The sequence below is a fragment of the Phalacrocorax carbo genome, chromosome 18, assembly GCF_963921805.1.
Source record: "Phalacrocorax carbo chromosome 18, bPhaCar2.1, whole genome shotgun sequence".
Taxonomy (NCBI): domain Eukaryota; kingdom Metazoa; phylum Chordata; class Aves; order Suliformes; family Phalacrocoracidae; genus Phalacrocorax; species Phalacrocorax carbo.
In genome coordinates this window covers 11793868-11865956 of record NC_087530.1, presented here as the reverse complement: position 1 = coordinate 11865956, position 72089 = coordinate 11793868, and the positions used below count along the sequence as shown (strand labels likewise).

Below are 72089 nucleotides of genomic sequence, written 5' to 3'. Positions count from 1 at the left end.
TTTAACTGTCCTGCTCAAACCCTCCAGGCACTAAGAAAAAGCCCCTTCTGTCCCTCTGAAGCAGAGCCATGAATCCACCCTAGGCACACCAGTAAGGCAGTGGAGAAAGCCTCAAGCTTCCCTGAAATACAAAACCGGTGTGATCACAGCATCTGAAGCAGAGGGATGGCCCTTACCCACGTAGTCTAACAGGGACACCAGTGGGGATTTTTCCAGGGACCCTTTGGCTTAACATTATCACTGTGAGCATTTTTGCTGGTCAAAAACAGCTTCCCCTGCATTTCAGCAGGGCTATGCTGAGTTTGCGTTGTCTGTCATCAGACTGTCATCTTGCAGCTGAGGGTCCTCTGCGAGCTCCTGGTGCATCATGTGTATGGGGTGGAAGAGATCCCACAGTGTGTGACACGACCCACGGCTTTCTAATGCTAATTTTTTCATTAGCAGTGCCAGGAATTACCCTCTGGCTGCTCGTGGTCTGGAGTCACAGTGCTTGACACAGCCCACCCACCCTTTGCTCGTGCTGAAGCCGGGGAGCACCCATAGCATGGGTTATCTGCACTATCACTTTACAAACAAGGTTTGTAGGGTTCTTAAAACCTCTTGTGCTGAGCACCGATTCCTGCCACCTCCCCAGAAGACAACTCTCATTTTGCACTCTGACTTGATGTGCTGCCATCCAAAAAGTGCCTCCTGGGCCGGGGAGCACGAGGGAGCCCGCAGCCACACACAGCCCACATCTGCCTGGGCATCGGCACCTGCCAGGCTGGTATCTGCTCCTCCCCAAACAAAAACATATTTCTGATGATTGTGACTCTGAGATTTTGTGGCCTTCAAGAACTCTCCAACAAATTTGGAGGCATTTGTATCAGACTGAATGAAGACAAAATTTTGGAAGGGGTTAAACTAAATCTTTATCAATAGAAATTAAATGGATAGATTAAATCTTAAGCAACTTGGTTATCTGGTGGGTCTGGTACTCTGTATTCCTTCTTGCTTGCAGTACTGCAAATGAGAACAATTCAGCTTCTTGAATACATGGAAGTACGCCAACAAACGGCATAAGAATATCAGAGTACATTAAAATCAAAATAAGTAAACATCAGAATGAGTTAAAATCCAAGTGAGTTATTGCTAATGGCTTTCAACCTTCAGTTTAGTTTTTCTTTAAAAATAACTATAAATGCAGAAGCTTTACAGGAAACTACGTGAATATGAAATTAATCCCCTGACATTGGCTTCAAATTTCAGCTCTATCAATCTCTTTCCTCTTTTTGTGTGAAATAAAGGAAAAAGAGTTAGAAACAGTGGATATACTCTGTGTGATTTTTTTCCCCATGAACATGAAAATATTAAGAGTAGATGCAACTTGACAGAGTTTTGTTTAATATTAAAGCATCCAATAAAGAGACTGAGTTATTTCAAAATTTGGGAGTTTCCAATTTTTGTTTCATTTTAGCAGTAAAATACTTGGCATTTTAATATGATTTTTCCTTTGAATGGCTCATGACTTGCTATGTAAAATCCTTATGGCCTTATCACCGAGTCTTTCAACCACACTCTGTGATAGCATTTGTTGTCTAACACACTGGTGTGGAGAATAAGTACTCCAGAACAAGAGGAACAGGACTCGCTGAATTTTTGGGGAAGCAGTTGCTGCCATGAGTTTTTGAACCCAAAACAGTACTTGCCAACATAATTGACTGATCTCATGGTTTTTCACAGTTCAAAATAATGATGATTTTGTGATAGCTGGTGGTCCTGATTGCCCTACTGGTCAGAAAAACCAGAAAGTATGGCCGATGAGGTTTTAGACTTTTAGGTAGTAGCTTTTAATAGGTATTTACGAATAACTATCTACAACTTGAATGCATAAGCATCTCTCAATTGCAGGTGCAAAGTACTTTATAAACGTAGGTACTTTTGATATGTTGTTCTTGATACCTGCTAGATATGGAATTATTCAAAGTCATACCATACTGCTGCTACAGAATACATGTTATTTTAGCCATGACAAAATATGGAACTAAACCAGACCAAAAGTAATTAAGAACAAATTGGGCTAAACCATGCCAAGACAGTCACGTTTTGAAAATGACCCTGCTGAGCTAGGCACAGAGCTGATCCTGTCATTCATCCTCCTGGGCACACCCTTAAAATACAGTGGATGTAGGAAAATAAGATGATGCTACTCCTTGTGAAAGAATTAGGGCTTTGCAAATGGCTGACTTTTTATTTCAGTTCCAAGTTAAAGGATTTTATATTTTTATTGCATTCTATCTAAAACTAGCTCTATCGAAAATATTTTCTCTGTGTCCTAAAACAACAAAGTTCTCCAAATGCAAAACTCTCCAAAAAGTTTCACCCAAAGAAGTTGTTCTGTTGATTGATGAGATTTTCTTCCCTTTCGTAAAAATCCCCATACAAGGAAACGTCTGACTGACCCGCATGACAATGAAAAGTCAGAAATGCTCTGATTGTTCCATACATTTTTACATTTTCTTCTTTTGACAGAAATTCACCACTAGCCTGGAGCATCCTGAAACTGGGTATTTGGACTAATAAAATCCAAATACAATTGTCACCCTACATTTCAGGAGGGAGTTTTAGGCCCTAGTTTTCTTTGTGTTCCTCCACTACCTGCTTCATGCAAGGAATTGCCATTTCTGTAGAAACAGTAGCTGAAGTTTATTTTAAAAGTGATTATAGGACACATATCCTCAAAACTGTCTAGAAAAATATGTCTGTTCACAGCCAGTCCAATTTCTCCAAGGGTTTTAGACTTCAGAATAAATTTAAGAATCACCATCAAAAGCAGCTCAGATATTTTTAAGATCTTGGCTTATCAAAACTGCACTTTTCTTTGAATTCTCCAGCTCTAGGTTTATATTTGGCTTGTCATGTTGGGTAACATCAGTTGCAGTAGTTTATAACTGGATGTAACACAATTTGACTGATGCAATGTGATGTGATAGGTCACAGTCTGATGTTTCATCTCAGTTATTAAAAATGGTTTGTAAAGCTGCAGCAAAGGAAAGCCCGGTTTGAAAATGAGGGATGCTTTCTGGAATTAGCCTGTTCTGTTTTTATTTTTAAAACCCATAGCATAATACAGATGCGAGTCAGGTTTTGCCTTGCATTAAACACTGCGAGCCCAGCAGAAGGACACGACATGTTGCGACCCACTCAGTGGCTGAAGACACTAAATCGGGGTAAGAACACGTCCAAAATTCAGACCGTGTCCAGCTCCTTCGGGCACATGGCTGCCTAGTTATGGCTTTTGGTACCAGTAGCGGGCATTTCACAAAATAATCTTCCCCTGCATTATTCTATTCCTCCACATCCCCTTATCGAGGGCCACGGGTGGGAAGCGTGTAGCGCACAGGAGGTCCACAGGCACTTGCCCTCCTCTGGGAAGGGGCCGTTTGCTCCTCAGCCCTGCTTTGGGCAGGGAGGGGTTGGTGAGTGGCCTGGGTGAGTTATTTTCTGCACTCACCTTCCACTCAGAGCAGCGACTCATAACAGCGCTGGGCCCTTCCCCCGGAGGCGTTCTCAGCCCCCAGCTCATCACACACGCACGGAGCCCCTGGCCAGAAGGGTGTCCTTGTGCCACTTGCCGGCAAGGCAAAAGCCACAGAAAAAACGCAGAAAGAGGAAGAGGGCAGTTTTTATTCAAGAAAGTATTCCCTTATTCGACTGCACCTCCCCACTCGTTGTTTTTTGTTTGTTTCCCCCCGCCCCCAAATGTAATTTCCAGCTTTAAGCTCCTGTCTCTGTGGAAGCAGGGATTTACCATAACGTTCAGAAGGCTGTACCTTTTGCACAGGTTTCCTAGGACCAAGTCACAAGGGAACCAGGATCCCTACATAATTAAGAGGAGTGGTGCTTTCCTGCTCAGATAAAGAGACTCCAGGTTTCCTTTCTTATGCAGGTGAAGTTCACTTCTCAGCCCTGCACCTCTGGCTTTGTTTAAACGTATTCCTACTGCAGCACTGTAGGTGTACCCTTGTTTTATTGCTATCTTTTTGAGGGCCTGTGTTGGTTTAATTGGGGATTGGTTACCACTGGTTGGGACACACGGTAAGTCAGGTTCTCCTTGAGCTGGGAAATAAATAAGTAAATGAATATATGTATATATATGTGTATATATATGCGTACTCAGCCAAATCCTGTTCTTGCTGGCACTGTACTACCACTGACATTTAATAGAGTCCAAGTTTTAAAAGTAAGTTAAACTTCTCTTTCTCAGACATATTAAAAGTCAAATCAGATGAGTGGAATAGTCTAAACAAGAAGGGGGAGATTTAGGAGGTGGAAAACTTATTCAAGGAGAACGGGAAATTTCAGGTTGGATAACTGGGTCCATAGGTCGGTGCCAGAATCAGGCGATCAGCAGCAGTGCTCATGATGGCTCACAACAGCAAATGCCTCGTTTGCCTGTTGAGTATCACCTACCACTTTGTGTGAGATTCCTCTGGTTTTGATCAACTTTTCTGATATTTAAGTGAGGGAATATCTCAGAGTATTGTTTGCACACAGTTGTTAGAATGAAGGTACAGATTCACTTTGAGAGCACGTCCAAATGGACTCAACAATTTTCTATAAATGTCTTTTGACAGATTTCTTGGAACAAGTAGAAAAAAAAGTCTAAAGGACATCCTAAAACAGTTCCCCAGATTGTCTGTATGTCACCTCTGCGGCTGCATTCAGTTCTGCTCAGAGCTGGCTTTCAAATGCATCTAATGTAGAAGTACAAGCCCCAGCTTTTCAAAACCATTTAGAAAGCTCATTTCCTTAAATTTCTGTGGAATTTAGATGTTTAAACATCTTTGAGGGTGACTCTTGGGCGTCCCTGAATAGCCGAACTCCATCTCAAAACAAGTATTACAGAAAGAGAAGGGGTCCCCTGTGAAGGCAGACTTCAAATATAGGGAGTACTAAGTTTTGAAGGGGACAAAAAAAAGTGGGGACTAGGTAAGGTAATGGGAAATAATGAATGGTCTAGAGGAAAAAAGTAGTTTTCTGATTCATTATTCTCATATTTGGAACACCAAAGAATATTCTATGAAGTTGAATGACATGAAATTTAAAAATACTGAAAGAAAATGGAATAAATGATCACTCTAAAAGACTCAATGTCACAGTTTAGCCCTGAAGTCAGAATTTTAGCAGTGTATACAGTGCAAGATGTAGAAAAATTTTTTTTTTCTTTTTGTCTTTTTCCCCAAGGAAGAAGAAAAGTTACAAGACATTACCTGAAATGAGGAAGTGGGGAAAAAAAAATTCTTCATTTTACCTGGAAAAAGCCTAAAATTTTCTTTTGTATTGTAGCGCACACTGCCAGCACAGCAGAAACACCGACAAAATGTCCAGATTGCTACTGTCATTTCTAAGTGCAAACTGAGACTTCAGCACAGGAACCCATCCTCCCTCCATCACCCTTGCACACCCCAAAGAGCATGAAGAAAGCCCAGTGAAGCCCTGTGGGACTGACCTGACCTTCCCTTGGGCATTTCCAGCAGCTCTGTGCACATCCTGTGTCCAAAAGCGACTCTGTTCTTGCTGGAATATTCCATGTATCAGCCACACTTGGCAGTTCTGGAACCAAATGCAGTCAGAGAGAAAGAGGGAGTTCTCTGTCAGGATATTCCTAACCCAAGAGACATTCACATATTTGTCACCTGTTTTTTTTAAAAAAAAAAAAAAAAAAAAAGAGCAAAAAAGTCTTTCCTGACTGTGACTATACAGATGCAGTTGCCCCTTCAAGGCAGGGACGTTGGAAGATGATGTACTATTTGGAAAGAAGCAGGAACAAAGACAAAGTTGGCATTCTCAGAAACCTTCCAAAAAGAATTGATTTACCCTGAAATCTGTCTGGCTGCCATTTTAATTTTGCCCTGCCCAGGCACCCAGCTCAACATGCCACGTCACCTGGCCCAGAATTTAATTTCATTTTTCCCCTATGGCCATCCACAGAGCTCAGGGACAGCCCTGCAGACCAGCGTGGCCCCATCTGCTCTTCAGAAGTTCAGGAAGCAGCACCTCGTTTCTCTGCAGCCGTTGTCCTTCAGTGCAAGGGTGATGAGCCCTTGGTTGCACCTCATCTACCCAAAATGCTCAGCTGTGCTACCAGCTTAGGGCTCTTCCAAGAGCTGACCCCAGCCTCCGCATCCCAGCCTAGCCCTGCTTTAATGGTACGTGTACATTTTCTAGCCACACCTGAGCCTCTGCAATGGGTGGACATCCAGGAATTACTCCTGGCCATTGTTACTTGAGCTTCTTTGTCCTGTAACTAGAGCACGTGGCTACAACAGGGTTTTTGTAAAGAGTGAACACTAAAGGCATCCATCAGCTGGTGGAAATATCCCTGCTGATGTTGATAGACTCTAGATTAAGCTCCCCTAACATTAACATCTAAGATCCCCATCTCCAGCTCTAGTCCATAGAGAGATAAATGCTTCCTGGAGAAGGTTCAGCCCCATCTCCAGACAAGGCTTCCCCTTTGAGAGTGCCCAACTCTCTCTGCTGACTGTAGAGGCAACCAGCATTAACTTCTGAAGCCAGAGGGGATGCACCCTATTGTGACATTGCGCATGCCCTGCCAAGGGGTCTTGAGTACTGTGGGCTTTGTATGGTTGAACACATCTCTCTAAGTAACAGCAAAAGAATTAATCCTGTAGCTCAGGTGAGACTCAAGCTCACCAAGCTCCAACAAGGTGCATCCAGCTCCTTTGAGAACCTTGGTGCAGCAAAACGACACAGGTGTTTTCAGAGGCAGTTTCGTGATAGCAGAATGGGGTTTCACACAGCATGTCCCAGTATGCTGGACTTCAGAAATAATTGGCTTTTACATTGCAATCAGGCAATTGTGTCTTTTAGACATATCCTAAAAACGTGTAAAAGAAATGCTAGCGTCCCAAATTCAGCTGCTACAGTCTGTTAGTACGTTTGCTATACAAATTTTTCACAAGTAATAATGAGTGACAAAAATAACTGACCTACTTATAACTCCACAAATACCTGTACCTCTCATTTGGAGGCAGTGAAATCAGCATGGAGACATTTAGAACAAGTCTATTCTTGAATACCCTTTTTTAACTTTCTTTAAATTATTCCAATTTGGACAGTTTTTAATGTATTTTTTCTTTTTTTACACCTTGCAACTCCCTGGGTCTGTTTCTGTAGTTCCAGGCACATCTGTACCCATTACAAAACCCTGGTGATCATTAATATTAAAAGATTTGGGCTCCCACAGTCCATTCTCACCGTCATACCTTGCTTGATGGAGTCTGTGGACCTGTGCCATGCCTCAAACCAAGCCTACCCATTTTGTTAAAGGCAGGTTTTTCCCCCCAGGCTTCTCCCAGTGATGGAAAAGTGGCCTTTGAATCCCTCCAGTGCTGAGCTGCTGCTCCATTTTGAGGACTTTCAGGGTCTGAGTTGTTGCTGGCCTTCTCCATCACATTGGCTTTCACTCTGCAGGTGGGGAGTAGCTGCAAGACCTCCTGGATGAAGCTGAAGATCAGGTAATGTATTTTCACATGGCTACAGCCCCAACAGGTCAGAAACCGCTTCCAGATTGGTCAGTGCAGAATCCATCCAAAAACCAAGCCTCTGGTGCCCACCAAGTTGTGCAATTCACAAAGAACTCCTCATCAGTTGCCCCACCTCCTGTACCCTCCATCAGAGGAGCCTTTTAAACTTCCTCACAAATTCTTCTTGGTCTCATTATTATTTTCCAACAGAAAAGCAAATGTAGATATTTATTGGCTTTTGGTTTGTTTTGTTTAGAACAGCTTTTCCTCCTCCTTGGGTCTTGTGTGGGTACAGTGGCACAGAGCGTCTATTGGTAAAGATTTTTTAGGCCTTTTAACAGAATTATCCCAAGCCTGCAGATTGCTACAGACAGATTATTGTTTTCTCGCACAGACGAGTCCCAGCTCCCACATTAATTATCATTGCCAGGTCCTTCCAGTCTCCTTCCTACTTAAAATTCCTACACAGCTGCAAAGCAACTCTAATAAAATGCATCTGGACAAGTGGTAGATATAAAACTGATCTCCCTCAAAACCCTCCGATGTTTGCTGCTCCCAAACCTTCCTGGGAGCACCAGCCAGTCAGTCTGCCGACCACTGTAGAAATGGTTCCTGCCCGCTCTGAATCGCTGTGGAACGGCAAAAAAATCTCAGTCTTGCATCTCAGTCCACCCCGCATGGCATGATTTTATCCACTTTGAAAAAATTATTTATTCAGGACAGATCTGACCAAAGAAAAGTCCCTGTGGCTGTTTCTACAACCAGTGTGTAGGGACTGGCTTGTTGCACGTCTCCATACCTGTCTCTAGGGATCAGCTCTCCCTGGGGCAGGTTTTGGGGACAAACAACAGAGCCCACCAGACCTGAATACATTAACCAAAACCTTAGTAAGAATGGACAAACCCACTCCTCCAATAGGGTAAAACACTGATACCACTAAAATCATAAATAGGTATATTGGTGCTTCCAATACTGTTCAGGGATTGTTGGAAGAGGAAAAAGTACCACCACTGCTACTACTGAAGGAAAACACTTGAGTGAGGGTGGTCTTTTTCTGTTTGATCAAATTAAACATTGTATGGAAGGGTCATTTGCAGCAATCCAGTTTGGTTCTTCTGAAAAATCAGACAAGATATCCAGCTCTGGCTTCCCATTCTTTGTCTAAAACCTGCTGAAATTTGGGGTTTCATTATTCTGACAAAAGCAAGATTTTCCCCCTTATATATGTTCTTTCCTCAAATTTTTTTTTTTCAAAATCTTCCCTGGCAGTCTCTGTTTGAAACCACAGGACATTGATGCTTGGGCCATAGTCAGGTTTTAAAGGAATATTGAACATGCCTAGCACTGAAGACAGACCCTTCAAAACTCACGTCGTACGCTTCAAAAACTCAAGAGCAAGATTTTTCAATCCAATTGTGGGCAGATCTGCTCTTGAGTCCCTGTTTTCACAAGAGCTCAGCACTTGCAGCTCCAGGTGAAATAAATGCCAGGTCCTGTGTTCAAATGACATTATTGATGTGTGAACTGAATTTAAAATCATTGTTTAAATGCTGAAAGGCAGACATCTTTTTAGATGCTGCATTTTTGAATCATTGCCTGGCAGTTTCCAAATAAAAGTTATAGTGGAGTCTGTGCCATTAGTGTTCCTTCCGATCTCATCTTTGCTTTGGCTTTTGAGTCTGGAAATGTGCTTCTCAGCCATTCTGCCTGGATGCGCTGCCCATCCAGTCAACCTTCTCCAGGAAATACTTCACCCCAGCACCTCTCAGAGGCTCATTTCAGGTGCTGATAGAAATGCACATTCACAAAGAGGTTTTGGGAAACACTAAGGGATGAGTTAGCATGAGCTAACTCACTAAAATAATTTTTTACTAATTATCCATTTTTGTTAACAGATCCTTCAGAAATAGATAAAATAATTTTGCAGAAGTGAGAGGCACCTACTTAGAAACAATTGACAAACGCATTCAGTGCCACAGGACACAGAGCTCTTTTGCATTTTGGGTGAACAAAGCTTGGGTATTTTGCATTGCAGGCCTTTCAGGACAGGTACTTTGCAGACAGTATACAAAAAAATATTCATAATCTAAAGACAAGCTCATTCTTCTTCAGCATCTTTGAGGGAGACCTGGCCTGGGACGGGAAGAAGCCTGGCACAGAGCAGGTTTAGGAGCCCCCTCCAGGACGATGGGAGCCAGGAGCGCCCCTGGCAGCAATGCAGCTCGGTTCACAGACCCCACCTCTCTTTTCCAGGCTCATCAGTTCCACCTTCATACACAAGATTGATAAAGCAAACACCAGCATAAAAAATCCAAGATGTCACCACCATCAAGCATTTCAAGCCCAATGCTCTCTTCACAGCTCAAAGCAGGAAGACTTGCAAACATCTAATACAAGTAGGAAAAATGAATAATATATGAAAGAAAAAGCAAAAACCAGGAAACAGTCAGAAGTCTGAGCCGCTAATTGCCGTACATTCCCCATAACAAAGTGACAGACAAGGAAAGGATGGATGTGGCAGGTGGCACGTGACAGCAGCACCATGTTTCCCTCCCTGCACCTTGCACACGTGGGACGTGCACGGTGACAGTGGCATTGTCCCTTGCTGGAGGGGGTAAAGTACGTGAACAGGTGGATTCACAGGAGTATGAACAGTTTGATAAAGCTGGGGGCCGGATGCAATTGCCCAAATAATTTTCTTGCACATGCTGCTGGGTGAGGTTCCCCCTCCGTCCCAAACTGAGAATAAACCAGAGCTGGGCCAACAGCCCCTTTGCTCCCATAAGCTGACACAGCCCCAAAGCCATCTGGTGGCTCCCCTGCCACCCCATGAGCCCCCCCCCCCCCCACAGCCTTGAGCGACAGTTTTGCTGTGATGTCTTGGGGGATGCCAGTAGGAAAAAGCCTGGTGTTTGGAGGACCCTCGATGCTCAAGAGCAGGCACCTCACAGAGAGTGGAATTTGCAGACCAATTTCTGTGGATTTGGCACCATTTCTTCTTAAAATCCACCTCCCCTCCTGTCCGCTTCTGTGGCATGCTCACCCCCAGCTCCTTCCCCACCGTCACCCAGCAGCAGAGCTGCGCCCACAGCCTTCCCCTCCTGTGCGATTCCTTCGATAGCTCTCCACATCCTCAGCAGCATATTTGTTATTTGACAGCTTTTATTTTATATTTCATTTGCCATTTGTCAGCCCGGTAACATGGATTCAAGTTCCTTTTTGATGTTTTCATGTTATCTACGAACGCTTTAGAGTCGCAGCACTTGCTGGGCTCCGGAGCCCACGTCAGCACAGGCGCCTCCCTCTAGTGGTCCAAAGGCAATCAGAGTTTTTCAAAAAGTGAAGCATTTTCCAGGTGCTGCAGGTCTGTCTGGCTTCCACAGGCACCGGTGTGCAGGGATGATGGGTGGGCAGCGTCTCCTGTGAAAATGCCCACAACTCCATTCATTGGGTAAACCCTAACCCATTCAGCTGCTGAGCCCTTTGTGGGGAGGCTGTCACACTGTCTGCCTCAAATATTGTTTCTTTCCTTGGAAAATATGGAAATAGGTAGATGATGTCCCATGACAAATCTGGATTTGGTCCCTGTTTTGTGGCTCTGAGACCACAAGGCTCAGTAAACGTGGAATAATAATCTAGTTCTGTTTTGTACTCTGTGGTTGTAGAAATCATTAGGCTGTAAAGTGAGAGTGTGATTTAAAACGCTGTTAAGCTGGGAAAATTGAAATTAAGAGTCTATTAAAATTACATAGTCATGGTCACTGTACCTGAACTTTGACTTCCCCTGGTATTGCCGCTAACAAATGTCATATTTAGAAGCACAACACCAGCAGAAGCCAGTGGCTAATTCCCCCCCAGCTGTGTGCGCTGCCCTTCCCATACTAACATGCTGTGTATCCTCCTGGAGACTGTGTCCAACACAAGGCAACATGAGCAAGAGATTTAAGCACAGGCATGTTTGGTTTAAGCACTGTACTGGAAAAGCACTGCACATTTCAGAGTCTAAAGTTATGATTTATAGTTTTTCAAAGCTATTGATGAAAGAATTTTCTTCACAGATAAGCTCATCTGTAACCATCTATCTCATTGCAAAGCTACAATTGGGAGACAGGTTATTTGAGTGAATTTGAACACGATTTTTAGCAGTTTTCTAGTATAAACATTGGATAGTATTGTAGATCTTCTTGTAGACCTCCTTAAACCTGTCTTCCTACATAGGTAGAGTCAACATAAAATCCATTCGAGAGTCTCTGTAAAGAGAATTATGGAGCTCAGTCTGAGAGCTGAAAAGTCTGGTAGCAAGAGCATAGCAGTAAACGTCACCTTATAGGATACAGGTTGGAGGATAAATGGTCCCACTGGTAGGAGCCGGTGTCCCTGGATGGAACAGTGACCCCTTTCTTCAGCAGTTAGTCATGGTAACAGTAAGAGGTGGATGATATATTAGACGTGGTTTTGGCAAGGGATGAAGACTCCGTAGAAGAACCGGTTATAGAAAATAACGTTGGATTGCATGATCAGGAGTTGGTTTAGTTTGGATTAAAGGGAAGGAAAAAGCCCAAGCAACTAAGCCTGTAAGTGGGGTTTTGGTTTTAAAAAGGACAAATTAGGAAAAACTGAGAAAAGTATTTAGGGAAGTCAGCTGGACACAGAGGCTCAGGGAGTTAAATGTGGAGGAGGTGTGGGATGTAAGTCAAAGGTCCAAAAACATGGAATTTGCAACTCAGTGGCACAGGGAGGAAACAGTAGGGAAGACTCCCAGGTGACTCCGCAAATAACAACTTCAGAGCTCAAGACAGACTAACCCGGTACCCTTCTTCAATCTTCAATTACATACCAGATACTCTAGGCAAACAAAATGCAGATCTCATCTGCATGGACTTCAGTAAAGTACTTGATACAATGCCTCCTGGGAAATTATTGTTTAAGCTGGAAAAGATGAGGATTAGTGCAAGAATTGTAAGGAGCTAAAGACTTAGCTAGAAAAAACACACGCATTGTGCTGAAAGGGGAACTGTCGGGCCTGCGGAGGGAGCAGTGAGGATTCAGGACTCAACCTTGGACAAGATCATTCTGATCTTCTACTCGGTGACCTTGGCAGAGGAAGCAGGAGTGAGGTCAAGAAATTACTGCTGACACAGAACTGGAAGGCGAGGGTGGTTCAGTGGAGGATCCAAAGAATTTGGTGACTTTGAGGACCAGAGCAATAGAAATGTAATGAAACTCCCAAGTAAGGCTTTAGGTCATGCATTTGTGGGCTCAGTACCAGAACTTTGTTATGTTATAGGGCTTCCAGCTGGAAGCGAAAGAGGTAGAGAAATACCCAAATACAGTCATTGCTGCTATCATGATATAACTGAAAACTCTGAAAGCTATGAGGCAATAACAGGCAAAGTGCTTCCATGGGAGGTTTTGCATGTTAATGGTGCTGCACAAGCTGTTGATCAAACCTCATCTGAAACACCTTGTACAGCTGTGGTTCAAAAAGGTGAGTAGAAATTGGAGCAAGTGCGACAAAGGGGCACGATGAGTCTCTTCTCCAGGAGGAGATTAAAAGCTTGGCTTGTGAAAGCGAGGCTGGAAGAGAAGTGATTGATCTTTATAAATTAAAAAGCAGAGTAAACTTTGGGGAAGGAAGGGATGTCTAAAGAGCACTGACAGCGCAAGAACAGAGCTGTATAGCCAACTGTGAGCAGATTTGGCTAGGAGTTAGAAGAATGTCCTGAACAACAGAAGTCAAGTCATGTAAGTCTGTCAACAGGAACCATGGTGTTAGGACACACCATCGTTTTCAAACACATCTGTTAAAAGGATAAAGGTGACAGCTAGAGACAGTGCAGGTGGGACAAAGTGAGCTGTACCTTCTTATTCTAAAAAGCCGTGTGAAAAGTATACGCAGGTATCCCAAAAAAGCGAATCAAAGCTTTGCTGTAACCCAAACATCTGACTTTTGCATAAGAGATAACCAATTCTAAATAGATGGTTTTTGATGAATACCAATAAGTATTTTTTTCATCTCCTTGAGGAGGCCAAAATCCAAATGGTCTCTATACGTTGGGACTTAGAGAACAGCTGTAGCTGACCCCAAATGAAAGATTGTTTTATTGGCTCTTGCAGGATTTCATCTGATCTTCTGCTTCAATTCTTACATTAACATTATTACCACATCACAAAAGATGCAAAATGGCCTGTACAGGCATGGCCCCATGGGTGCAGCGTGGTGCCTGGCCCCTAAGGCCCAGCAACTTGCCTGGGGTCTACTGGGCTTTAGGGGCCAGGCACAGCCTGCCACACTGGCCCTCTGTGCCTGTCCCATGTCCGCTTGACCCAGCATCACCTGCCATTTTCGGCCCAGGTCTGGGAGTCACCAGAATACCCAAAATAACTGTCTGGAACAGATTTTCTCTTGTGCCATTGCTGAGGGCTGAGCAGGAATGAGTCTGACCTCAAACTTTGCTGCTCTTGAAGGATTCAACCCACGGCAATCCCTTGCTGTGCAGCAAGTCACCACACAGACCAGGGCCAGCCCCCAGCCCCAGCACGGGGACCCTTGCCCCAGTTCAAGATGACGACACAGAAGTACAAGTGCTTAGTGGCAGCTTCTCTAAAGGACATCTTTATCAAAAAGGGAGGTTTCTCCATCCTCCGCAGGGATGTGTGTTCAGTGCCAGCACCAGACCTTCTCCTGCAGGTCACCTCCTTTTCCCCTTAATTTCTCAAAAATATTCACTGGGATTGGTGTTGGCACCGGGATGTTCATCACTTCTCTTTGTTTCCCAAGAAAATCAGCTGCCCTTTGTGTAAGGAACTTGCTATTTCTGTACCCAAATCCGTGTCTCTCAGGAGAATCAGCCATTAACAGCCATCACATATCCTGCAAATGCTCCTTGTTCTAATTAAGCAATAATTAATGGCTCCAAAGTACTAGGTAGATTCCCAAGTTCTCTGCACTATACAGTAAGTGTCAAGTCTGTTTTTGGCTTTTTTATTTCCATTTAAAAACTGAATATTTCCTTTTAGTGTCCTTGTGTCTACAGTCGTAATACTCATCAGACATTACTATTACGCCAGTGTCTTACTTGTTCCATCCATGAAATAATACTTAAAATGAAAATCTTCCCTTCATTTATTTTCTTGGCTTTTTCCCCTGTTATGAGCTCCATGCCTAGACTTGCTAAGAAAACTGTTTTCGGAGGTATTGCAGCCACGGGTGACATCCCCATCTGAAGCCCACTCAAACACCTTGCTCCATTATTCTCCTTGCTCAATCTACTGAATCCTCTGCTCAGTTCTTGCAGCAAGGTCAGAATTTAGATGGTTTCTCTGTTGCATGAAAAGTGTTATTTTCAATCTAGATTTTGTGTTTTCTTAATGATTCCTAAAAATACAAGGCTTCCTTCTGAGGGAACTTAGCTCATTATTTCTGGGTGCCTGTAGTGTATGGGCTGTTGCGATACTAATGCTTTGGTTTTGGCAAGGACAATGTTTGAAGCCTTTAAATAGACATTCTTTCCTTGGCTGATTTTTTTACATCTATTTTGGACAAGGCAGGAGGAAGGGGAAGTCCAACCACCTGACAACACCTTTAACGCTGCCCTGACGTCTTCCACAGGAGTGAAAAACCAAGATGTTGTCCTGTCTTGGGGCATGTGAAACACTTCTGTTGGTCTCCCTGCCCCTCTTCCCCACCCAGCCCAGGACCTCCAGTGCTGTAAACACTGATGGAGCAACACTTGCTGTCAGTAGTAAAGAGTATTCCCAGCAGCAAGCAAGGCTTTATGACTGAGGTTCTCCAGGTCGCTCCTGCAGAGCTTAGGGCAGCCCTGGGTCTGCTGAGAGAAACACCATCGGGACTATCCCAGAGGCACCAGCTATGGCTCAGCCAGACACCCCTGGGCAGAAACAAGAGTGCCCTGGAGAGATGCAGGCTCCAGGGTGGATTTTGGTGGCCCTCCAAATGGACATTGCAAGCCACAGATCACCAAGGGACAATGCGCTGCATGCGGCTCCCTTCCCTGGAGAGCAGGGTCTGACGCTGTTATTGCCTCACGCTTTGCAGGACTTCGCATGGATATTTCCAACGGGTAACTCGTCTCCTGGGGTTGCCAGAGCACTTGGGTTTCACTGTAGCCCCATTATTCCTTGTGTCGCAAGTGCGCCTACCTCTCGGCAATCCAAGGCAGGTCTATTTCTGGAGACTTTTGTCCAAGGGGATTGGAAAAAAATCTCCATTCATGTGGGTTGGTGGGGACCCTGCAATGGTTGATACAGTCCATATGTTTCTGCTGAGCTGGTAAGCACTAATATCTATTTTATAAAACAGTAGTTATTAGCTTTTACCATGGAAAACTTGCATTTGTGGGACTCTATTTTTACCGCTTCATGTTACCACTATTTCTGCCGCTAATTTATTGACTAGGCTAGGAAAAATGTTGTTCCTTAAATTGTAACTGTTATGTTGCCAACACTGAGTTCATCGTGGCTCCGGCATTCTCTTGATAGGGAGTTACTGCGTCCCATTTTAACTGGATATTGTCTATAAAACAGCACAGGCGGCTGAGCTGAGTAAACAGTGAAGGTGACTGGCTGGTCAACGGTTTTCAACAAAAACAAAAGGGCTCAGTTTGCTTGTGGTTTTCATCTGGGAAATTGTGAGAGTTCACCATATTTGCTAAAAACATCCCAGCAATGGCTGAGGCTTTCATGGAAATGATGGTGAATCCCAAAAGTTCCCCAAAATCTTGGCTCAAAAGATTATTCTGACTTAAAAGTTCTTTATTTACTAGCTTCTACTCTGTCATTTGAAAACATTTCAGTCACTGATGTCAGGAAGCAGCTGGTCTCCCACCCTTTCCAGCTCAGTCACTGCTCGCAGGCACTCCCCAGATTGGAAGATCTCCAAGAAAATGGTAACTGCTAACAGATATCAGGCAGAGTGAGGGTCTTTTTGAAAAGTACACAACAGAAAACTGGAAAGAAATCTTTACTGAAGCTAAAAACCTGCTTTTTCGCAAAGAAGACAGCAATGCTATTTGTGATGAGGTAGGGTTTTGGTCACCTGCATTCTGCCTTCTCAGAGTTTGGTCTCTGGTTGTCTGCATAGGGTTCTTCTGTAGGAGACACCTGCAGAGAGCTGTTAGTCCATCCTAACATAGAGTCAACTGGTCCAAATGACCAGCAGAAGGACCTGCTCTCTTATGGCTGCTTGTAAGTGTCTCTAGACAGTCTGTCAGGCAGCCAAATCCAGCCGGTGCTAATCCTGCCCTTATCATCATCCCTACCTAGTGCTTGCACTTTCTGCTTTCTGCGGGAAAGGACTTGGGTACAATGTGGACACAGCCCATGCTCGCTGGACCCAAGTCTGCACATGCGGACTCAGACACTCTGAGCTGACCCTGCCCACCTCTGTTACCCTCCGTGGGTTGCGGTGGCTCGGGCTGTGTGTGCCTGTGCTATAAGAGAACCCAAGCTGCAGGTTCCAGCAGCTCCACCATTGCAGGACTGCGTTGCTGATGCCAGGGGACAGATGGAGATGGTTGGGCTGGGCACAGCATGTTCAACCCACATGCACTGCAAGGGGGGAACTCCAGCATGCTCAAAGGCCCATGTGGGAGCTCAGTGATATCAGGTGAGTTTGGACTCCTGCATCGGCTGGGGGCTGGAGTTAATGTGCAAAGTGCGTCCCCATGGAAGCCTGGCGAGCCAACCTGCCTCCTCTTCCCGAGGTTTCCAGTGGAAATCGGCACAGACCTGATGCACAGGCTGGGAAAGAAGTTGTCTCTGTCTCATTTTGATGTCCCCCCCCCCCAGGGGCTGTGAGCTTTTTGCACAGGGTCAGAGAGGATGATGTTGGGAGAAGGGACTCGTGCACGTCGCCGCTTTCCTACTCTGCTGTTCTCAAGGCTTTGTACTACATTCCCAAACAGAGTGATGCCAGGTATGGCCTGTTGCCTCCCTATGCTGGCTTCACGGCACACACTTGGTGCATTGAGAGCCTAAACGGGGAGCAACCACCAACAGCCGTGCTCAGCACAGTGCAGTGTTGGGCCTTTTGTCTTCAGGTTGCTCTTCTGTAGAGCATTAGATCAAATTCTCATGGACAATTAGAACTGGGAGAATACTAACAAAGGAGAAAATTATGCATTGAACATTTTGCTTGCAAAATTCACTGAATAAATTATTCAGATTTAATGTGGAAGAATAATGGAGGAAATAATTGAATAATGAAATATCATAAAATTAATGGACTATTCTATTAATAATTTTACATCTTGGTCTAATACAATAGAATGGGGAACAAAAAAAAAGAAAAAATAATTTGGCCATGTTTTGATGAAAACAGAACAATGAGTCTGTTTATGAAACTGCATGCAGCATTGACAGCACTCATGAATTTGTCATGACTCCTGTGATGCACAGTGCCTGCACCGAGAGTCCACATGCAAATCTCAAACCTCCACCTCTATCTTGATGCAAAAAAAAAATCGAAATGATCACCTGGATTTGGCCTGAACGCCTTCCCAACCCTATGTATTACCCATACAAATACCAAAACCCAAATACTGGGCATATTATGCTCAGTGATTTTTAGGGCAACCTTGTGACCTTTCAAAGTCAACTTGCCATGAGGTTTGGGATCACACTGGTAAACAGCTGAGGACCATGTGTGAAACTGCCAGAGCAGCTGCTGCCTGCCCTCGGGTGGCAGGGGTACAGATAATGCACCCAGGGTTTGCTGGGTGCTGGTGAAGCCAACGGGCAATTTGGATTACTTCCAAAGATCTAAAGTTAGGTCAGATAAACCCCACGTCAGGAAGACTCAATGGTTTAGCAAGACCCTTCAGGGTAGCTGCAGCAAATCAAGGGTGGGACTTGCAGGTTATCATTGATCTGCTCATCCCTTCAATGGGTCCTGGGCATGCACATCCTCTTATTTTGCCCAAAAAGGCAGTGCAGATGCTTTATTTCACTTCAATTACCCCACAAGCACAGGGCCGAGGTGGACCTGTCTCTGCAAGCAGCGGGAGGGCAGTCTTGCTGCAGACCCGCGTAGCAAGGCTTACGTTTCTTTTCATTAGTTACCATAACTGATGAACCCGCAGAGGGTCAGTATGTTCTTTAGCAATTAAATGAGCTCCAGAGACTGTAATTTGTCTTGTTCATGTTACAGCACCAAATGAATTTTGCTGTGTTTAATAATCATTCTAAAAGCAGATCACAGAGCCGGGAGGGAGGGAGAGATTGTATCAATCATTTGTTTTCTAACTCTTTCAAGGAATTTCCTACTGTGTTTAATTTCTTGCTGGTGAGTTCTACATGAGCCAAGGGAAGGCGGGCACTGCTATTATTATTCATTTCTTAATCATCAGAGGAAACTATTTAGCTGCTCTAGAAAATTAACATGCTCCCAAATTCAGGAGGAGCCAACAATTGGGAAAATGCAATTTTCACGGACACTGTCATATTGGTCTAAATGGTATAATTTAGGGCAGCTTCATTTAGGGATTTTTGAAGGAAATTTAGCTAAAGCCCTTGGATTCCTGCTGCAGAGGATCGCTTTTGGGCTATGGGACTGGGCCATTATCCCAATTTGCAAATGAGGCAGAGAGAGAGACTTTGGCTTGCCCAGACTACCCGAGGGATACTCCAGCCTCCCTAATCCCAGGCTGGGACCCAAGGCAACTGCTTCCAGGGTGAGAACACAGCCTTTGCTGGTACAGTACTGCATCTCTGCCCTGTCTCAGCTGGATAAGGAGGGGTATTAGAAATAGCCGCAGAGAAACAGCTCACAAAATGGAAAGCAGACTAGAATTTGCTCTGATTAAAGAGCAAAAAAAAATTAGCATTTGCCTTGAAAATCAATTCAGCTTGAAGGAATTGTCAAAAATCAGTGTAGACAAATCATCCATATTCTGTGGGAAAAGGCTGCTTTTACTTCATTCTACCTGAACTCATCTGCTGGCACTGCTCCAAGGTCAGCCCCCTGGGCTCAGAGGAAAAATAGCTTCAGACAGGTCCTCTGGAGGAAAAGCACCTCCTTTCAGCCTGCCTGCCTTGGCCATGTTTTTTAAAGCCTTCCCTTCCCCATAACCAGGCAATGCCCACTTGCAGCACTACACTTTTTGCAATTAGCATGACAAAGAAAGAAAACCAAACCCCTTGATGATGCCCATTGGTACTTGCCCTCCAAACATCCTGGAGGACACTGCCCTGTTTGATGTTAACAGCCTATATGGAGAGTTTATACCATTCCGCAAGCATCAGTAGCAGTAGAAAATAAAAAGGGTCATGAATGACTCAGATCATTGCTCCTAAGGACTTCTACCCGGAGCCAGGTGGCTTCAGGGCTGGCAATGTGCCCATCTCAATAAAACTCTGACCTGCTCCTGGTGCCATGTGCTCTGGTTGGGTTCCCCGCTCGCAGCCACGCACTCCCCTGTGCCTGAATGCTTTATCTGAGAGTATGTCCCAGGATCTCAGCCCTGTGCACGGAGGTGCTGTCACTGCAGCACGATGCTGCAGATACGTGCACTTGCAGGGAAGGCGGTGGGATGGAGGTGGCCTGGCACCCAGCTCTGCTCTGCAGCGATTGCCGCGGGTGCACAAGCCATCCTTTTCCATTAGAGAAGCTTCCCCGTATGAGCTGGGATCTTCTTGGTGGGAGTTTTTCTTTCAGGAGGTGAGCCAGGTTTCTGCTGTGACATGATTTAATATTACATAACTATTCAGTGCCACCCAACGGGAGATATTTCTCACCTGGATTTCTTCCCAGACATCAAGTGCAAAATCTGAAACAAATAATCAGAAAGGAGGTTCCCATAACAATGCTGATATCTCAGACCTATTTGAAAAGTATTAAAATAACCTGATTTTTTTTTTTAAAGCGTTGGACCACTTTTAAAACAACTATTCCTCGTCTCTCTCTTCCTTCTTGCCATTCTCATGGCAAAGGCATCACCAGCTCGGTCACTGCAGCTGGTCCATGGGGGTGCAGTTTCTTTCAGGCCTGGGGGTCGGGTTTGGGGTCCCTTTTTCAGAGGTGCACCAAGGTTGGGGTGAAGGAGAGCGAGCTCTGGGTCTGCACTAGAGGGCACTCTTGCCATGCAAAAGTTGTGCTGATGCTTTCCAGAAAAATGCAGGCTATTTCCAAGGCTGCAGTTTGACCAGAGCACACAGGGGAGATACACGGCCTGCTCTGTGAGGAAGGAGAGGGGCTGCAATGGCGAACCCCCATACAGCTTCCTTCCTTCCCCTCTAAAACTCTCCTTCTGGAGTCTGCAGGGAGATGTATGAAGTGCAGGTCTCATCGTCCTTGAAGGGACAGCTCTGTCTTCAGGAGGGGAGTTTGCTAGTTCTTGGGCTGTTTCAAGCTCCCAGATCCATTAGAGGAGCGTGGAGGAGCCAGGCAAGGGGGGTCAAACTGCCACGTTAGGCCTGTTCAGATAGAAATGAGTGGGCACCTAGGTAAACATGATCTGCTTGAGAAGAGTTAACGTGGCTGCCCTAAGTGGAATTGCTGTTTCATCAGCCTTCTGGAGGCCTTGGAAAGGGCCAGCAAGCATATGGACTGAGGGTAATCCAGTTGATAAAGTCTACTTGGATTTCTAAAGGCTTTTTACAAAATCCTTATCAAACATTTTAAGGAAATGGAGAGAACAGAGGACAAAAGAAGGTCCTGGCATGGACTGGTAGTTGACAGCAGGTGGAGGAGAGAAGGCAGAGGTGGATGGTCAGCTCTCACGGTGGGGTCTCCAGTGTGTTCCACGCTGGGACCTGCACTGCTCAACAGATTCATGGCCTGGAGAAGGCAGTGAGCAGCAAAGCGCCAGCATTTGCTGGTGATAAAGTTACTCAAAGTAGTAAGGAGAAAAGCAAACTGCGACTTGCTTTAGAAGGACATTACCAGACTCTGTGAGCAGGCAGTAAAGTGGGAGAGGAAATCTGGTGTAGATAAGTGAAAAGCGGTACAACTGGTGACAAACCCAGGTTCCAGGCTCACCACCACCACCTGGGAAAACAGTAATTTCATGAAAGTCTCTCTTCCACTGAAGCAGAAGTTCTCCCACCATCTCCAGCAGCAGCTGGCACCACAACAACCCTGTGGCAGGAACCACCCTGTTGCCCCCTCAACTTGCAGTTCTTGCTACACGTGTGGTGCCTGGTATTGCGCTCGCTGCCAAAATCCAGTCCCACAGGGGTCACATTCCTCGGTGTTATTTTTACTTGCTGCCAGGGTTTAGTTCAGATGATGTGGGATACGTATGGCAAATACACTCCTCGCGTCACATCTACGGTACAGGACTGCTGAGCATTAGACAACAACTTTTCTGTCTGCAGCCAGTTTATTTACTGAGGCGGCTGATCTGTCTGGGCTGCTGCTTGGAGTCTGGTGCTGCTGCCTGAAAATTCTGCTTTAATCACCTCTGCCCTGCCCTTTCTCTAGAGATAGAATAATAAATCCTTGTATTGACTTCATAAAGAAGAAAAAAGGATCACATTTTAGTTTCCCAAGAAGCTAGAAACTAGGTTGACTGAATGGCTTCACTGTTAACGCTTCTTGCATTAACTGAGAAAACTTGAGCTTCCCCAACTGGGCTGTGCTTGCACTGGGGATAGGGGCAGGATTTGGCTCCTGCTTGAACAAGCAACAGGGGCTTGTGTGTACAGCAGGCAGAGAGGCCATTTTGGTAGACGGATACATGCAAATTTCTATACCTAAAGTCAAAACAGGCCCTGGCTGATGTGTGAAGTCATAGGTAAATGCTGAGTTCATAGGCTTCATAGGCCCAAGTGTTTCTCAGTGCAGGGATTTTTAGGGATGTGCTTGGGCCATTATTCCCCCACCAGTAAGCCTGAGTCTGACAGAGTCCAGGCATCAGCAACCGCTGATAGGGCTGCAAACCTGCTTTCTGGGCTTCTGCAAAAGCTCCTTTCATTAAACCTACCTACAGACCTCATTTCCCTTGGCTAATTTCCACTCTGGCTGTTTGGAAACACTTGTCTCCCAAGGAGCTCTGCCCGCTCAGGCTGCGCAGGCAGGCATTGTGCTGTGCTGGCACAAACTGATTGATAAGAGATTTAATATGAAAGTCTGCACAGAGAGGAGAGAAATAAGATTGTTTTAGCCGATAGTCCCAAGAACAGGAGCCCATAGCTGTGCACAGGCACTGTTTCTCTCTGACATGTCAGTTCTAATAATTATTTTTCTTTGCTGAAATCTTAGGCTCCTTACTCAGAGGTCAGTATCTTCTGCCCATCCTCCAAGTCCTGTACCCTACTTGCTAGTAGCTGCTCTCACAAACTAGTGTTTTCTGGGCTTTTTTTGTCCTTTCAGGACATTGGAGAAGAGCTCCAAGGACCCTCCTCCAGCAGCTAGATGCCTGGTTCTGGTCTTTCTATGATGGGATGCATATGCATGGACTGGAGTTCAATACTTAGAGCACAAGCCAGCCTCCTGTGCAAACCACCGGCCATTTCCTGGGACATTTTGGAGTCTGTTTAAGGAGGTAGAGGTTGGAATGGGAAAGACTGGAGATGAGGTGGAGATCAGAGACACAGACACAACACTACCACCACCATCAGAACTTCTTTTCCTCTTCAGCCATCTCTCAGACGGCTCACCTATGTTGGCCTCAGCCTGTGCTTGTGAACTCTACATTTCCCACCATGTACAAAGGGAGATGTGTGGAAGAGAGGGATTAGTACCATCATGCCCAAAAGGATGCAGGCAGCTTTCAGCAGACTGATGGTACAACACAGCCAACCTGACATTTAGTCCCACAGCTTCCATGTTAAGAAGTGCCAGGGGACAGTGTGGCTGCCACCCAGCCTTGCCTGCCACCACCAGAGCCGTGGGCACCTTTGAACTGAGGGAAAGGGAGAAATATTCAGGATTTTAACACTTTATCAGAGTAGCCAGGAGTTGGTCCAGCTCCATCAAGCCAGTTCTCAGGCCAGGAGCAATGTACGGAGATGAAGGCCTGGTCATTACAGAGGACATGTGAGACAATCCCAAGTGAAGAAGCAGGGCCTCTCAGCTCAGATGATGCCTGGCGAGTCAGGACATGACCTAGGAATCCAGGTTCCGTTAGTCTGGCCAACCCTTCACTGGTCATAGCTGGGTGCCTCTGACCTTTGCAGCCAGGGCTTCTTTCACAAGGAACAGCAAGACATAGCTCCTTCACAAGAAGGACCCATTTTCCATTTAGTCACCTGGGTAGGAAGAAAGCAGTCCTTGGAGACAAGAAAGGCAAGGAGTTTGGTATTAACACTCCTCCTCCCAGATTCTACAGTTATGCTACTGCTTTTCCTTAGTCACGCCATGATAGCATGCTGCAGAAGGAAGCATATGTGTTCCAAAATACAGCTAAGATATAGAGTCACCTTAGCAAGCAACCGAACAGAAAAGCATCTCTGAGGAAGCTGATATACCTGCTGATATGTTCCCTAAAGCTCCATAACTTGCCAGCTACACAGCTAAGCGCGCCCTACCAGCCTCTCCAAAGCATGAGAAGCAAAATGAACAGTCTGACATGCCAAGTCCATGTGCTCACCATAAGGCTTGTGATATTCTCTCCACTCTCCGCTGTCCCTGCAGAGAGGCCTTTATCTCATCCAGTCATTTGGGAGACCTTCTGGAAGGGCTCATCCCCACGTGTAGGTCATGGCTAACCTAAGCTGGTCTTGCATAAGTCAACATATTGAATCTCAGCTGTTGGCACGGCCAACATTTCAGAGGTCTGTCTAGAGATACTAAGATCCCTGCAATCCTATCACCTTGCCCTTCAAATGATAGGCAAACACCTCTAAGTACATTGTAATTGATTTAGACACCATCTGTTTCTTTGCTTATGTGGAGAGTTATTGATTTCAGGCTAGTCCCTGGAGTGTTTATTTTGTAGATGGCTTGTTGTGAGCTTGGTCATTCCTTCTAAAATTACCCTGCCTGTTTGCTGATAGCTGCACCCACAAAAAGAGAGAACACGGATCACCAGGCTGTACCTGCTTTAGAGGAAAACTCTTGCTCTTAGCCTATGTTGGATAACCCTACTCAAAACAGGACTGCAAGGGCACATTCCAGATAGCAATGTCTGGTCCTTGCCTTTTCAGATGAAAAGGGCACTGTGTCTTCCGCATAATTTAAGCCTGATGACTTTAAGCAAGACACATTTAATTTGCTGTCATGCTTTGCTCATTAAATCCCCTGAATTACTTTATTTACTAACATACTTCTTCTAAATTACTTTATTACTTAACTAAATTTATTTATTTACAATGGATGGCAGAAGAGAAAGACAGCTGCAGTGGTTTCTTGCTGACAGTCACCCAAACTACAACGTGATAGTGGCAAAGAAAAAGCACTGGGTCTGGGGTGCTGCCAGCCTGTTGCATATGCTCTGGACAAAGCAGCTAATGTGTCTCTCAGAAGGACATTTCCCCAAACTCGGAGGCAGATTTTCAGATTACTTAATTGTCCCCAGATGTTGCTTGTCCAAATGAATGAAAGCCAGACCCCCTCAAGCACAGATTTAATGATGTGAACAGCACAGAGTAGGCTATGCTAAGTCTGGGGTGATTCTTGCAGTATTTTATCTTCTAGTTGACGGGATTAGCAATGGATTCTGTTGGAAACCACTGAACTCTAAGCAACCAGCTAAACAAGTGGAGACAAAACAAATGCTCCTTTAGCTTCTCCATTCCTACCAGTCATTCAGGTGTGCTGAAGTTTTTTGTTTAGGTTTCTTTTTAGGTTCATTAGAATGGCACAAGCCAAGAAGAGAAAACATGCTGGTAGTTCTCTGCAATGCCCTGAAAGATAATGAACAACAGCCTTTCCAAGAGACCCGCAGGGAGTTTTGCTCAGTGTAAGACCAGAAATGAGGCTTGTCTGATGCAAAACAGATTTCAGGGACAGCTTCCTGAGGGCGCCCAAAAGTCAGTCCCCCACCTAACCCTGGTCATTCTGGATGAACAACAGCTTGCCTAATCCTACAGAAGTGCCTGCTGCTGCCTTGAGAGCAGTTAGGAAGGTGGTATCTCCAGCAATTGCAATAAGCCAGAGTGGAAATATTTGCTCAGGAATCAATGATTCTACATCTGCTTGGTGTCCAGTAAGTACCAAACGGTCCATAATGGGCCCAGTGAATTACACCCTCAGCCACAGTGTATGAGTCATGGACCATCTCTTTTCTATTCAGCCCTGGCAGACCTAATATTGAGCCAAGCTCAGCCTGCTCCGCTCATGCATCTTTGCTGCAGATAAGTTGTTTCCTACCCTCCTGATACAGCATCGGCAATGTTCAGGCAGGGATCACCATGTAACAGTGAATGAATCCTCACCAGGGCACAACAAAGAATGATGCTTCATCTGGTGGCCTCATGATGCAGTTTGGGTCAAACAAACTCCTGTTGTCACATCCCACCTATTTTGTCCCTAAAGTATGTGCTCTTGCTGCCCACCATGAGCTAGGTCTGAGTCCTTGCACTCAAGACAATAACACTGGCATTCCAATGAGGTTTTTACAGCACACAGTTTTAAATCTCCTCTTGAAATTGCATTAATTCTGCAAATTTACCATGTGGTACTGTTAACAGCTACAGCAGTTACAATCTGGAGTGAGTGTCCTGGAAATTAAATGGAATGAGAGATCCTTATCGTCAGGCAGCTGGATGTGTACAGCATCACTCCAAACATATCTAGCGTAAATCTCATAGCACGTTACATTACGTAGCTCTGTGTTAGATCGGCTGTGCTGTTTTCATCCTTTACATTGGGTTTTGTAAAGCTGCAATGTGAAGGTCATCAGTGCAAGGGGGAGACTTTGCCGCTTCCTTCAGCTTCACCTCTATGGGTTTTACAGGGGGAGATTTCCAGTCACAGGACGAAGAATTTTTGGCAATACCTAAGGACTGCTGAGCTTTTCATCCCCTCCCTGCTCTCTTTTCTTACTAGCTTATATTTGCAGGAAAGCAGACAGTTTGCCAGATCCAGCCAGAGGAGGTTCTAGCATAAAGCATGGCTTCCTGACGTTTAGTTATTTGCATTTGTTGCATTCCTAGTATTCACATTTTTTTTCTACAGAGCAGCGGTAACTATTTGGACTGTTAGTGATGCTGTGCTTTCCCAAACTTTTCATCTGAGCCTTGGCAAGCTGAGTTTTAAGAGAAGAGTTAAACAAGGAGCAAGCACCAATGCTGCCAGGGACCAGCATGGAGGTTTCACCACACTCTAGTTTGTATGATTTACACTCTTGGGTCTGACTTGTGATCCAGCAAAATAACAGTGGCAGTATTTGTTTATTTGCTCACTGAAATACTGTGTTTTACAGTGCTGAAGCAGTACAAGTTGTACCTCTTCTTCTGCTGAAGTAGTTACTTAGAACAGAAGTGTAAATCCCTATTTTTATGCACTTTATTATATTACCCTAGCAATTACCGCATGAGAACTTGTGATATACTGCATCCCTTATCCCAAGGACGGGAAATTACTCTTACTTCTTCTGTTATGATTAACATGTAAATCAGCATTGAGACTTACTCAATAAACTGAAGTCATTTTTCTTCTGCTGCTAACAAGACTGCTGGAGGTTTTGACACGGCTCAGAAATGGTTAAGCTCCTGTAGCTTAGCAACTCATCTGTAATTAAGGGCATCTGTCTATAAAACATCCTCCCTTATTAGGGCCTGTGGTGCTGACAGGTGCTAATGGCTGCCATTAGCTGTAGCTGAGGTTTTGTTCCCAGACAATGCAGAGCTGTCAGAGGCAGTGACTCTGCCAACCCCTCCTGGGACCAGGGACCACCAGGCCCTTTGAGTGATGGGCACCCGCTCTCCAGAGTCGGGCCCTGGGCTCGTGGCAGGGCTCGGGGTGCCCGTGGCAGAGCAGGCTGGTGGCCTGCACCTACTAAATGCAGACTGCCAGCTGGACCACAAACCCCTGTGCTTCTGGGGGACTGGAAGTGGCCAAAACGATACTGAGAAATAGCAATTTCTTTATGTTTCACAAGTGTTCTTGAAAATTCTTGGAAAGGCAATTTGACTTATGCCTGCAAATCTCCTTAGGCCTGCACAGCACTAGCAGCTGCACTTTGTTCTCTGAACAAGTTGGATTTTGCTCTTTGCTAATCTGAAGGGGGTCAAGGGTAAAATTTCAACCAAATTTATATTCCATGGGGGACTCCAGGAAGAATTACAGCAGCCTAAAGAGGGACAGCTGCATTCCAGAAATAACTCTTGTTCTCTCAGCAGAGGGAACAAAATGGGCACTCTTGGAGCAAGATGTTTATTCCAAAAATCAGACAATTTTTTTTTCCAGAGCTTGAAGCAACTTTTACTGGCTTCCAAGAAAATTTTACAAGGGTACTTTAACGGAAGACAGCAACTTTAAGATAATGGTTGCCGTTGGGCTTCTCACAAGCACCAGCAGGCAAGAAGAGCCTGAGAGAGTAAATCCAAACTTCAAGGTACATCTGAAGGCCAGAAAGAACCCCATGCCATGTCATAGTGTATTAACTTTTTCAGCTTTCACTTATCTAGCTTCATCTTCCCACTGTTAGAATGATTTAAAAAATCTTTCAAGTATGGCTACAAGAGCAACAGCAAAATATATTTTTCCTTCTCAAACATATTGCTGAAATTTGCCAGGTTTCTTATAATTGATAGTATGCAGCTTATTAGTATTTGGTAGAATCGTTACCAGGGCCTGTTCATGTCATTTATGGAGCCCATCACATTGTAAAGCCTTTGTTTGTACGGTGAGGTTGTCTCTCGTCAACAGTATCACACAATTTGAATTGAAAGCTGGGCTCCAGTGGGCCTTTATTGTTGGCTTGCTAGAAATCCAACATGACGTAACCATTTCTTTTGCTGCAGATAAACAGCCCTGTAAATAACGTTACCAAAGCTTGCTGTTGCTTCAGGATGGATGTTTCCAGCTATGGAAAAAAAACCACCTCGGCTTTGGTTTGTTGCTTTATTGCAAGAGATGCTGCCCATTGCTGAGCTTTGGCCTTTACATAGCTGTGGGAGGTCACTGTCCTGTGATTCTCTTTATATGAATTTGTTCAGAAAATATTTTTGACGATTGCTAAGATTATCCATGATTCATGCCAATAAGGTCTAATTTGTCATACACAAACATTTCCACTTTGTAGCAATTTCCCTGATCTCTCCGTAAAAGCAAAACACATAGTGGAAGCTTTTATTTTCCATGAAAAGCAAAAGCATTTTAACTGTCAGGTTTTGCTTTTCATACTCCACATCTCATAGGTAAAACTGGGACAACTCAACAGCATTGTCAAGCAGTCTGGATGAGAAAAAACAGGCATGCAGACAGGAATAATCTGTTAGGAGAAACAATCTAAAAGGTTTTTTTCTGGCGCTTGGAATCTGCAATAAGCATTGGGAATCTATCCTTAGACTCGTATTGCCAAAGCAGTCAGACGATATTTAAATTTGTTGCAGCTAAACACACAAAATTTAACTGACAGCAGCCAATATGGGTAAGCACAATGCATACTGCTCCACAAGCAAATAGCAGCCAGCAGGATGGGACTGACCAGGGCAGAAGTCAGTCATGAGAACTGGAAAAGCCAACTGTATTAGATAAACATCTCAGCAAGACAGACTTACTGGGATAGAGACAGTAAGAAATACACGTTTTATCTCTAAACTGTGCAGTTGTATTAAGTTTCCCTATTCCACCCTGCTGAATTCCTCAACTCTCACAATTGTCACCATCTCCCACCAAATTCTCTTTATCCTAATTTAGTCACTAACAGCTGGACATGGCGGGCTGCTGTCAGAGCCCAGGCAGCCAGCTTCACCAGGACTGCTCCTAGGTGAGTGCCGAATCATGCCTGATAGCAGGGTGACTGCTACATTTTGCCACATGAAGAAGATGAAGAATTTATTCCAGAAGAAAAGTAGAACTATGTCAACAGCCCAGTGAAGATCTGTGATTGCATATAATATATTGGTGTTGGTTTTGAACTGAAGAAGTATCTCACATAGAAATGCTAGGGGAGAGCTGTATATCTTTTTAATAATCAAGCGTTTCTTAGAGTAGAAGCCAAACCATAGCACCTGGCTATAAACACGGCTTAGATCCAGTCAACAGACTGTGAAAAACAAATCAAGAGATGGTTTCTCATTAGCTTAACTCCCACTGAACAAGAAAATTCGGCCCTAAAGCCTTAATTAACCGTTGTTTCATAATGAACCTGGACAAACCTTTCATCAGGACTTGGCCAAGGCACTGCACGGAAGGACTTAAGGGCAAGATGTTTCAGGTCCTTCAGACTCCACCAGCAGAAAGTTCCTTTATTGTCAAGCCCGTTGGTAGCAGAGGCGGCCTGCACTGCATGGACCTAGCAAATAGATTAGCATTTACGTCTCATTTAGCAATTATTATTCCTTCTAGTCTTCCTCACTTTTCACAGCAGCATTCCCTTCAGAGGCCCTCAGAAGTTCCCTCCCAGCACTGCAGGAGACAGTTTTGCTTTGGTTCACATGGTTTTTGTGGCAAGGCAGGTGTTCGTGTGTGCTTTACTACTGATCCTAGCTGCACTGCCGCAATAGAGCTGGCAACCTCTTACCAGCTGGCAGAGGAATCTTGCAGCTTTCCAACATGGAGAAAGGCTGGAATGGACTAACAGCCCTTGTCAAACTGGGCCAGACTCCACTGGATCCATGAAGGAGGCAGGTTTGCCTCTAGGCTGTGGGAAGTAAGCTACCTGCAGGAACGTTAGTGGTAAAAAAGGGAATAAGTGCCAGCCTTGCACCCTCCAGGCACTTCATCTGAGGACGTAGGTAGAGCCCTACTTGGCGCATTGGTCTCAGGGCAAGGTGCAAACTCCCGCCTGGCCTGGCTCAGACCTCAGCAGCCACATGTTACCCATGGGAGCTTCAGTGCAAAGCCGGGACTGTGCCTGGAGAGGCTTCTGGGGTGGGCAGGGATGGTGGCAGAGGCCAAAGAAAAGCTGAAATCAGGAGACAGCACCAGGCTGTGGGGACAGTGCTGTGCTCACTAGTGCCAGAGGCGAAAGCACAGGGGTGGTAGTGGCATTAGCTGACTTGTTAGGACAGTAACAACTCCTTCCCAGGAAATCTCTCAGCATTGCAAGGGTCTACCACTGAGGTGAAAATATCAAAGTATCTAAGGAAACACTGACTTTGAGTTATGCAGTTGCAGCAGAGCTTCACTCAGGAAAGCAATGAGACAGCCTTTCCAGCACCAGAAAGCCTTTTGCATTCACACCACTCCATCACTTTCCATTACCAGAAACATTTATTTCACATCAAAGTGCTTCCTGCATCAGTATAGATTTAAACCATATTATTTTTCAAATCAGGGTCTGAAAACAGCCTGTACAAAATTGTTCCCCTTATTTCCTTCTGCCAGCCAGTGTCTCTCATGGCTCAGCCATGTGTTCCCAGGCTACAAGCTCAGCTGCTCTTGTAAGCCATGCTCCAAGCACATGTTCTTCCATGGGATGTTCATTATTATTTTCAGAATTATTTTGTTGGTCTATGTCCTGACTGTGTGCCCCAAAGGGCTGCTATCAGCAGGATTTGTACAAAGTTGCTTGATTGGCTTCAGGCTTCTTTGTGAGTTTACCCAATGCCAAGCTCAGGCACTGAACCCATGCCAGGTAATTCATCATTTCCCCTTAAATGCTATAGACAGAATCATGCTCTTAGCTTGTCAGATAAAGGCCTGAGAATTGCTTTTCAGCCCACCTAATGAGGGTTTGTGTTTTTCTATGCTTGGGAGGATGGATGGCCTTAATTTCCAATTTTTTTTTTCAGAGAGAGCAATTTTCTTGCACAAAAAGACCAGGAATAATAGATACAATGTGGCTTATTCTGAGTCACCCTTTAACCATTTGTACTGATGTTTTCTCTTTGACTAAGACCCTGAAACTCAGAGTCCTCTTCAGCTGCTGCTGTACATTTTCCTCTGCTGTGAGGCATTTCTGTGCCTAAGGATTTGATGCACGACCAGCATCCTCTCCCAGACTTTCTGCAGGCTGACAGAGCCTCCATAAATATTGCCCTCAAATCTGAGGTACTCCAGGCTGTGCTTTTTTACCCCAGATCTGCAGGACTTGCCTACTTGGTGTGAAGAAACCAAGGCATGGTGGACAAGAGACTTTGCAGGGAAAGAGCTTGCTTTCTCCTGTGCCTGGAAATCATCCAAGTGACAGCCCAGGGCACAACACTAAGGTGGAGGCTCTATATGAGGTCTCCCAGTCAGCCTGGTACTGCTCATATTTACCACTTCTACACAAATATTCATCGGGATGACATGGTATCTCATTGTCCAACGTTTGGTCAAATGCTAAATACGACTTTCTGTTCCATCACCTGGTTCTTGCTCTTTCCACATTCACCCCACATTTGCTGCTGTTTCATCCCCAGCTGGAAACTTAGACTTTGAGGAATGGCCAGTCACACAGACTATCGGATTCCATGTGTTTCCTTGAATTGGCATCCTGAGGGCTTACCAAGGGAGGATCTTTTTGTTGATAAAGGAGCAGGGAAGGAAGAAAACAAAAACTCCATCTGCTGGATGCTCCCCTCCTGCCTCCTCTGCAATGAGAAGGAGAAAGAGCTGAAGTAGCCCTGCCTTGCTCACTGCCAGCGGACAACCTGCCTTGGTTTCCCTCAGCGGAGTAAGACATGACCCCAAAAAGCAACATCATGGTTCTCAATTTAAAGAGCTCCAACAGTAAAGGCAGATGCTGGAGCTACAGCTTACAAATGACTGTACCACATGGCACGATTTCAGTAGTGAAACTGGGAATCCAGCAGTATCTCATTGATGTAAGTGACTGGTAAAATGCTGCCTTACAGTAGGAAAGTTTCCACTTTCCCATGTTTCCTACATGCTGAGGCAGACATGAGCCAGGTTTGGGCATGCATTGTGAGGGCTTGAGCAGCCTCTGCAGCTGCAACAGCTGCTGCATCAGTGGCAAACCAGCAGAAACAAGGAGAACTGGAGGCAAGACTTTAGTCAGGCGCTTATTCAGCCTCATGCTGTGTGGCAGCAGCCATAGGATTGAAAGTTGCCCCAAACTGAGCACCGCTGTGCAGGGGACAACATGTGTCCATCTGCTGGCAGCTCGGCCTCCCTCATAAGGCCACGTACCCTGGCCACACCTGAGCACAAACAGCCACTCTAGAACAGTGCTTCCATCTCCCTGGAAAGCCCTGGTGTACGTGTTATCCCTCTTGATGCCATATGAAGGCAATTTCTTCTGTTATTTCATTGCCTTTGGTTTTAAAGGAGAAAGTAGTCATGCTGCATGGCTGGCTGCAAAGCTGTAACAGGGCACGGAGTGTGGGAAGTGTTGTGATGCTGAGGATGGATGCAGAAGGAGGCAGAAACTGCAGATTATATCCATGAAAATCATGGCACTGAATAACCCCTTCCCCCCCACCAACTGGAAGGGCATGACAGTGCGTGATGTGAACGTGATAAACCACACTGTCATGACCACTGTCTGACAACCCTCAGGGTACTGAAAACTAGCAGCGAGTCCAAAGCAAAGGCAGTATGGACCATGGCCACTGCCACATATGGCAGTATGTCTCAGGTGCGGCCTCACTACTGCTGAATCACCTGATCGCCTGCCTTGACCTACTGGCAATACTTGGCCATCTGTGGCCCATCATACCATTAGACCTCTGGGTGGCAAGGGCACGTTGACAGCTCCCATTCAACGTTGTGTCTACCAGGACCTCCAGGTCCTGTTCTGCAGAGCTGCTTTCCAGATGTTTGGCCCCCAGTATGTCCTGGTCCATGGAGTTGTTCCTTCCCAGGTACAGGACTTTGGAGTTGCTCTTGCTGAACTGTATGAGGTTCCTGTCAGCCCATTTCTCCAGCCTGTCAAGAAGCAGAAGAGAAGGGAAGTAAGAGAAGTAAGAAGGAAGCATGAGATGCTTCCAGTGATGGATACATGATTTGAGGAATCTTCCTGACAGAGATGACACATCCCAAAAAAAATATAATCCAGCCACTTTGTGTAAAGCTGTTGCATTGAGGAATCTTACCGCCTGGTTAATCCTGTCTGACAAAGCCGTTTCAAAAAGTCACACAAAATCCGGGGGTTGGAAACAAGCACAGAGCTATGCCATACAAATATAAAAACAGAAAAACGCGCTCTGTTGACTGTAATAATTAGCCAACGGCATCTGAGGCACTGAGGCTCTTAACATTTCACAGGTATGTTAATGAGGGAGAAATCAGAACAAATGCTGGGAGTGTTCCTTATGACACCCCTTTCTGGCTGCCTTCAGCAAAGAACGAAACTACAGCAAAGATTACCCTGAAAATTCAGACACCAAAGAATACCTTAGGTATGTGACAGCGCACACATAGTGCCCAAAGCACATCATGGACTCCTAAGAAAGAATTGGCATGTTTGAAAAGCCAAGAGGAAAAGAGCAAATACACAGCTGATTTCCAAAGCAAAGAAGTGGGATATAAAGAGTTATTTTTTAGAAGCTTAATTTCCTTCTTTGATAAATTAGTGAAACAACTATGAAGAGGCCAAATATCATTGCTTCTTATTTGTAAACTTCCCAAGCTACTTGGCTGGGAAAAGGGTAGCCACGTATCACTCTTGCTGTCCTTGCAGGAGTGAGCTGAAGAAGAGTAAAATCCAGGTTTGGGTTGTCCTGGTGTGTTGCTAGTTTTGTGACTCTGACATTTTTGTTAGTGCCATTTGGAAAGAGAACAGAAAATCCTTGGAGTGGCACAAAGTAGCAGAGTAGGTTTTATTTCACTCTAGAATTAACAGAGAAAATTATTATATGAAATGTTTGTGAAGGGAAAAGCACACAATGCTCAGAGGCTCCATAGCTCAGGGGTTAGAGCACTGGTCTAGTAAACCAGGGGTCGTGAGTTCAAATCTCACTGGAGCCTATGGCCTCTGTGCCTCCTGTGAAGATCTACAGCCTTACCTTTCTGGTTTTTTCCGAAACGTCACTGGCGTTACTTTTGGAGCATCCACCCCAGCCTAGGTGAAATACAAACACCATATAACACCTATACCAAATAACAGGCAATGAGAAGCAGAGAAAAATAACAATGGTCAGAGTTAAACCCTCAAAAGAACACCTCAAAATATTTCTAAAGTATAGCAATCAGAGATAGGAAATACCTAATAATGGGATTTAAAGCCTTCTGAACCCCACAGACATTGTGAAGCTCATTGATGAATAAATCTGAAATAGCTGCTAGATACTTACAGTCAGATCTGGTTCATCTCTTCATATTTCAGCACGACAATCAAATGATGTCTCCAGAGCTCAGTAATTTCAGAGCTGGCTGAAAAAATTATAAATATGGTCTGTGGAGGAACAGTAACTTTGGTCTTCTTCAGAGTTCTGCTGGGGTGGGCTGGAAAGTTATCATTGTTAAGAAAAAAAAGCTAGAAATTAACCTGTTTTGCACCTTGAGGTCAATGAATTGCAGTCCAGAATTGTGAGATCTCATACTCTGCCTTTGCACATTTCCCATTTTCTTTCTCATTTTCAAGTAGACTTCCTATTTTGTTCCATCAAAAGGATCCAAATCAGTGATGTAAAAGGGTGTTTCTGAATTTGAAAAGAGCTTTTTCCATTTGAGGGAAAGAAGGCTCAAAAGCCTGAAGCATTTTTGTCTTGTGGAGCTGGACACTGGGTGCCAGGACCAGGAGGGACACGGCGCTTTGGTCACCTCTCTTCAGCCTGTTTCCTTACACCTCTGTTTTCCCAAAAGAGCAAGCACATTACAGCTTCGTTCTCCACACGAGAATTGACCTGCAGGAGTTTCCTAGCTTTCCTCTGTATATACCACAGTGAGGCTAAAGAAACAGAAGTCAGCAGGCTTCCTATTAATCTGCAACCTAATAAACTAGCTCAAGTTATTGTTATTGTAACCCAAGATACCGGAAAACGTGCAGATGTATTTTACTAAAAGTGAATTTGTTTCTAGGCTGTTGTGGCTACACATCTATTTACCCTGTCCCTCATTCTGGCTTATCTCTATTTTGTGTTCATATGACACTGCTGAGCAATATCCAAAAAGATCTTTGTGGTTCAAGTTCACGTTTATGATCAGGCTCATGGTTTCAGCTTAGCTGAGCCTGGTAGTGACGGAAATGATCCTTTGAAAAATTAACGTCTTTCATCTCTATGCAGAAATGACAAATGTTCAGGATTTGTTTTCCTGAATTCTTAATCTATGTGGTACTTAATATTAATGTAAAAACTCTTATCCCCAATAACTCTGCTGCAATGCATAACGCCAAACATACTGATGCCATTTGTTAAATGGGGCCTGATGCAAAGATCACTTCCAACAGCGGACCTTGGACCCTGTCCTAGCTAAATCCCTTTGTATCAATCATCCGTCATCTTTTTCTCTGCTGAAAGCAGGGATTTTCAAAGATAGAGCTTGACAGGAGGGGCAAAGAGGGCAAAGTTCTTTATTGCCATATGCTGAAGACCATGTAAATGTGGGAAAGAGGAATGGCACCTCTTCATCTTTGCCGACCTGTGAAATGGAGGTGCTACACCTGCCTTCAGAGATGCAGGAAAGATTGTGTAGCTCTGCCACAAGGACCGTAACAAGGCTGGTCCACTTCTGGGTTTACTGAGGAAGAACTCCTGCCCTTTAAAGTTGTGACTAGTGACCCGTTACTAATCCAGATCTAGACAGTCTTTTATTGCTTTGTTTAGGGAGATTTAAAGGTATCTCCCTGTGTATCCCCGATGATAACTTGTTTTTCATATTTTCCTGAAAACTTCAGAATACCATTTCTATTTTTAAAAAACATCCTAGATGCCGTGCATTTCTCTGGCATGCTTTTCATTCCAGGCTCTCCCTCCAAGGGTTGCACCAAGCTGGGCAGAGAAATCATTTATCCCAATATAAACAACATTGAACTTTGTGGCCCAGCAGCCCGGATCATTGAGGTGCCCATGGTCATTCCCTGAATCCAAGGACCATGTTAGCAGAGCTCCTTTTTTGCCTCTAGTTCAGTTCCAGTGAAGGCCACATATGCCTGAACTAATCAATTTCTTAAGTCATGTGGGAAACAACCAATAAATAATGTGATCCAGGGAGGGAAACTCTGAGCAAAAGCCAGTGAAAATGTTTCCATGTTTAAAGAGTTTTTAGATTTATAAACATGACTTAGGCTAATGTTAAAATCTAACATAAAAAAGGGTCAGATAGCAGCCTTGTAGCCTCAACCCGGAGGAAAAATAGCTAATAAAATCCGTAGCACTGCAGAATTCAGAGTGGGGAAAAATCACCGAAATTTATCTATTCTCCAGTTCTCCCAGAATGAATGCGCTCAACCCCTTATTTCAGAAAAGGATATTGTGTTTTTAATAATAGTGTTTTAAAAACAAACATTAAATGTTTTGCTTGCACTCTAGAAAAAGGATGACCTCAGCTATCAAAGGTTTCTGCTTGGCAGCACCGGTCTACACCACTACCCGAGTGCTGCAGTATCCTCTTGCACCATGTCCCTGGGCTGCCTCCTCCCTCAGCCCCAGCTTTTCCACAGACCCTGAACCACACACCTGTATACAGTCAGATAAATCACACCCTAAAAATCATAAACTGTGCAAAGAGGGCAGCTTGCTCAGCTGGACACAGCTACGCTATGGATGTTTCGGTGGGAGGAAACGCACCGGCTGGCCTCCCAGTCCTTCTGCTGACATCTCTGTGAAAGCCAAACTGGCATTTTGGGGAAAATCAAATGCAAACCCTAGAATAAAATAGTTCGCACCAAATAGCTAGTAAAATGTAAAAAAGAGAGAGAATGAGAAGTGCTCATAGGTTCATCCACACTTTGCAGTGGCCATGGACTGAGGCATCTCTTTCAAATGCAGTAAAGTCAGGTTTCCCTCAAGACAGGAGGACAGAGACCTTCCTCAATAATAGCTGTGTGTAGCTGTCTGCCTGGCGCAAGGAGCTCCACAGTATCCACAGGGAAGGCCATGCACATCCTACGTGTCATCCACCCACATCCAACCACTGAAGATTTCTCCACCACCTTGGTGCAAAATTTTTCCCAGGGAGATTGTCATCTCTTGGAGCCGGTGCAGTCACTACCTGCTTCTCCTGAACTCCAAGTCCTGAAAAGAGCATTACCATAAAATTCAGTAATGCAACAGCTTCAGTGAGACCTTCTGGCTGCCCAGAAAGACGGAATGCAAAGACACCATGCACTAAAACTGATGTGAATGTAGCGTTGGTGCTCCCCAAGTCTGCCTGCTGCCAGCGCCACGTACTTAGATGGCATCCTCCCAGAAGAAGCCTTGAAAATCTTGGTGACCTATCACTGACTGCCATTTCTTTCCAATACATGAGCCTCTTACAAACACAGCAGCCTGGCAGCTGAAAAAGGTCATCTCCATGCTGATGACAGATACAGCAGCTCATAATCAAACACTTCTGCCCAATATCACCATATTGCAAATATCTCTGCATGAATGTGTAGAAAGGATCACACCCTGATTCAGGGAGAAAACCCCAAAAGCAGTCCACGGCCAGGAAACAGCACTGGCAACTTGTCTCAAAGCCATAGGTGGATGGGGCAGGTTTTCAGGACTCTCCCCTAGCATCCAGTGTGAGTTGCACAACACCCGCTTCTGGAAAGGCTGCAGCATCCCAGTCTCTTGCTGACTGTGGTGCTCACCCTTACGATTTCCACATGTATTGAACAGACTAGGACACCTTGTCTTCTGAATGGCAGGTCCCTCAGGTTTTAGTACTGATATTATGGTTCTGCTGGACTCAACCAGCAAGACACCAGTGACCCAATCAGGGCAGTTTGAATATGAGGTTATCTTCCCAGAAAACATGCTCATTCCTCCATGAAAGACCTGGGGGGGGGGGAAGGAAAAAAGATTGCTGTAATTACTGCAAATTTAATCAAACTACAAAAAGCCAGCCATGTCTGCTTTCACCTAGGTACCTTGCCATGCAAATAAGAACTGAAAGGCAGATCCAGGATGGGGGTAGGAGTCTGCTATGAGGATACAGCAGAAGAACGGAAGGGCTGCCTTAGATGAGGAGATGTAAGGAGTTTGTTATGTTTAGTCTTGCATCAGGAAGGCTGAAAGCAGACATAACTAGCTGATATAAATACCACAGCAGTTAACAACTAGAAGAAGAAAGAATTATTTAAACTGAATTATGGCACTAACATGAACATATTAGGCTGGAATTAAAAAAAAAAAATCTCTAAAAATTGGAGGAGTAATTTTTTCAAGCAGCCTAAGCAACAGGAGGAAGAAAGCCCACGAGAGTCAGCTAGTGCAGCTGCAGGGTATGGAGGAGCTGGATAGCACAGCTAGACTCCATGAGCCAAGAGCTCCCACCCTGTACTCTGTTCACTGGTGATATGACCTTGTCCAAGTTCAGCAGTGGCCTCTGTTGTGTGAATACTTGTGTATATCCATGTGTCTTTTTATCAGTCTTTTAAGTAACTTGTTTCTCCAAATGCTTCTTCCATTTCCAGAAACAGGAGGTAATGACTCTAGGCCTGCTTTCTCCTCCACCCCAGAGAGCTTGTGATGTACCTGTTGATTGCCTCACCTCCCGACTGCCTGTTAGGGAAACAGTCCATTCCCTGTTCAGCGAGCCTAGTAATACAGCTCAGTTGCTCTGATAATGGTCATCTATTTATAGCCTTTTATAATTTGTTTCGTGACAAAGAGTTTCTGCAAGATGCTCCTTGATTCTTGCAAGTTTGTAATGATTTTTCCCTTCCGGTTTTATTGAAAGTAGCTTTTGTGCTCAGAAAAATGACTGTAATAAAGGCCATTTCATGTACTCAGAGTAAATGGTAGGGACCTTAATAGGTTTTTGATGAAAGCTTAGCATTTCTCTTTGTTTTCCTTCAATTCTTTTCAATCTTGTGGGTCAGATGAGCCAGGCTTACCCTAAAACTTGTAAGAGCAGAGCAGGGACAGATTAAAATGGTCTCAGTGGTGTACAGCCTTGCCCATTGCTAGCACAGCAGCTCAGTCCTCTGCCCAGAGTCTCTGGTAATGGCACGCTGCAAATAGCTGTCTGGAGACAGCACCGGCTATGCTTAATTTGCTCATTCCGTAACTGTCTCTCACCAGATAGGACGATCTAATTATTTCTGTTAGGCCAGCTATTAACTTTTGTTGGAATTGGTACAACTGGCCTGATGAAATACTCTCCAACCCTTTCCTCCCACAGATCTCTGCACCATCGTAGCTACACCTTCATTTCTATTGCCACTGTGGACTGTAGTGCACAACTGCATCATTTTCACTCCAGAAGAGGACTTCCAGATGTTCTCAATTTTCTACATTATTTTTAATCTGAAGAAGAGTTTTTCTCTCCATGTATGTCCAGGTGAAAATGCCGGTGGCCTGTCCTACCTGCAGTGCTGCTGGGGGAACACCGGCACAGATGGAGAAGTCTTTCTCTTTGCTGTCTGTCAAAGCTCAGACTTACACAGCCTCCACTTTGAGGAAGGAAACAGGACCGGGAGAGTCAAGCCCTAAAGTCACAGCCATACCCTTGCTTTCTGCCAAACCAAATGGGGCCTCATAAGCAGTGGGTTGTGGCATTTTGTTAGTCAAGCTTCAGGTTCACGCTTCTGTGGCTGTCTTCATCTTAGCTGGTCATAGCTGTGTCTGGAGCGTCTTCACAGTTGAAGCTTTTGGCAGTTCTTTGTTGGGCTCCAGCTTTGTCGCTCTTCCACGGTCAGTCCATAGCCCTACACCACCTTCCCTTTCCCCTTTCCTCATTTCCCAGCCTTTGCTTTTTGCCTTCTTGCTTTGACTCCCCCTTTCTGAGCATTCCCAGTTGGTGACCCTTGCATTTCCATGTGCGCCTCTAGGTGCCGGCCAGGACTTCCCCAGGCACCCCAGCAGCCAGACCTCGCTAGCAGTGGGAAGTGCACAGAGCCATTTCTGCGCTGTCCGTGAGATGAGTCTGGGACCACCAGGAGGCATTAGTCCTCCACCCAGGGCAAGCAGGTGGTGGGAAAGCCTTGCACGACTGCACAGCTCCAGAAGTCTTGTCCCCTCTTGGCTGTAGTGCCCAGCAACGCCTTTCAAGGTAACCACAGCTACAGAAGAGATGGAGCATTAGCACCAGTATCAAACCTGGTGTCTCAAAAGTCTAACACAGTTTATCTGCCCTCTCTTGCATTAAGACAGTGTTGGGGCTCTCCCTGTTACCATGAGAGGGCAGCACCTGGGCTTTCTGGAAGAGTTCCTGGGTATTGAGCTTCCAGCAAAGATGCATCAGGCTCCCTGGAAAACTTTCAGCAAACCTACAGAGAATTCTTCTTTTTCTTCAAGTCTAAGACTCAGTTACACAGATGATGTGTCCAAACTAAACCCTTCACACAGCTTCCCTTCGCAGTTGGGTTATTTGCTTCTTTGTATAATCAGTTTTACAAAAGGATCTCAAATTGCCAAGAAATTCTTCTACTTCCGCCCAGGATGGAGGTGAATTGCATTTTGTTTTGTTTTCTCAGCTGTTGTAACCAAAGCGTTCCAAGAATTTGTGGGGACTGGAGAGGGTTTATGAGTGTAAGTCTACAGTCAGGCCTTTGGGTTTCCTATACACCCACGGCTGTAATTCCCCAGCTCGTCACCAGTCACAAACCTGAGCAATGAAGTCAACAGCGTGATTAGGGAGCCTGGTATTTGCTTCCTTTCTCAAGTGAGCCTTATATTTCCTTTCTCAGGAAGGCAGAGCTGCTTGAGGTGTATGTTTGCTTTTATTTTACCTTGTTTCACTCCTTCCCCCTCCGCAGCAGTAGGAGTAGCAGGATCCAACTTGCAGAGAAACAGCACAGTAGTGAATAGCTCAGCATATGCCGTAGTGCAGAGAATGCTTTCATAGAGCTGAACACAAACAAGCTGCTCTCTGTATTTAGGTGTTTCTGGCTGGAAAGCAAAAGAGCAATTTCAGTAGACACTATACATCACATGGATGTCCATCTGAATGCTTCCAGGGTGTGACACATTCACTTTTGAATAAAACCATGTTGTAGGAGTTGCTCTGTTTTTGTTTGTGGAGGTCATTTTCCTGGGAACCATACAAGAACTTCCTGATTCAAATACAATTGGCGGTAACTATGCAGCTGCATCGATGCTGGTGGAAGGCAGCATAATTATATTGCCGTTGATACTCTGCTTGGCGCATCGGCTAAGGATCCATCCCATCTCCTTTTCAAGGCTGACACCAGGAGAAGTTCATCCTATACCAAGAACAAGTGAACATGAAGGGTTGAGAAGTTAAAGGATTAGTTTCAAGGAGTTCATTTTCTGCCATGAAATTCACAGACTGAGCATAAACGAAAGAGGTCAAATATCCCCAAAGAGAACAGAATGAAACTTTTCAGATGGTTTCATTGGCAATGAGCTTTTTTCACAATAACTGGTTGTCTCAGTTGATTTTGGAATGAGCAGTCAGAACTGAAACAAAGCTGTTGGGTTTTTCTGAGTGGGAACTGAAATGTTAGATTCTCTGCTGACTTGTGCTGGCCCCGTAGTCAAATGTGATATTCCCCTGGCATTTCAAAGTGTTAATGAAGTCCAGAGACAACCTCAACTCTTGTTTTATATTTCATGGAACACTAATGGCAAATTCAGCCCCCTGGTCCCAGCCAAGCAGATGGCCAAAATGCAGCCTTGGCTCCATTTCAACCCCTTTTATAGCCTCAGGGCAGAGCCTCAGCTGGCGCACACCATCACAACTTGAGACGCTACAGCCATTCCCCTCAGCTGGAGATCTGCTTTTCTACGTGTAAATACTGTATATGCTGAGCCTTTACCCCAAGGTAAATTTTATTCTCATCACAGCCCTGAGTCCAGTCCTGGGCCTAGTCCAGACCCTGGATGTCGTCCAGAACCTCTTCTGCACTGGAACCCTCCCTGATTCAAGCTACACCGTTTTCCGTGCTGGATACTGCCATGCCCCATAGGTCCGTCTGTGCCATATACCATTAGATTTGATGCTGTTTTGTACCTCTAAGCTTGCAGGTGAGTGGGGAATGTTCCCATGGAACCATTGCCAGTGGGACTTAGGCAGAATTCCTCCTGTCTTGCTGGACACTCTCTACTGCCTTTCCTCAGGCACTGGGACAAGGTCATGCCCTTTCTGCAGGGTGAGAGGAGTAAGCACTGAAATTATATATTCTGATAGCAGCTGATGGTTTATGTCCTTGCATTCTGGCCCCACTAATTTAAGCTACATTCTGTTCTATATCTTCTAATTTTTCCTGTACCATAGCTTTCCTCTGGGGCTTCCAGCCATTTAGTTTCATCAGAGTTTCAGAAGTAGAGAATTAATCAAACACTGAGGTACTGACTCATACTAGAAATTGCCACTTTTACACACTCCCCACCTAGAATACAAACAAGATCTCCTTGGGATCTCACAGGGGACAATGTTGGCGTCAAATGCAAAGATCATGAGCCGTCTACTATATTAAGCTTCAAGCAGAAATAGTAATCTAATTGTCTGGAAATCAAAGTCAGGGACATACTTTTGGGTACACAAGGCAAAGCGGGGGCAAATGGCACTCAGTTGGCATTCACCACTGTTTCCACAGGCTGGAAGTCTAGGTTATCTCTCACCTGGACAGATGCTGGTCACCCCGTATGCAGATGGGCAATTTGGCAGTAGAGCAGCCTGGGACTCGGGGAATGCAAGGCAGTGATGACCCAAGGACAGATATTAGCAGGGTGTGATTTATAAGCAGTCTAGCTGCAGAGGATTGCAGGACAGGAGCATCATGCCCACACTTCTCCTGACCCCTGCAAGCAAGACACTGATAGCTGTGCTTGGAGTGAGAATCGAGGTGACACCAAGATTTGGGTTCACACAAGCATTTAGGAATTGAGGTGCTGATTCAGAGGCTTGTATCAAGTGCCTGAGCATCAGCTTGAGCATCAAATGCCTAAGGGAAAAGATCTGTGAGCAATTCACAGGAAAACAGCTGTCCAGTAACACTACATCACCTGTAGAGTTTTTCCTCTTCATTTTCTTGGTATGTGACTCCTGAGCACAGCGTCCTCACAGAACCAGTTCAGCTGGAAAGGTCTCACATTTCTCTGCAGACCACACAGAGTTCAGGCATTTAGGATTTCATTCAGTCACCTTCAGTTCACCTCTCACACCGTGTTCCCAGCTCACAGGTACTGCTGAGCTCAAAATGTCCAGGGCTTCCAGGGTGGAAGGAGTGGCCCATGCACCTGCTGCTTCCCCACAAGCAGGGAACGTTGGTACGCAAAGAGCATCACAGAGGGAAACCAAATACATCAGGAGTGCGTGTTTTACAACGCAGGATGAGCTGAGCATCACTCAACTGCATGGCGCAAGAAAACCAAAAGTGCTTCACTGAGCAAATCCAAAGTGGTCCTGATTGTGAGCATCTGCATGTGGCAAGAGGTCTGTGGGAGCTGTGGCAGGTATCTGAAGCAGCCACCAAACCACAAAACCTGCAGCACAAATGACCACACTGAGGTCAACACTCAAAGAATTATCAGTTCAGCTTTTCCCAGCCACTGTTCAGAAGAGTATTTAAAGTGCTTAAATCTTGTCTCGGCAGTAAAGGGATGCCCCAAGAAGCTCAGCTTTCTCAGAGAAAGATCCAGCTACCTAATCTGTAGGTGATTATGAGAGAGACACCCATGTGAAAGCCCTGCCCAAGGCTATGCAGGGCACAGTGTGAGCAGAGAAAAGCAGCCCCATATCTTTTCAGAAGAAGCGTGGGCATTGCTGGCCCCTTCCCCTGAGCACCGGGGAATGGAAACAATAAGAAACCCTAAAAGTTTCAGGCCACACATAGCAGATTCCAGGAATATCTGTAAAGAAGCAAGTGGCGAGTGAAGAAGGGCTGCAACGGAGCCAGGAGGGGCAAACAGAAGCCCAGTGTCAGTGGGAGAGCCAGCATGGGCTTTGGGCAATACGGCCGGTGGAAGTCATGAGTCAGGAACCTGGAAGCCCGGTTTCCTGACATTACAGCCTGAAAACCCGCTTGCGGGTGTTTCCTGCTGCTTGGCTATTCAGGTTGATGCAGCCACCTGCAGCCCTTCCCCATATTGTGCTGGGCAGCGGATGGAGGATGTCACTGGCCAATAATTCCTTAGCCGGCAAGAGAAGGCCTTTAGGCTTTCAGTTCTTTTGCCAGCTTCTGTGCAGTTACAAAGGCAGAATAATGGGTGGAAAAGAATTTGCCAGGTGCATCCTGCAGGTCAAGAGATGTGCCAGAGCCAGGTATGGGTGGCAAGACCTGGTCACACAGAGTGCTGAAGCACCTCCGTGGAGGGAGCTCAGCAGGACCAGGACTCAGACGTCAGCAGAGAGGTGGCTGCTCTGGAGGCTTGGCCAGGGGAAGGTCTGTGGGAGGTTGTTGTGTTGTTATCCTTAAAGTTGGACTAGAGCCCACCAGAGGACCTTCCCAACCTTGGTCATTCAGTGGAGCAGATCCACTGCAGCAAGGAGCTGCTCAGTACTGTGTTTGCAAGAGAGGAACTGTGTTGTTGTGACAGTGCACCATCATCCAGGTCTCATGGATTTACTCCAGGATTTCAGTGTATGTTCAAAGAAAACTGAGCTATTTACCAAATCAGTCTACAAACCACTCACACATTCCATTTCATTTTCTCTTTGATTTAGAAACCTGTTCCTAAATACATGTTTCCTCTGACCCAGAGTGATGGGAGTATGAGCAATGTCACTTCTGTAACCCACCTTCCTCTGAACTCAGAAGCCTCCACTTAGCCTCTAGACATGCTCATGGGTTCCTACAGCATCTTCAGCAGCTCCTGCCTACTTTTCTTGGAGTTTGGCTGTAACCACTCCTGTTCCCTCCGCCTCTGCATTTTTGGTCCCTTTTCCTCCCCTCTCCCTCCCTGCAGCAGAGGGAGCAGCTGCTGCAGGAGGCCAGCACCTTTCCATCAGCAGCACACTGACCAACAGGCCCACGGGGCACCCTGCTCCAGTCGCACCAGCAGATCCTTCCTCGCCAGCACTGGCGACAGCATTGGCACAGCAGGTGCTGGGGATGGCCCAAACTGTCCCCGTCGAGGCACAATGAAGTATGCCCAACAGCTGCAGACGGTCAGAGAGAGGATACCTCGAGGCTCTAGGAGATCCCAACTACACATATCAGTGCCAAACAAGATTAGTGTCAGTTGACATTTCAGCTGGCTTTTTGGGTACCCACAAAAGTTGCTTTGTTCCCTGCACTTGGGGCCCAGCCCTTCCCTAACTGTAGTGCTGGGCTCCCTGCCCCATCAATCCCAGCGCATTGAACAGCTTCTGTCCAGGCAGGAGGAAAAATGGAGGCTGGAGATGCTCTCCTTCCCTCCATCCCTTCCCAGGAATGCACCTTCTCTTCCCCAAAATACTGGGATGGGGAGGATGGGGGATGTTGTGCTGTCCCTGGGGAGAAGGAAGGAAGCACTGGGAGGAGGGAGCTGCTCAGGGTGATCTTTCTTCTCTGAAACAAAGTCAGCTAGTAAAAAGGAATAACAGGGAGAGAGACACTGGCCATATGCATGGCTCCTTCTACAAGACTGCAGTAAAGTATCAGATGGGGTTTTGATGCCTCTTCGGATAGCAGCGTCCAGAACGAGCTGAGTGGTTTATCCAGTGCTGCCGCAAGTACAGTTTTGGGAGGGGAATGGCTTTGTCTGAGCAATTCCACAAGAGGAAAGGAGGCACAAAAAGAGCAAATGGAGTTGGACCAGATTTTCCTCTTTAGACTCATTTGTTACAGAAGTATCAGAAATGCTGGAAGCTGGAAAGCTTCAAAAAGTAAAGGCTGTTTCCAAAGCTTACGTGTTGCTGCAATGTTTGAACTTTTGCTCCAGGAGTCATAGAACTACATAAGGTTCCTCATTTTTGCTAAATAAAAATATTTTCATAATGGAGAAAGAACATTTCACAGAAAATATGATGTAAGCAAGAACCTGAAAACACACACTGGAAGGTAAAGAAAAACCTAGGATCTATTCTCCAAAGAGATGACACCATGCTAAAGCCAGATTTGTGATCTGGGGGAATGTGTCATGGTTTTCAATCATGCCATGATTGGCACAGTGGGTACCAGCACCCTGTGCAGCTTCTCTTTACAATGTTGAAGTTCAGTCTTCAGAACAAGAATATTTTTGCTCAGTTTCTTTTATTTTCTCCATAGTACACGTTTTGTATCTTTAAAAAAACCAGTTTCAGGACTGTGTCCCTCCATCATACTCACAGCTGTGCAGGTGTCGGGGGTCTCTATATATGCCGATTCTGCTTCGTCTTGACTTGTAGGGCAGAACTCCCTCATGCCCCCAGGGAGTCAATATCGTCCCTATAAACCTACACATGGAGCAAGAAAAAAGCCTATGCATTGCACCTCTCTATTCCCAGCCCTCCCTCAGGGCTCACTCCAGCTCTTCCGAGCTTTCCTTCAGGCTCGGAAAGCCCCAACTTATAATGACCCCTACTTGGAGATGACCCCAGGGGGGCCATGTTGTGCCAGTCAGGGACCCACTGTCACGAACACGGGGTCTGGCATTTGTAGTTCACCTAGTCCAGCTGGCTCTGCAAGGGAGCTGACACCCCGGCACGTCGCCCATCCTGGCTCTGCAGAGCCCGTGCTGCTCAACTCACAGCCCCGCATCGTAAACTGTTGGACCACATGTTTCCCTTTAGCACTGAGAACCCTTCAAACCCCCACGATGCTGTTACATGACTTCAAAAAAATTCCCTGCAGGCACTTCACAAAAAAAACAGAAAAGCAAACAGAGGGCAGCTGCAGCTGGGACAAGGCGTCCTGTGCTGGAAACAGGAGGCTTAGGAGGAATTGAGGGGATATCAGGAGCGATATCTCACCATCCGAGATTCCTAAACTCAGATGAAGCGAGCAGGGAAATAAGTGAAATTCCACAGCAAGGAGCCACCTTTTCATCCCACTTGTCACATCTGTTTTCTCCTGCATCCAGCGGCCAAGCCTTTCCTCACCTTCAGTGGCGTGCGGCAGTGGTGCCTTCCCAGCTCTGCTCTGCAGAGACCTTCGGGAGAGGCCACGGGGCAGCAGGGCACTGCAGAGTCCGTGCAGAGTGACAGGGAGAGCCCCGTCCCCCCTCGCGCCCTCCCACCCAGGCTGCCACAAACTCCAGCCCTGCTTGAGAGACCTGGCAAACACATGTGCATCTCTGCACAGAAACAGATCGACTTGCTCCCACACCCCAGCACAGAGAAATGAGAGCAAATAGCTGAAGAGCAGGCTTCAGCAAAAGCAGGAAAATGAAGCCAGTCAGTTAATGCACAGAAACCACAATGCATCAGAAATGGTCCCCCACCATGACTGTGAACATCAACATAACTGCATTAAATACAACCCCGTGACATATGTGGGTGGTGCATGCTCCCTTCTTATGAGAAATGAAAGCAAGCCAGATAAATCATACCTGCAGCTACAAAACTATTTTAACTAATTGCAGAATGTAATTTTTTTTTTCCCCTCAAAAAAATCAGGTCACCAGCATAAAACAGTTTCATTTTTTTTCTTTTTGTCATATATTACATCCCACCCTGGTGGAAAGCAAGCGGCTCCTATATGGGTGAAGAGCAGCAGCACCCACAGGCAGCCACTAATCCATCGCAGCCGCTCGGGGCTTCACTGCAAAGAGAAACATACCAAGGCTGTTGGGGGCTGGCAGGAGTGCGTGAAAAGAGATTTATCTTTCAAACCACGGCACAGTGCAAATTAATGCAGTGGAAAAGGCCACGGATAAGACCCCAGTGAGGTGATGAGGCCAGTGATCTCCGTGATATTTGTATCTTGTGGTTAGATTGTAGTTGACTGAAGTGGGAGCCAGGGCTTTGAAGGAGGGTTATAATTTACATCCTAGTAAAACTGACAGAAATTCAATATAAAAAATGGCATTTCACTTCTCAGACATGCTCCTGCCTGCACTGGTACCCCCACTCTGCGGTCCCTGCCTGGGAGCGGGGGGTTCCCAGCCCACTGAGGCCCCCCCTCGACAGCTGGCTGCAGGGGATGAGACCCCTCTTGAGTCAGGGAAGGGGGGAGGTAAGTGTGAGGCACCCTTCCTGACAAAGGCAAAAGTTTTGCAGGTGCATTTGGGCATGTCTCTGTGCAGAGGTTGGCCAGGACCCACCATTAACCATCACGGGCTGTTGTGAGCCCTCAAACAGCCGCAGCTGCAGTAGCTATAAAAAGCCCTGAAAACAGAATAATTTTGTGTACTAAAGATAATTCTGCTTGCAGCTCCAGCACTGGCTTCTGGCTCACATGCCTGTGGGAGGCCTCACCTCCGTGTCCCTTCCCTGGCACAAGACGGATGCAAGGACATCCATTTTAGACCTCAAAGCCAAGCTGAAGCTCACGACGTCTTTCCCTTGTGTGTGTGCAACATCCACCTGGAAAATAAGCTTTCTGCTTTGCTATTTTCCTTTTATATAGTGAATTTATGTTAGGTTAAGGTTATAGTTGACATTATAACTAGAATTGTAGATCAGGCTTAGGGATCACAGTTAGACTTACTCGGGGTTAGGATAAGGGTATGAGTTTAGTACTGAGCTATAATTAGCAATAGGTTACTTTGAAGGTTAAAACATACAATTAGGTTTTTGTTTGTGACTGTAGGTTTAGATAAGTTTTAGGGTTAAATCTATGGTGATTAAACTCAAAGACTTAGATTTTAAGTTTCAAGAGATAATTGCCTTTGGGTTGGAATTAAATTAGAAATCATTTGAAGGATTAGGCTGGTATTAAAGTTAGATATGATTAACCATTGCATTATAGTAGATTACAGTTAAATATAATCTAGGCGTGATTTAGGAGTTCAGTTTGAATCTAATTATAATTAGGACTGTTATTTGGCATAAACACCGTGATTCCTGATCAGGGGAGATATGAGAGTGTGCATAAGTGTCTCATACTCGCATCAGCTATGTTTCCAGCTGATGCCCCTGTTTCAGTGCTTACCATGATGGTGGGAGAGCCCAGGCCCTCCACCAGCTATTGCCGTTCAGCCTGTGGCACAGGATCACCCAAATCCATGTGCTCGTGCAGAGGGATGCTGCTTCCGTACCCCTTTGGCAGCAGTATCCCCAGCTGGAGTGCTCCTTGCCCATCCAACACCAATCCCAATGGTGGGAGACTATCAGATATGAGAAAGACCAGATGATCCCCTTGGTCTCCAGCCCAACTCCCCACCAAGGTACTGCCTCCTGGGAGGAGGCCTCCTCCCCACCCCATCGCTCATAGGCAACACTCCTCAGAAGGTCCTCAACCACATTATATGCTCTGCCACATGCGTGGACCTTCCTACATAAAACAAAAGAGATCCCTGAGCCAAATAAACAACTTTGTGCACACCTAAAATTCATGGCTTAAAACCAGGAGCTGCTGGCTGTGACTGCAGAGGCAGCCTCAGAAATACGAAATCCCTGATACCACCAGGCTAAAAGCAGTCTGGAGTTATGCTAGATGTAAGATTACATACACAGATGCTGTTTTCACTGCAAGCCATATTTTTGTTTTATGAGGCACACGAAGTATAAATGAAGCATGCTTTTGTTTATAACGTGTTGACACTTTCCCAGGTTTCCAGCCACTCAAAGCAAGTCAGGGGAAATATCTGATCATTTAAATCTATTTTCCATTCTATGCCTAAGCCTTTATGAATAAAACCAATGATAGTTATTTAGAAATAACTCTCTTCCATATATAACTGTAACTTTGTGCAAAAACCCCTTTTGAGTTTAGTCAGTGTTATTTTATTCAGTTGCAGTTATACCATGGAAGAGAAGACTCAGTAGGCTGTTTATTACCATGGATGTTATTTTTTGTACTTTACAGGATGCATTTTCTGTCAGAATTTGTAAAATATTAATCAAACAAACAGAAAACAGTACAGAAACTGCATCTTGAAATGAAGGTTATTTCACAGCAACACTAAATCCATAATGGCGCATTCACCATCTTTTTTCTGTCAACTCTGCCACCTAAATGCCTCATTTACAGAAGGTTTGCTTTTGTTTTGGTATTTCTTGACATTTTATTGTCTCGGTTTCATTGAAATGAGAACAAAGGAGAGAAACTCTGTGAATAATAATGTTAAGCTATTATACAGTAGAAATCAAAATACACGATCATGCGATTAAAGTATGTGACAATTCACATGCACAAGAGGGAAGAGCTACACTTCGGCAGACAATATTTAAACCGGTGCATTTCATACAGCAGCCACACTCATTGCACAGACTGCACCTCTTATAGCGTGAGGGAAACATGAGGTGGGGAGTTGCCCGTGTTATGCATCATTGCACCCTCTCCCCATATCTCACCACCCAGACCCACCCCAGGACCATGTCCATCTGTCCAAAGGCAGGCCAGCCACGTTAGATCGGTTTCCACCAGAAATGAGCGCTGAATGAACACACAGTCTGTGTTTTGTGCTTGCCCGTCATCAGACCTACCTGTGCACTTACATTGGATCCACTGGGCAATTTCAACTGGATCTGACAGAAGAAAATTAATTCAGAATTTCTGGGTTTGTTCAATCTTATGAGAATTAGCAACTAATGGAGGAAGCAAATCCAAAATGGTTCCCACTCCGATGGGGTGGCAGAGACGCTTGGCACTGCACAAGTGGTGGAGAGCACATGCCTGGTTCCCACCTCTGGCTCCTGAGGAAGATCACGTAAAGGTAGGCAGGACCCAGGGGAGAAGCTGCCAACACTCTGCTGGGAAAGCAGCGCATGGAGGGACACCTGCGGACACTGCCAAGAGCCCTGGACGCATGCAGAGCCTGGGAGGGCTGCAGTGAGGGTTTTAAGTGGCCGTGGGAAAATAAGGCATTATAAGATGTGCAGAGCATGGCCATTAGGCGAGCTGAATTCCACCCAGCCGAACTCCTGCTTCCACGAAGCACCATACTGAAGTGTAGGGTTTTTGTGGAAAAAAAAATTGTGGAAAAGGAAATTTGAAGTGATTGGTTTTATGATTCATTTGAAAACAAAAATCACAAAATTCTAATGTTTTTTACAGTAATTTGACTGCTCCATGACCAAAAATATGTTTTACTAAGCTCCAAGGCTGAGGAGGGTCCTGCTCAGAATAAACAGTTAGCAAAGATAATCAAGTTGGTTTCCTAACTGTAGCATCTCAAACTCATGTGTCTACAGCATGGTATGTGTCACACCCCCATGGCGGTCAGAGGAGCCCAGTCACACAAAGAGTGTGGTCTGGGGGACTCGCCGCACCCCGGGCTCTCACACCCCACGTGGCAAAGGCCTCCGTCACCTCAGAAGGTGCCTGGGCCTGTGGAGCTGATGGAGGCCTCTGTTTTGCAGACACCTACAGTTAGACAAGTTGAATCCTGCTCTCCTGTACTGGACACAACAGGCACAACGTGCTTCCCATATACACCAGATCCCAGCTCCTCAGCAGGAGAGCTCCTGGTGCATCTCAGGAGATGCAATCTGAGGAGGAGCCTCAGTGATAGAAGGGCTTTGCAACTACTATTCCTGTGACCAAGATTTCAGTGTTTCCTATCAAGCTATTTTTGTCAGTATCTAAATATTACAGACGTATTTATTTTTTCCACATGGATGTGACATTGTCATAGCATATCACGTATAACATTTTATTCTGATTTTTGTTAAAGTTTTTCAAAGCTTTGCTGAGTGCTGAAGGCACCTCTGCCTCCTGGTCTTGCATTATATTGAATGTTGAAGGCATTTGTTGGGTTTCTAGTTCTAAATATATTTCCTATATTTAGCATATAAAGGAACATCTCCTCATTATGGTTTTCAAGATCCTCATGTATTCTTCCTCTGATGTATGCTAAAAGAGTCTCAACGATCACTGCAGCTTACGAATCCATTTTTCAGAAAGAAGCGATTTAGCATTAGCATCACAGACTTTATATTTGGACTGCTTTAAAAGCTGTAGCTGTTCTGAAAACTGCTTTTTATAGATTAAAGATATTTGTGGTCTAAAGATGTATTTATATGGTCTTATCTTCAGGAAATTCTGGTAAATCATTGTACCAAAACAATGGCTACATGTTTCTTTCGAATTCAGAACAATCTTACTCAGCTGGAGCTGCTGTCCTGGATGCTTCTCATTTGTGGGTTTTGATCTTGCACAGAATAATTGCATTTCATTTAGAAACTGCATTTCGTATTTCAGGACCAGTTTTTTACTCCAAAAGCATCCAAGTTTCCCTTAGTTTAGGTGCATGAGTGGAGAGCTTAGGTCCTGATATTGGGATTTTCAGGCGCTTGTGCAAGTGGACGTCCTCAGCCCCAGTCTGAAAAATCCATTAGAAAACCAATTTCTTTCCGGGCCTTGCCCTAACACCTGCCTTGCCATCTCCTAATGGTTCAGTGAAATGGGATAAAGGAGACAGGATGGTGGGGAGACTCTTAGAAATCACCTGAAGTGTTTATTCTTTCTCTTGCTGGATCAGCAGGGCATATCTGAAATCTCTTGTATCAAAGCCTGCTTGAAGCCCTTTTGACACTAGAAAATGTCCAATATAAGGAAAATTCACAAATACCTGCATTTTTCTTTATCCATTTTGACCAGTGGCACTGAGGGGCTGCCTCAAATAGCACATGCACTCTGCTGCAGAGGCAATCAAACACACAGATACGATGCACGACAAAGGCAGCCTTTACAGTTCATCAAGCAATTGCCACTGTCATCACAGTTGCTCTGCTCATTGTTTCATTCTCAGTTCCACTTTTTCCAAGGTGGAACTGTAAAGAAAAATTTAAAAAAAAAAAAAAAAAAGGGGAAAAAAAGGTAAGGCAGTAGCTGAGCAGTGAAATCAGCCCTGCCATGGCATACAACTGCATAAAACAGGCATAAAACCTGAGAGAAAGCAGGGCAGGGCAACGCTGCCTGCAGACATAGCACAGATGCCCAGGGAGGGGGATGGGATGGGGCAGAAGCTCCTGGTAATAAAGGGAATGAAAAGAAGATAAATCCCAGAAACACTGGGAAAAGAAGGAAACAGGTTGGGTAGAAACTAAAGGTGGCTAGACCAGAGCCTGTCCTAAAAGCCTGTGGTGGCTGTAGTTGTGCGCAAGAGGTTCACTCCAGCAGATGATGGCCTGAATGATCTAATGGGTCTTTTCCAGCTGAGCCTCTGAGACTCCGCAAAGCTGTTGGAGCCAGTTTATGTAAGCCGTTGGAACAAGAGTCATTCCAGAAATAGTTTTCCAAAAGAACTGAGTTAGTGCAACTTTTTCTTAAACCAGTAATGAATGCAGGGGGAGAAACTTTCACAGCAGCCCCAGAGGGAGCATGGTTAATATCAGACTGTTTTATTGCCACATGAAGTTTTTTCTGGCTCTATATATAATCTTAACTCAAGGTGGAATCCATTCCTGAGGGGGAAAAGGCAAGAACATGTTTATTTTGTGCAAAAAAAATCTCCTTTTACATCGCAAAAACTGTACACTGAAGCAGGATGGGATCATTTCTCTAACTTTTTCTTGGTAGTCTTTAACATTTGATGCAGTCCCTTCACTGGTAAAAGATGTGCAGGACAGTGTGTCTGAGGGACAGGGAAAGAAAGACAGTGGTGGCTTGTACCCTGTGGTCCCTGCTACCGATATAATTTCCTGCCAGAGAGTTCAGATCCACATTGAAAAGCCATCCTAGTTCTGCCACCATCTCCCCAGGCCCACACTGAGCAATACGGTATCCCCATGACCATTTTCTTTACCCAAGCCCCTCTGCTGTTTGCGAACTTGCTTGCACATCACTAACCAACAGCTCTTTGTGGAGGAAACCTGCTTTTCATACAACCAGTTGAAGATTTTTACATGAGTTTGAGAATTTGTTAAGCATCAGCTCACCACTTGACGCAGTACAGGACATGGAGGGATCTCTAAAATGTCACCAAAGCCCACACAAAGAAGAGTGAGAAAGATGGGGTGTGGTAGGACAGTGTGGGTTGGGAGAACCTTCTACCTTCCAGGACAGCATGTCTAAGAGCCACCTAGACCAGGCCAGCAAGAATCTCTCATTAGCCTGCATGGTCTTTGTGAGCGGTTGAGGATACAAAGTTGTGTGCCGGGGACTCACTCAGGTCTCTTCTCCAGACTCCTCCTGTGGCCCCTTCACACTGCAGCTCCTGTGAAATGTCCCCAGCCAAAAGGCAAGGTGTGGAACCTCCAGCCTGGGGTGTGTGTGGGGCTTGACGGGCTGCTGCGTGAGACCAATGAGTTGGGCCGCGCAGGCCAAGTCACGAGCAGAAAGCCATGTTCTCCTGCCCTTGTCTGGTTGAAGACACCATCCAAAGAGGTTTCTCTTTGGGCTGTTTGCTCCTTTTCTGCCTTAGAGATTGAACAGAAACTGCTTCTTTGCCCTTATGGTCCAAAAAGGATGTGTATAGAGTTAAGTGTAGAAGGAAAATAATAGCCCGGAGGGCTTCTTATCCAAGGAGACGTGTCCCCAGACTCTGTGCTCCCCCACTCAACTCTGCCAGACTTTCTGGTCAGTCAGCCTCAGAGGGCTCCTGGAAATTTTGAGAGGAGACTTTTCCCTAAGCTTCTTTGAAGGGGAAGCAGGCTACTTCTGAAATAATGGTGACATGGGTGAGAAATTAGTGTGGGGCTCCTGGTGTTCCCAGAGTAGAAGACAAGGGCTGGCATTTGCCAGCAAGAAGTCCAGCATTGGTCCCCAAATTGCTCTGCCAGGATCAAAAGTTCACTGGCCAATTGTGAGGCGTCATAGATAAAAAATTGTAAGAGCAGACAAATACAAAGTGACCCTTCCCTGCAATAACCTTGCAGTGGCTCAGAATCAGTGCTGCCTGCCACAGGTCTTGCTGCTCATTTCTCATACGGGCCCTGGCCCAGGAAGGCAAGTGAAAGCAGATAAACCAAGGGTCTCGCCTCCCTAGCACATAGCCAGGGGTAGCTCTGTCCTGAAGACCTGAGCAGCATGGAAATGTTTCCTGTCACTTCTGGAGGACTGATAGAAGCATGGATGCGGGTAGGAAGGTTAGCAAGGCGCGAGAATCCTCGTAATGAAGTTGGAGGAAGGAAGATGGTAACAGTGTGTGGCCCCCAGGGTCAGGACAAGTGAATAAGGTGAAGATTGTTGGTTTCAGTTCCAACTCAGGATGGCCCTAAATTATTTTGGCCAGAAACAGGGTGAACCAGGAAAGAAACACTCTGTTCTTGAAATTTTTCTTTCTCTGTTCCCTAAGCCTGGGCCGTGCGCCGTAATGAGGCAGGGTACTAGCCTGGAAAAGAAACTGGCTGCATTTGCTTTTACTCAAGCCTGTCATGGGATTTTCTGTCATGCAGCAGCTCTGCAAAAGGAGCAGCACTGCTTTGGGAGCAGGGAATAGGAAGGAGCATTGGAAATTATTTGCAGGTGGTACCTGAAAACTCCCTGCTTGTATTATAAAGTCTCAGACCTGAACAAAGTAGCCAGCCCCAGGGTGCTCATCAGTCCCAGGCTTTGCCTTCAATGATGGCCTAGACACAGTGGCTGTTCCCCTCTCTGCTCAGAAAATCATCAGACTGGTAACCTTTGGGACTCCAGTGTCCATCATCCCATCCTGCTTTCCCCCGGACACCAGCCATCAGGGACTGGGTGCAGCTTGCAAGCAGCAGGAGTCATGCTTGCTTTGCCAGGTCCTGCAAAAGCTCTTCCTACAATTAAGTGCTGTTAGCTGTTGACAGGCCAGCTGGAAGGAGTCAATTTTAAATGCTGCTGGAAGATCCCCATAGCCAAGATGCTGAGGTCACTTCCTGATGCTGTGTGCAGCCTTCGGCAGGGCTGGTACGGCAGCTCCTTCTGGGTTGGCTGGCACTCATGTTTCTCTCCTAAGGACTTGCAGGAACCAGACAACAACACACTGACCGTATGAAGAGCCTTGCACCTCTGCTGTGGGCATCTACCAAAAGTCATTAAAAATCTAGAGCTTCACTTTGCTTCTGAGCCCTCAGATGGCAAAAAAATAAAGTTACTAAAGAGGTTGTATTGCTACCTGGAAACTCAGACCTAAGAGTGCAAGTCCTGGGCAGGCTAAAGAGGCTCACTGAAGCAGCAGTGAGCCTGCAGGTGCCTCACGGTTGATGCAGGAGCAGTCACAGCCCTGCTCCCCGGCTCATCTCTACCTCAGTATAAAAGCATGGGTTAAAATGCCCTCTGTGACTCATCCTCAACCACCTCTCATAAACAGGGCTCTGGACCCACCTGAATGGGCCTGGTGCCTGACTCTGATCTCAATGAGGGGTGTAAGGTTTTAGTTTTTTCCTAACAGCTGGATCTAGAGCTCCAAGCACCTTCTTATTCCCTGCCCTAGAAATAGCTAGTAATTAAAGTATCAAGGAGCATAGTATTTTCTCCCACCAGAGCAATATTCTTACCCCAAAATATTTTGCCATATTTTTGCCATTTTAATACTCAAAAAAACTGGGTGAGGGCCCTAGACATGAGCGCTAAACATGAGGGCATATAAGGCCCTTGTCCTGATAATAAATCACTGAACTCAGCGCTGAATAGAATGCCTTGCCTGCATTAAAAACATTTAGTCCTCTGCAAGTTTGGTTTTGCATTTCATGCCTGGATGCAGGAGTGATAATGTGGCTCTATTTCTGTCCCATCAGCACAGCTAGATCCCCATTCCTTTCGACTGTAAATATCCGTTAAAAAGAACATCTGTGACATGGAAATCAAAACATCGTGGCCGTAAATAGCAGCAGGAGGGGAGGCTTCTTAGACTAACATGATTGTGTGGAAAATATTGGGAGCCAAAAAGAAATAAGGAATTTAATGGAAAGGTGAAGGATCAAGAAGGATTAAGGCTGGGCATTTTCAAAGGGTGGAGGTGCCACCTTTAAAAGGGCAGGTAGAATAAGAGCTCTAAAATGCAATAGGATGAGTTCTAATAGGAAACTGGCTGCGATCACAAACCCATCAGTTGTGTCCCAGATGCGGCACTGGGAGGTGGTTCCCCAGCTATCACTGAAATCACGGACACCCCCTTGGGAAACCTCTTCATCTGTGAAAGAAGCTGCTAAATAACAGAGACTTTCAGGCCACAGAGGAGCCCACCAGTGCAGGGCTAACAACACAAAAGGGCCGAACGAATTGCAAACAGTTTAAAATTCTTACCAAGCCTCCTAACAACATCTGTTGGCCACAGATCCTGCTGAGAAGAAGTCGCCCGCTCCTAGAGCACACCAACTGCTTACAGGACAGTTTCTTCAGGAGCTTGGGAATAGCAGCACACCTGATCTACAGCCAGCCTGAACATGGAGCTGGACTGCATGTTTCTCCATAAGCTGCTGGAATCGGTTAATGGAGTGACTTTTACTGCAATATGACAAATATTGGTGGCGAACAGAGATAGACCAAATACAGAACAGGGCAGCTCCCCATAGGTCTGACCAGCTGTGCCTTTCCTGCTGCTCTGGCCATGCTCAGCCACTAAGAAAATGCTGATGCACACAGAGCAAACCACAGCAGAAATGTATAGATGCAATCAATTTTTCTATAAAGAGTCAATATTTATATTTTCTTTTGAAAACATAGAAATATGGATTTCAATACTAGCATCTCAACTGTTGCAGAATGTAATAGATGAAAAGTGTGAATCAGGTCCCAAAAGTTTTGCTTGCAGAATGCAGCCTCCTCACCCCAAAGTCCAGTGTTTCAGGAAAGCTGTCCCAGCCTGTCAAGATACTGCATTCTGAGAAAAAAGATCAAGATTTCCATCTTCATCTGGATTTCAGACTAAAATCAGCCCACAAATCTCTGCAAAAGATTCACTCTGTTTCCCTTCTGCAAACCTGATTGTCACAGGACTGGTACCTGAGAGTTGATGCCTGCTTGGTAGGCATGTAGGTGTTGCTTGAAACAGAGTCCTCTGGTTTTGGATGAGATACCTGGAGACTGTCTCCGGTGTCTCCACCGTGTCCAGGTGGAGGAATGAGGAAAGGCAGTTTTATACAAAGAGAAGGTGCATGAAGGTAAGACGCCATTGTCTGAGAAGAAGCAGCAGAAGAGCACACACAGCTCCTGCAGGGCAGAGCTGGACAGTCAAGTGGCAAGAAAACACATCTGAGTCCTTAGAGCAGAATAAATTTCTGCCACTTGTCACCCTGGGCAAACTGCCCCGTGCTCTGCCTTCAGATGGATTTGGACCTAGATATTAGCAAGGCCTCCAGCTGTAGCATGGCTATTCTGATGTTTAAGCCTGCAGGTGGGACAAGCCACCAACTGGTATGTCACACACGCAGAGGGTGGCTGGAGAGGCAACGGCGTGGTGGTTGCCAGCCAAGCACTCCGGGCATCCATGCCCACCTTCCATTTGACCAGTGAGCAGGGACACTGCTGTCTACATTTCCTTTCCAGTCATAAAGGGGGAATGTATTTCTATTTGTTCTCCTTCATGAGTTCATGTGCAAAGAATTTATCTCATATATTGATCAAATTCCTGACTCTGACACTGGAGATTTAATAATCTCCAGTTTTCTGCATCTCTCATTCCATCTCTCTGTTGCTTTTTTAATATATAGGTCAGCACCATGCTCAAGCCCACAGCCACAGAAAGCACCTTCTTTGGAAATGTTTGATATTCAGGGTGGAAATAGTTTGGAGAATCACTGGCCTGGATGGCAGCCCTGCTGCCCTGGGGCCAGGCAGTATCACAAATGGGAATCTGTGGATCAGCACTTCCATTTCACTTACTGTAAACATTTGGATTTAGGGAAACTCAGAGTAAATATTGGCTTTACCTTTCCACTGGTCAATATTTACTTGTTCTGTCACTAAAACCTGATGTTCATTTTAGCAGAAGCCTGTATTTGTTTGAAGAGTACGGATTCTCCTCTCAAACGGGTGTCCACATGAACAGTCAGTCCAGTAACATCTGCGCATCCCTCAACAACCAGGCTGGCAAAGCAACGACGGTCCTTTGCAGAGAAAACTCTCCAAAAACCACACTGAACTTGAGCTTCGATCACAGGTGAGCAAAACTCCAGTACCTTCTAGCCCTTCTCACTGATCAAACCAAACTGGGCCACAAGGAAGGCTTCTCTGGACCCTCCCCAGCCTTTACCAGCTGCTGCAGACCCAGGCTGCAGCTGAGAAAGGTGCAGGTGTCCTTTGGTACCTTTGTGAGGGCAACCACCCTTCCCAGGGTGGTTTGATTACCACACTCCTGCTTCAGGGGGTGGCGGCTCCTTTGGCTTGCGCTGCCCATGGCTGCAGCCTGGTGGCAACTTCAGCTGCCAGCGTACTCTTGATGTGCAGGTGCTATCACAGAAAAGCTGGCTAGGAGGAGCTTCTGGAGTTCCCTGGCCCCATGTCCTGCTCAGAGCAGTTGCCCATTGCTAGCTCTCTAGAAAAGGTCAGCCGTGGGTTTGCCTTGCCCCATTCCCAGCTTTCAGACGTTAGTTGCTTAAAAAGACAGTAGCAGGGAGATGTCTGCAAAATGCTGCATTGATGTCCAGATTTGTAGCAATAAGTTTAAAGGGATAGTGCCCTAAATCCTGAAGGTCTGAGCTCACAAATCCCTTTGATAAGGCAGAGGGGCTGCTGAGAGATTGAACTGCAAATCTGAAGAAGGTGCTTGAAGAACAGCACATGCTTTAATCCACATTCACGGCAGGTGCAGCAACAACTGGGTGCACAGTGGGGATGAGGCAACGAGTTCAGGTGCCAGCGCACATGTTTCTGTGCAGACACAAATACCATTTCTGATAACTATCCTCATGTCCTGCACTGCCTCTCCCATATGCTGCCACTAAAAAAGGCCAACATTTTGGATTAAATACGTGTCTCTAAGACATCGCCATGGGCAATAATATCGCTTACATAAACGAAGGGTAGTTGGTTTTCCAATGGTCTTTCATAAAGAGCCAGGAAGAATCTGACTCACAATTTCATTTATAAAGCCAGCACTCTGTGCTGAAGCCTTGTAAAACAAACCAGTCCTCTCTATGTCTATTACTACTAATTTTTCTTAAAGAGCCTTGTTGCAGACTCAAGCAAAGGCTGCAGCCTCCAACTGTGTTATCGGGTTATTTAAACAGTTCTCGTAAGGAGCAGAGCACCGACAGCAGCAGTGCAGAGACAGGAGGCTGGACTCATGCCAGTGCCAGAGGACTGGTGGGCTTAACTAATGACTTTATGTACTTCCTTAGGAGAAGGGATGGCTCTCTGGAAGGCTTCCGCTGCCGGTTCAAAGGAAAAATGAGTGCAGGTCTCTGCACTCTAGCACTTGACTAGCAGCATCAAGGGTTACAGTCAAATCTGGGGGATCACCAGCTCCAACTCCACCAAGAAACCTGGGAAAATGAAAAGACACTGCTGCTCAGTGAGATAACTGGATGTTTCTTTAGCAAAGGGAGAAAGATAGCATGAAAAATTGCTTCTGTCTCAGTATGAAGCTATAACTCTTTCTGGTCCTAGCCTGTGGTTTCTGGCTGGAGGCTTCTCAGGCTCTGCACTTCTTTACTTTGGGACCAGTGACATGCTTAGCCCAAGGCTACCTGCCTTGGTCACCACTCAACACACCACACAAGTCATCTGGTCACAACTTTTATGCCTTTATATGATTACTTTCTCTCTTCCACTCAAACTTGCACCTCCCTGGAACCTCAGTGCTTTCAAATATTACTACAAAATGGCATCGGTTAGAAATGTGCTGGTGCATTTTGGGCCAGACCTTCAGTCCCTCCCTCTGGAGGAGGCTGACAGGGCCTTGCTGCTCTCCTGCTCTTTGGGGTCTCCAACCTGGCTGCACCATGCATGTTGCAGTTCTGCTTTACCCTGATGCTATCCCCTGGAGGTGATGTTGCAGATGGACACGTGTGATAGCTCTTCTGCAGACACAAGGTGTGCCACGGCGGAGTCATAAAGAGTTTCTCACGTCCCCCAGGTGTTATTTCCATAAAGCAGGAAGCCTCCAGCCTCCATCTTTCCCCAGGCTAGTGCAAGGGTGGGCACGGACATGCCCTCGTGCTCCCAGGGCTCATAGCTTGGCTCCCAGCTCTGGCCACGCTGCCTCCGAGGCTACGCAGTGATGAGCATGGGGTGACCTGGAGCCTCCTGGGCAACATGGGGGGGCTCCCGCAATGCTGCATGAGGACGTTTGCCTGCGAGTACAGTGACTGTAGCGCTGCTAAACTGACATGCTGAGGAGCCCTGGCTTTGCCTGGCAGGGGTGGTTTGCTTTGGCAATTTGGGGAAGAATGTGCCCAACCTTGTTGGCCATTTCTGCTTCATACAGCCACCCCCAGGAGCTGCTTCCCTCCCATCAGCACCACAGTACATCTTGATTCCCCCGCGTAGCTAACAAGCCAGCCATCCCGGTGTTATTTGAAAAGAAAGGACAAAACCGGTCGCATGAAAGATAAACGCAGCTGTGACTGAAATAAAAGTACTCACACAGCAAGCGGGGGGGGAAGCGAGTGGGGAAAAAGTCACAAAGAAAGCTGAAGACTTGCATCTGGGAAACACATGGGCAGCTAAGAAAATTAAGAGAAAGAGAGATCAAAGCAAACCCCGTAATATACAAATGGTGCTGGGGGGAGCGACAGCTGCAGAAATGCAGGTGCTGAAAATCAAGGAGCCATGTCCCAGCCCAGATGCAGCGGTGGGTGTGATAAGGGGTGCACTATCTGCCTCCCGATGTGCCCCTGGAGTTATTCAGCTGCCCAAAATGCAGAGCTGCTGTCTATCATTGGTTTGGCTGTAGCATTATGACTAGATGCTCATGTACTGGAGGTGGTAGCATTGCTGCTTGCATAATACTTAGCTGTGCAGAAAAGCAGTCTGTACGAAAGCAGAAACTGGACCGTGGAGCATTAAGTTACATCCATTTGAAATTTAAATTAAAGCTCAGGCAACCTTAGTGAAAATCTTTCTTCTGCTCTGAAGAGTATGGGAGGGAGGGCCAGAAACTCTGGTGGATTTTTTTTTATTTGGATGTGAATTCTGCTGATCTCAAGCTGAGTGTGCCAAACCTATGAACCATGATAACTCCTTTGAGTCAGCAGCAAAGAAACTTAGCATCCTGCTCTCTTTCCATTGTATTTTGTACCCATCACACAGGACAAGGGTGGAGCAGACCCTGTCCTCCCTGCGATGCATTGGTCCACTCGGGTGGCAGCTCTCCTTTACAGATTTTCCTGCTGTAAGTGAATGTGCTGATACCTAGATTTGTTTTTTTCTTTTTAAAGTGCTAGTCTATTTAACTATCACATGAAGAAAGTCTACACCAGGTGTGGCTGATGAAAAGCATAATAAGCTGCCGATTATAGCTGCAGAAGCCCCAGAACATTGTCCCGTGTTGCGTCCATCTGTCATGTGCAGATCAGCTTGGCTGAGCCTATGAACAGCAGCCAACACTGCCATCCTCCACCCCATCAACTCCAGACTTTCACCCTCGTGCAAAAACACAGCGCCCCAGGTCTCACAGCATGCTACAAGATGAAGTGAGTGGGGATCAGGCAACCAGGGGAAGCAACATGCACGGCCACGGTGGCCTTCTATGACAAAGTGACTTGTCTGGTTGACATGGGGTGGGCGGTGGACATTGTCTACCTGGACTTCTCCAAGGCCTTTGATACGGTCCCCCACAGCCTCCTGCTGGAGAAATTAATGCGTTACGGCCTAGACAAGTGGTCTGTGCAGTGGGTGGGGAACTGGCTGACAGGCGGCACCCGAAGGGTGGTGGTAAATAGCTCCTTTTCCAAGTGGCAACCTGTCACTAGTGGGGTCTGCCAGGGATCAATATTGGGCCCAATGTTATTCAACATCTTCATAAGTGGTCTGGACAACGGCATCAAGTGCAGCCTGATGAAGTTTGCTGATGACACCAAGTTGAGTGGGGAAGCAGACACTCCAGAAGGGAGAGCTGCTCTGCAGGGAGATCTGGGTAGGCTGGAGGAGTGGGCCAGCAAGAACCTTATGGAGTTCAACAAGGACAAGTGTAAGGTCATGCACCTGGGAAAACATAATCCGGGAGTGCAGCACAGACTGGGACCCACCTGGCTGGAGAGCAGCTCTGTGGGAAGGGACCTGGGGGTCCTGGTGGGCAGAAAGCTCAGCATGAGCGAGCAGTGGCTGCTGCGGCCAAGAAGGCCAACAGGGTGCTGGGTTGCATCAAACAGGGCATCGCCAGCAGAGATAAAGAAGCCATCATCCCGCTCTACTCAGCGCTTGCCAGGCCACCCCTGGAGCACTGTGTGCAGGTCTGGTCCCCGCTGTACAAAAAGGATGTGGCCAGGCTGGAAGGGGTCCAGAGAAGGGCCACCAAGATGATCCAAGGACTGGGAAGCTGCCATACGAGGATAGGCTGGGAGAGCTGGGTTTGTTCAGCCTTGAGAAAAGGAGGCTCAGAGGGGATCTCATCACCACGTACCAGCACTTAAGGGGCAGCTACAAAGGAGATGGAGACTCCCTTTTTCCACAGAGTCCCATGGAGAGGACAAGGGGGATGGACACGAGTTGCTCTTGGGGAGATTCCGACTGGACACCAGAGGGAAATTTTTCACAGTGAGGACAGTCACCGTTGGAATAATCTCCCCAGGGAAGGGGTTGGCTCGGCCACATCGGACACTTTTAAGACTCAGCTGGACAGGGTGCTGGGCCATCCTGTCTAGACTGGGCTCTTCCCAGAAAGGTTGGACTAGATGGTCCCTGAGGTCCCTTCCAGCCTGGCATTCTGTGATTCTGTGGTGTGCAAGCTGATGACACATACCCAGGGAGGCTACTCTGCTGTCTGTTGGCAGAGGATGGTGTAGACTCTGTGAAGCCAGAAAAAGGAGCAGTTTTCAAGAGAGTAGTCACATTAACAGGGCTGCCTGCTTGCAGGCCTGCTGAATTGTCCACTGCGTGGACCCTTGCACTGGTACATGTCACCCCATCCACACGTACGTGATGATGGGAAGGGATCCAGCAGGCACAGCGGCCACAGCACCGAGCCAGCCTGTCCAGAGACTTTGCCTCCTAAACAGCCACATCTATTGTGAGTTGTTTGGGCAGATTCCCAAAGGCTGAGGCAGCTAATTGTGCCTGGGGTTTAGTAAGCGCTGGGCTTTTTCTAGGGTTTTGGACATCTGTCTGATTGCGATGACTCGGAGAATGGTTCCCATTGCAGGGAGAGCTTTGAAGCTGTGGGATTGCAGGAAGCTGCAGGAAGCAGATGGATTTAACTGACAAATTGAAGCTCAGTGAGTTTTCTTTTAATTAACTTTTAATTGGCAAATTTGGGGCTCATGCATTTTTAGTATAATTAGCTGCTTAAATTAGCTTTTAACAGAGGTTTAAATTTAGAAGCGTGCTTTTTATATCCCATGTCTGGTTTTATACTGTGTCCATGCTGTGATCCCTTTTAGGCCAACTGCTTTAACTCTCTCACACCAAAGTGTAAGGAGATTTGGAAGCTGCTGCAGGGACCTGGGGCAGGAGGAATCAGACACACAATCCCACAAGGATTATCCCTAGACTTCCTTGTGGTGTGGAATTTCCAGTCACTTTGCACCATCAGATATGTAGGATCAAAGGAAGACCAGAAAATAAAGGACCCTGGGAAGTCATGTGCACATTCCCTGCCCCAGTGAACACAAGATTCGGGCAGACTGTCAAGATGCCAGGCTGCACAAAGGACACACAGCCCATGGAAGTCACTGCCACAGGTTTGCAGGGCTGACAAGTCCTCTATCACCACAGGACACTGAAGCTGGAGCCAACACAGATGAGATGTCTCTGAGTGCAGCTTTTTCTTGTTACTGTAGTAGAAGTCAAGATGTTGAGAGATTTCGATGTTGAGGAAAGTTCAGCTGGTGCATCCTCAGATGTCTGCCTGGGAAAGTGTAGCAGGATTTAATAAATCCTTCACCTTTCTAGGCTTGTTGCTCAGTGTTTAATACCACTAGCAGCACATCCCTGTCTCTCCTCCTGACCAGATCACTGCTAAGGGAAACTTTTCCCCATCTGGCCATTCAAACCTGTAGAGAGGGCAGTGGTAAAGGGCCTTTGCCACAGGCAGGAGGAAGGCAGAGCTCTCGAGGGTTGCTATCATCACCATGGATCTTCACACCATTTTTAGTGAACCCAACTGCTCATGTCAGTCCTGCAAGCCTGCTTGTCTCACTCAGACCTGAGCACCTCAGTGAAGTTCTTGAAGTTGGCAAGTTGGTGCCTGCCCCTCCGTTCAGTGGCTTGAAGCAGAGGGGCATGGAGAGAGATTCAGGCCACCTGGAAAGGTTGCCCTTGGATGTGTTCTCCAAGGAGCCATGGGCTGCTGAGCTCCTAAGAAAAAATGCCTCCATACATTGGGATGGATTGGGGTCAAAGGATGAGTTCCCAGCAGCTGTGTATAGAGAGGGGTTTAAGCAAGTCCCAGCGAAAGAGAGAAACCTTTGAGTGTCCCAGTTGAAATCAGAAGAAAAGAAAACCCAGCACAAGGTATCAAGCAGCCATTACTTGTCCTTCTTTCCAAGGCTGCATCGGCCTACTATTTTAGGAAGTAAATTCACAGGCAGGGTAGGCAGCTCCATATTGGTCTTAATCCACCAGAATAAGGACAGCAGAGAGGACAGAGCAGCACAGCTGACAGTGAGGGCTACTGCCTGTTTGAGCAAGAGCTGTAATATGTAAATCTGCTTTTTCCTCAGGATGAATAAACTCCACATTTTTCTTCTCTTTGCTAAGTTCTGTATAAACAGAACAAGAAATATGTTGTGGAGGAATGACCTTTTCCCAAATCAAACAAGAAAGGCATTGTTGGGTCTCCACTCTTTCCTGGTAAAAAGGTCGAAAAATATTTTAAGAACTGCTGAAAGAATGGGAATGTGGGTAAATGGAAATTGAAGTGGAGTAGGAAACAATAGTGCAGATTAGGTCATTCCCAGCAAGAATGGGGAGAAAATGTCAGGGATTCAAGTGGTCTGCGCCCTGGTTTCCTCTCCTGTTATGAGCAAAGGGAAGACCGAGGTCTCAACATCCACAAGAGTCCCTGAGTAAATGAATGGGTGGGGGAAGCGAGAGCACCCGTGACACTGTCCCTGTGGTGACAGAGAGGCTTTTGGGCCGTATGGTTCCTCCAGGCTAAAGCACATCACGGGAGGTGGTATGAGCCAGCAGACCCCTGATGTTTGGGAGATGCAGCCCTGCCTCTTCCCACTGGGCTGGGACCCCTGGGGCCTTCACCCTCCTCTCTGTCAGTGATTGCCCATTTAATGACTGTGCATTAAATGATTGCACATTTTCAGTAGCCTCTGGTTATCATCTGCCCACAACACTCACTCGAGGATTTAGGTTCATGTACACCCGACTGATAGAAAGCAACTGTCTGGAAGCCTCCCACACAAACCTTTTGCCAGGGGAAAAGCTGGATTTACACAAAATAAAAACCCCCTAATTCCTGGAAGATATTTGATTTCTTCAGTAATGCTGGAAAATTGGGAGGGCAGAGAAAAGGAGACATTTTTCCACTGAAAATATGACTACAGAAAAAGGAAAATAAAAAAAGCTATTTTCACTGTGATTTTCATCAGTAATTTCTACCAGCATTTCTGACATCTTTCAAAAAGCATTTTTCCAGGCCCTGAGGGTTAGGGGGTCACAGTTTCTCCAGCAGAATGGCCTTGGAGGAGTAAAAATTGCAGAGTAGAGTGATGATCTGCATCCCCATCGAGACGGGGGTTCCCCATGTGCCAGACTTCTCTCCCCTACGCATGGCAACTGGGGTTTATTCCCTCACTGGCTCATCCACATGCAGATTTTGGTCAGAGACTCCACCAGCCCAAGGTGGCTCCAGTCTGCTCCCCACCTTGTTTAGGTGCAGCCCAAGCTCTCATGCTGTTGCTTCATCCTCTTGGTCGACTTGCCACAGGGCTTTGCTCTCTTTCAGCTGTCTATCCATTCTCAGACCCCAGTATTCAAGAGTTCAGCTGTCCTTTCAATCTGCAGGAAGGCAAATTTAGGAATCAGCGAGCCAGAGAACAGATGGGCAGGTTGTAGTATGAATGGAAGCCTTTGCCTACATGGAGATGAGAAATACCACATCCACAGCCCTGCAGGGCTGCAGCACGGGCAGCGATTTACCTGGCGGTGGGGAAGCAAGCGGGGGGCTGGAGCAAGGCAGGTATATATAAGAAATCCTCCTTGTCAAGAAGGGATGAGGAGAGCTCCAGCTGTTCGCAGGGAACCTCTGCACCTGGCCAACCTAATAAATCTGTCATTAATTCAGCAGCCGCCAACTGCCATCACAGCAGGGTGGCTCCTATCGTGCTATTTGCACATCCTGCCTGGAGGAAATGTGCCCAAAAGTATTAAAGCAAGGCCATGTTTCATAAATTGATCACATCCTGAGCCTTTCAGCCCTGCAGTGAGTCAGCATGAAATACCCAAAGGGATATTTCCAAGACCTCTAAAAGGGAATAAACTGTCAGGTTAGAATGCTGTGTTTATCAAATTGGGGTAGAGACTCCCCTGCTTCCTATGTGATTTCAAATAAATTAGAAGCCCATCTGTTGTGCTTGGTTCCAAGAAATTAATTACTTCCAAGGGTGATGAGCTTTTACAATAAAGTAATTATCAAGCTAATAATAAAGGCAAAGGTTGGACCCTCAACAAGAACAAATTGCTGTAACTCCAGGGCCTGTAGCTGGGTGCTCCTGAAATTCCCCCCAGATTCTCATCCCAGGGGCTCCAGAAGAGTGATGCCATTTAATAAATAACGGTGACTCCATACTGGACCATGCTAAGAAGGACCCAGGTATGGGCTCTTAGAGACACAGCAAGTACAGTTTTGGACTTAGCAGTGAATTTTACTGGGAAGTGGGGGATCTCTTGCTATTTTTGGAAGGACTGTGCTTAGCACGGCAGGGCTTTTGGCCTTCGGGAAAAGGTTAAGTGCCTATATGTCTCTTAAAACAATGTAGCTGATTGAGATGCAAATAGCCACTTAATGAGGGTTTCCAATGAGGAGCTCACACTGGAGATCAGCAGCCTGCCTGCATGGACAAGGTTGCGTTTGTAACCTTGCCCCACCTCCCTGCCCCAGGGATGCCCATGGCCAAGGCTGCTTGTTTTCTGGGGTTAATACACTGGAGGTGCCCCAAAGCCCTGGGAAGTGGTCAGCGACTGCCCCACAGAGCTGCATGTGCATGGCTGGTGGACGGCAGGGCAGGGCTCTGCAAAATGCTGGGAGCCTTTGGGACTCTGTATCCAGAGAAATCCTGGCTTCAAGATCCATGTTTGGGGTGAGTCCCATGGCCGATGGACTAGATGGACACATGGGCAAGAAATCAGCCTGTGTGTCAGGCACTTTTCTCCATAGGAATAAGCCAACAAGCTACTTCTAATCGTGGGGTCAGTTTAATTGAGAGAAACTCTCCCTTTGGTGCAGTGGTGAATATCAATAAACAAATATCTGTGCACATGGTGGGCTGAGCAGCCCTGATATAAACTTTCCTCTGAAAAGGGGCATTGGCTGGAGCAGCAGAAACCCTGGCTTTGACATAAAGCAGGACAGAGGATGGGACAGGGTCTTTCTTTACAGCTTTCTCCAGCCTCTGCCCATGGAATAGAAACTGTTCTTCCTCCTTTTTCAGGTGCTAATGCCTTGCAGAGCACCTCTGACCCCACAGAAAGCTCCCAGCAGGTTTTGCCAAGACTCACGGGCTCACTTGCTAAATACCTGCTGAGCAAAAGCACAGTACTGGCTCACAAACCACGTCTTTCTACATTTCAGTCTCTTTTCTTTGCCTTTATGGATACCCTGAACCTAACCTGTTCTCCACAGCTAATCTAGATATTTTCATTAAAAAAGAAGACAAGAAAAGCCAAGTCCCATAACTAGCCACCTGATTTTAGCATTAAAAAAAAAAGAGCTGCTGGTGATAAAAATCACTGTCATATATCGAAGAGCTGTCCTGATTTAGTAATAAAACAAAAGGAAACCCAACTGACTTCAGAGGAAGAAAGGACAGGCTTAACCTCTTCTGGAGCACATATTAGCAGGAATAGAGAGACGCCAGGGCAAGGGAAAAGGACTTCTCATCCTGCTTTCCAGAATATTATGCTGGAAAGTATCATTTCCCTTACTGGGAACAGGCTTTACCAGGAACCCTCCCAGTAAATTATGCAAATGAACCCCCCCAACCACACAACACTCCTTTTCCCTGTAATGTGTCTATGTGAGTCATGGTTTCGCCAAGCACTGCTGCAGCTGCATGGCACCAGGCAGGGCAAGAATGAGGAGAGGTTTCTGAAGTGTCCAGATAATATTCCTGCCACTTCTAAAAATACGCAGCACTATGGAGACAAGATTCAGCTTCACACAATTGAATGTTTCTGTGTTGGCTCAAACATTTCTTCTAAGCTACGTCATTGCTAAAGACACAGGTTATTCATGTGGAGGCCAAGGGCTTTTTTCCCACAAAGCTAATGGCCAAAAAAGTGATGAATCAGGGCTTTGGGGTGATTTATCTGCTCAGTCTCTCCTCAACTGTATTTTCTATTTCTAGCATCCACTGTCATTCAGGAAAATCTTGTAGGTATCAACAGCAACCATGACTCACTCTCTGGCTCTCTCAGCTGTCATGAACAATTTTCACTGTAATACAGATTTTACCATACTGGCTTGCAGCAAGTGGTTGTCTGGGACTGGTACCACTACTGTGGAGAGGGAAAATGCTTGACTTCTTATGAGTCAGCCCAAACATTGTGGTCTTGTTTGTACTGTCGTTAACATGTCTATTCAGTTGGAGGCTTTTAAATAAACTTGATGACGATAATAGTTTTAATAATGGTTTTAGCTGCTAATAGTCTTATTCCTGTCCATGCTTCCCACATTCCAGGGAGTCTCTTCTTTTTATTTGTGAAGGCTGAGTGAAACCCAGACACCTGCAAGGCAATAGAAAGATCTCCTTTGAGGAGGAGCCAACATTTCACATCACACATGCTCTTTCCTTCAGAGATGCTTATTCTTGTATCTGGCACATCTATGTTAGGAAAGCTGATGGTCAGGTCTGGGAGAGTAACCAAATACACCAGAGAAACTCAGAACAGCGAAGTGACCCCAGATCCACACTGGAAGGAAACTACATGATTGGGAAGTGGAATTAGATATTTACTCCAGTTCACCCTCTTCAAGGATGCCTTCATCCCTGTGCACTGCAAGGTGCTCCTGGATTCAGGGCTCTAGATCAGATCCATGCACATGCCCCCACTGCCAAGTCCTTCATCCCTGCTCAAGTCCCCACATCACCAGTCAGCTCTCTCCAACCCCCATCCCTGGAGGGAAGGAGATACCTTACAAAACGTTCAGACACCTCAGAAGCTGGTACCTAGAAATCCACTCTCAACTCAGGGTCTTTAATCCTCAAAACTTTTTTTCTATCTAAGAGTATAACAGCCTGCTGTTCCTGACTTCATTGATTAAAAAGACTCACTTTCTCTCAGCTTCCATGACACCCACAAGTTCACATTGGGGAGAGATTTGCTGCAGAGGACAGATTCTGATCCACACTCCTGAGACAGGTTTCTCACTGTCTTTGGGAAGATTCAAGCATGAAGAAAACCATCCTAAATATCTCCTGTGCAGATGATCTTCAGTGGAGCACAAACTGCTCGAGCCAGGAAACTCATCTGAAACAGATCCTGGGGAAAAAAGTCAAATTCATCATGGCACCAGCTCCCAGTCTGCATAGTGAGAAAGTTGCAACATGGCAGAGATCATCCCTTTCCCTGCTGAACACCTTCAGAGGTTGCTTCTGATCCCACCTTCCCCATGTCCAGACTCAGGGAGCCTTGACCAGCACCCGCTCAGATTCATGTAGCTGAGGCTATAAAGGGGCTGTGGGCTCCACACTTCATCCCGGGAGCTGCTGGCTGGAGAATGAGGCCCGTCTCAGTGCGGGTGGGCTAGGCACAGGGGTCTGGGCCTGGCCAGGGATGGTGCCTTGGCCCCGTGGCTGCTCCTCCTCCCTGCAGTCCTAGCTGCACCCTGCAGGAGCACTTAGGCAGGTGCCATCGTGCCTGGTAACATGGCATGAGGGAGGTAAAGGCTGCAATACCCACTTTGTGAAGTGAGAGACTGAAGAAACATCTGCTTTCTGCAGCCACCCTGCTCTGCTGCAGTCTCCCTTCACCACTGGAGAAAAGACATCTCTTCTTCCTGCTTGAGCACCCTCAATCTCTTGCTCTGCAGAGATATGGCAGCACATCTGTGTAGCCATCATGATAAACATACAGCGTGCACAAGGGGATGAGGCCATTGGGAATGGATGCATGACACGTCCCACTGACCACCCTCAGCCTGCAGCACCTCTAAATAAACTGCACAGTGGTCAGAATCAAAATAACAAGTTCAGGTCTGCAAGAAACCTTTCATGCCAGCTCTGGCAGCTTCTTGTGTTTTCCTTTACTGTAGCTTGCAGCCAGGTATGTCATCCTGAGCGTGTAAATATAGCCAGAGGAGTGACCTTGGGAACACAGGCACGAACCTCCCAAGGTCTTTTCCCAC

The 72089-nt window shown here is 46.0% G+C and overlaps 1 long non-coding RNA gene and 1 other non-coding gene across 2 annotated transcripts; one reads left to right on the top strand and one right to left on the bottom strand.

Moving 5' to 3' along the window:
- Nucleotides 1–30873: 30873 nt before the first annotated feature.
- On the bottom strand, nucleotides 30874–35318 carry LOC135316213 (uncharacterized). Its single transcript, XR_010375648.1, has 4 exons — nucleotides 34788–35318; nucleotides 34500–34555; nucleotides 33212–33420; nucleotides 30874–32123 (listed from the first exon to the last, which is right to left on the bottom strand). It is a non-coding gene; the product is annotated as an uncharacterized LOC135316213 (long non-coding RNA).
- On the top strand, nucleotides 34389–34461 carry TRNAT-AGU (transfer RNA threonine (anticodon AGU)). The gene has a single exon. It is a non-coding gene; the product is annotated as a tRNA-Thr (tRNA).
- Nucleotides 35319–72089: the final 36771 nt, after the last annotated feature.